Here is a 72,089-nt window from a genome sequence, read left to right as displayed (position 1 = left end):
CTCCATAACTTTTAATTCATCACTTGCCTGTGTACTTGGGAAGTTCCTCATTTTGGCCTCTCTCAGGAGACCTCCCTCCATGCTAGGCAGGCAGACATTGTGATGTGTATCTTAGCCCCCTGGTTTTCCTTTTTTTTTTTTTTTTTTTTTTTTTTTGAGACGGAGTCTCGCTCTGTCGCCCAGGCTGGAGTGCAGTGGCGCGATCTCGGCTCACTGCAAGCTCCGCCTCCCGGGTTCACGCCATTCTCCTGCCTCAGCCTCCCGAGTAGCTGGGACTACAGGCGCCCGCTACCACGCCCGGCTAATTTTTTGTATTTTTAGTAGAGACGGGGTTTCACCGTGTTAGCCAGGATGGTCTCGATCTCCTGACCTCGTGATCCACCCGCCTCGGCCTCCCAAAGTGCTGGGATTACAGGCGTGAGCCACCGCGCCCGGCCTGGTTTCCCTTTTAAGGAACCCCTGAGAATGGTAATATTATTATCCCTATTTTACAGAAGAGTTGGCTTACATTTAAAAGCAGTAGTAGTGAACCCCAGAGGCACCTTGCCTGACTTTAAATTTTGGTCCCCTATTTACTAGCTGTGTGATTTTGAGCAAGTTGCTTAACCTCTCTGTGTCTCAGATTCCTGATCTGTTAAAAGAGAATAATACTTTTGCATTATGGTTATTGTAAAGATGATAATGCATGCTACGTGCTTAGCAGAGTACCTTGCACTAAGCGAGTTTAGGATAAATATTAGCCATCATTATTGTTATGAGAGAGGTTAAATATCCCGCTCCTAGAAATATCAGCAGCCCTTGTAAAAGGCATGTCAGCCTGTTTCTGGAGCCAATGTTCTCCACCACTCTAGGGTGTATGCACCTCATGTGTTGTGTTATGTTATGAATCGAATTGAAGGCCAAGTGCTATAGTCTTTGGAAAAAATTATTACAGCTTAAAAAAGATCAGAAAAATTTATTTTAGAAATTTGAAGGTATCAGAACATTGTACATATTCGATTCATCCTATAACTGAAATTGAAGGATGGATATATATGATTTGCAAATAAAATAAAAGTACACATAAAGTGATTTAGTTTGAGTATCTCCAGTAATGGAAATGGCAAGAAAGTGGCATTTCTTGCAAGGATAATGAACAATTTACAAGAGAAGTAAATACAATCTGTAGCTCATGAAAGTCTTAGCAATAAGCACCTGTGGTAAAAAGAAACCTATTAGGGCTTGAATGCGGGCTAGATTAGGTGTGGTGACGGATGACGCTAAGAGTTTTATGTGGGGGGTGGAAGGGCAATTCAAGAGGGATAAAGTAATATAATGGTAATAGGCTGCCTCTTTCTGGGGTTCTGAACAGAAGAGGAAAGAGCCATTTAGGAGAGGGAACTGGCCAGCTTCCCTTCTCTGAAGGCATATGCCTCAAGGATGCCCTACTTAGCACTGACATTGCAGAATTGTTCTCCTGTTTCTCCGAATTTTTTAGAACAAAAAGATTTAAGATATTTGAGCCCCTAGATGAGGTCCTGCTTATTCGGCAGCTCTTTCTATCTCACCCTTTCTAAGGAGCTCAGAATCTGAGCTTGATTTTAAAATCTGTGTAACTGTGTGATATTATAATCATCACTTCTCTGGAAAAATGTTGAGCACAATGGAAGAACAGAGGAAAAGCAGCAACTCTGTCTGGGATTGTGAGAAACAAGATCACTTCCCCAAGTTTCTTGTCATATGAATTTGTTAGGTAGAGGAGAGAAAAGGAACTGCATGTGAAAGGGAATGGTGAGAAGTGCATTTGGGGGAGGTGGCCGGGAAAAAAACACGTTTATTATCTCCTCTTTGAAATGTGTGCTTGAAAATTTTGAATTTTTCAGATTTTTGAAAGAACTTTGTTCAGTTCCTCCAAGTTTAACTGTTCTTCCCTCATTAAGACATTTTTTTTTTCTATGAGCACTGGCCCGAATCAGCGCTTCCTCAGGTTATAGCTTTTATGAATCATTACATTTTCCTCGTCTCTGTGGGAATTGGCCTCTCCCCAATTTCCTGCATTGGTCTATAGTTTTCCTTAAGAACTTGAAAAGCAAAAATTAGACTTTGTTGTATAGAATAAGTGGTGAATGAGCACATGCACCAGAAATCAACATAAGAACAAGTCCTTTTGAGTGTTCAAAACTGGTGTATTATTTGTGACTCAGACTCCTTAAATTTCGTTTACATGTAGCAATTTACTTCAGAACTCAGTATTCATATGTTCAAACAATTTTTTGTCCCCTCTGTGTTCTCTCCAACCCTCACTCCCATCCTATTAACAAGCACTTCCCAAAGGCCCGATTTTATTGTACTCATCTAATTGGTAAGCGTGCTCAGTTTATATCAGTGACAGTTTAGCATATTTTAGAAAATTTTACATTACATGATTTCATGAACTGGAACAAGACAGGGTTCATTCAGCATTGTACAAATGAACAAGGGGTGGGTATATATGTGTGTTGCTCACATTACTAAACTATTACAGTGTTATCCAAACTTGAACATGCATCAAGCTCACCTAGAGGTTCTTATTTCCAGAGTTTATCATGCAGGAGGTCTGGGATAGGGCCTGATAATCTGTATTTCTAATAAGCTTCCAGGTGATGCTGCTGCTGCTGTCCCAGAGACCACACTTTGAGAACCACCAGGCTTTAGCAATCTAGGGGGATAATTCACAAGGGGGAGTGAAGGAGGCTCCACCAGCTGGCTGTTGACATTCACTGAAGGAACGGAGGGATGATAGGCCTGAATGCTCAGCAGATGAAAGAAATAGAAGGATGGTGAACAAATGTGGAATGAGGAAATATGCCTTAGACCCTTCTGAAGCACAAGTAGATGACTTCTTGGGGCTGGGAAGCAGTGCAAGGCAGGAGGCAGAAATGGAGCAACTGAGGTTCAGTTATGACTTCTTGAAGAGGACATTATAGGGAAGCAGGAGAAGGAAGGGTACAGAGATCAAACTTCCACACACAACAGCCCTTGTTTCAAATCCAGGGTCTTCCAATTTACCCAGGTGTTTCGATGTTTTCATGAGTTAACCTCCCTGACTCTCAATTGTCTTCTCTGTGAAGTGTGGGCAGTTGTGGTGACCTCATGGAGACTAAAACTGCATCAGACACTAGCTATAAAATAAAATATTAAAATACTTCTTTTAGTCATAATGAGAGGATCAGCTAATGATGATCACAATTCTGGACCCATGAATCACATTTGATATGTATTTGTGTCCAAGCAGAACTTATAATGATTGGATTAACATAATAAATTTGAGGCATAGCAGATAATTAAAAACTGCAGAAGAGCCAGGTCCCTCACCTTCTATTACTGGGAATGCAGAACAGTTATGGTTGAACTAAAGCAAAAAAAAAAACAATAATAATACAGACAATAACAGCAATGAATATTTACTGAATTCCTTCTGAGTTTCTATGAGCCATGCCACCACAATTTTAAAATGTGTATATATACACACTCGTGTGTGTATGTGTTTGTACAATCCTTCACAGAACTCTATAATAAAATAGGCATTATTAGCAGTCCAACTTACTTTGAGAAAAACTGAGATACAGGCAAGGTATAGACCATATAAGAAATACCCCAGAGGCATAAAAATTGACATTTAGCATTAAATAAGTTCAAAGGTATTGAGCTTTCCTTGATCCGTATGTATCTTGCCCTGTCTTTGTTTGTTCCATAGTATTCTTTATTGTTCCAAGATCTTAAATATTCCATTAAACATTTCTATAGCAATCCATTTGCTATGTTCACAATCCCTCACCATGTTTCTGACATTTTCTCTCCGTTCCTGGCATGCTGCTTTTTTCTAAATGTGTGATTAATGGTAACCTCCAAAGACCAAGGTGGTGGAACCAGTTGTGGCTGTGCTTGTTTCCTTTCCATATCCAATCACGAAGGGCAGGGCATAATACAATATCAGCCATCCTGTGGGAGAGTGGAGGTCAGCACTACCCCCCTAGCTAGTCAGATTGACTTTTTCAGAAAGAGTTACCAACCTGGTTTCCATCAGTGGACCAGGCTTCAAAGGGAACACTAGCCTGGCCTACTCACAGAGATTGCTCTGCTTTCAGAGAGAGGAAAGTTGACAACCAAACACCCTTGCTATTAATCACCTCCTAACTCAAACTCTGACTCCTGAGCTGGCGTAGCATCTCATTATCTAGCTATGTCTTCCTGCCTTTCATTGTTTCTCCTTACCTCCATCCCTAGCTTCAGGAGACTCTCCACCTTTTTCACCTGTGCCCTGTTGAGAATGAGCAATGCCCTAGTCTAGAATACCAGAAAATATAAGAATTTAGTAAGTAAAACATATTATTCTAAGGGGATCAAGTCAGTATAGTTTGTTGCTTTAAGCTAAAAGGCTATAAGAGATAATTGGCACCCTACATTGAAATAGAAAAGTTGCCACTATTTCTAGAGGTTGTTATGTGGGTGAAATTGCTTAAACTTCAAAATTAAAGTCAGTTTGAAATTTATAATTTTATGGCTTAGGGCTTTTTAGTGATACTGTTGAGCAAACAATAACATTCTCACCTTGCAGGAGCGTTTTTTAAGATATGATAGATATCCTATTTTTTTGGATATGAATATAGAAGAAAGATTCCCCTTATTTAGGGAATCCTTCTGTTTTGTTTTCTTTCTTTGTTTTGTTTTTTGAGACGAAATCTCGCTCTTGTCCCCCAGGCCGGAGTGTGATGGTGCAATCTCGGCTCAAGCAATTCTCCTGCCTTGGCCTCCCAAGTAGCTGGGATTACAGGCACCTGCCACCATGCCTGGCTAATTTTTGTGTTTTCAGTAGAGACTGGGTTTCACCATGTTGGCCAGGCTGGTCTAGAACTCCTGATCTCAGGTGATCCACCTGCCTCAGCCTCCCAAAGTGCTGGGATTACAGGCGTCAGCCACCGTGCCCGGCCCCCTCTCCTGTTTTCGTAGCTTTTTCAATGCCTATCTTTATTTCTGAGCTTATAATAATACACTGAAATGATCTACTTACAGCTACTTCTCACACGGGCCTATGAGTTAGTGGGACCCTGTCTTATTCATAACTGTATCCTCAGCATCTAACTCAGTACTTGGGGTATAAAATGTGTCTTAAAGAATGTTTGTCAAGTAGAACTCAATTGAGGTGGGACTAAAGACATTGGTAGGAGGGGTTGTTTTCAGATTAAGGGATATTATGAATGTTTGTGGTATTACAGCTGTGATAGTTAATTTTAATTTTATGTGTCAGTTTGATTAGATCATGGAATGGCTAGATATACAATTAAATAATAATATATCCATGCAAAAGTAATTGTGGTTTTTGCCATTGAAAGCAATGGCAAAAACCACAATTACTTTTGTACCGATTATATGGTTTGGCTGTGTCCCCATCCAAATCTCATCTTGAATTGTAACTCCCACAATATCCATGTGTCATGAGAAGAACCCGGTGGGAGGTAATTGAATTACGGGGGTGGGCCTTTCCTGTGCTGTTCTCATGATAGTGAATGAGTCTCATGAGATCTGATGGTTTTAAAAATGGGAGTTTCCCTGCACAAGTTCTCTCTCTTGTCCCTGCCATGTAAGAAGTGCCTTTTGCCTTCCACCATGATTGTGAGGCCTCCCTAGCCACATGGACCTGTAAGTCCACTTTTAAACCTCTTTCTTTTGTAAATTGCCCAGTCTCAGCTATGTCTTTATCAGCAGTATGAAAATGAACTAATACAACTGATCTAATATTTCTGAGTCTCTCTGTGAGGATGTTTCTATAAGACATTAGCTTTTGAATTGATAAGACTGAGTAAAGTGGATTATCTTTTCCAATGTTAGTGGGCATCATCTAATCCATTGAGGGCCTGAATAGAACAATAAGATGAAGGAAGAGAGGATTTGCTGGCTCTCTGCCTGACTGTTTGAGCTGACACATCAATCCTTTCCTGCCCTTGGACTGACACCTAAACCATTGGCTTTCATGCTCTCAGGCCTTTGAATTATGCCACTCTCCTGTGTGTGTCTCTCATTCATAGATGACAGAATTTGGAACTTATTAGCCTCCATAATCTCATGAACCAATACCATATAAATATATGTGTGTGTTTGTGTGTCTGTGTGTGTGTGTGAATATATGTGTATATACGTGGTATTTTTAAAAATCCTATATATGGTATATATTGTACATTTTTAAATATATATATATATGCCATATACATACCAAATATGGTATTTATGGTGTGTGTATGTATATATATGGTATTTTAAAAAATAAGACATATAGACAGATAAATAGAATCTCCTAATATATGTGTATCCCTATTAGTTATGTTTTATTTTACTCTATTAAGTTCTGGGGAATATGTGCAGGATGTGCATGTATGTTACATAGGTAAAAGTGTGCCATGGTGGTTTGCTGCACCTATCAACCCATCACCTAGATATTAAGCCCAGCATGTGTTACCAATTTTTCCTAATGCTCTCCCACGACCCCCATCCTCCCTTGACAGGCCGCAGTGTCTGTTGTTCCCCTCCCTGTGTCCATGTGTTCTCATTGTTCAGCTTCCACTTATAAGTGAGAACATGCAGTGTTTGGTTTTCTGTTCCTGTGTTAGTTTGCTGAGAATAATGACTTCCAGCTCCATCTGTGTCCCTGCAAATGAGAGGACATGATCTCATTCTTTTTTATGGCTGCATAGTATACCATGGTGTATATGTACCACATTTTAAAAATCCAGTCTACTATTAAGGGGCATTTGAGTTGATTGCATGTCTTTGCTATTGTGAATAGTGCTGCAATGAATATACGGGTGCATGTGTCTTTATAATAGAATGATTTATATTTCTTTGGGTATATACCCAGTAATGGGATTGCTGGGTCAAATAGTATTTCTGGTTCTAAATCTTTGAGGAATCACCACACTTTCTTCCACATTGGTTGAACTAATTTACATTCCCACCAACAGTGTAAAAGTGTTCCTATTCCTTTGCAACCTTGCCAGTATCTGTTGTTTCCTGACTTTTTAATAATCATCATTTTGACTGGTGGTGTGAGATGGTATCTTATTGTGATTTTGATTTGCATTTCTCTAAGGATTAGTGATGTTCAGCTTTTTTTCATGTTTTTTGGCTGCATGTTTGTCTTCTTTTGAGAAGTGTTAGTTCATGTCCTTAGCCCACTTTTTTTTTTTCTCAGAAATTTGCTTAAGTTTCTTGTAGATTCTGGATATTAGAACTTTGTTAGATAGATAGATTACAAAAATTTTCTCCCGTTCTGTAGGTTGTCTGTTTGCTCTGATGATAGTTTCTTTTGCTGCGCAGAACCTCTTTAGTTTAATTAGATCTCATTTGTCAATTTTTGTTTTTGTTGCAATTGCTTTTCGCAATTTCATCATAAAAATATTTGCCCCTGCCTTTGTCCTGAATGGTATTGCCTAGATTTTCTCCTGGAGTTTTTATAGTTTTGGGTTTACATTTAAGTCTTTAATCCATCTTGAGTTAATGTTTGTATAAGGTATAAGTAGGGGTCCAGTTTCAATTTCCTGCATATAGTTAGCCAGTTCTCCCAGCACCATTTGTTAAATAGGGAATCCTTTTCCCATTGCTTGTTTTTGTCAGTATGTCAAAGATCAGATGGTTATAGATGTGCAGTTTTATTTCTGAGTTATCTATTCTGTTCCATTGATCTATGTGCCTGTTTATGTTTCAGTACCATGCTGTTTTGGTTACTGTAGCCTTATAGTATATTTTGAAGTCAGATAGCATGATGCCTCCAGCTTTGTTCTTTTGCTTAGGATTGTCCTGGGTATACAAGCTCTTTTTTGGTTACATATGAATTTTTTAAAAGTTTTTCTTAATTATGAAAGAATTTAAAAATGTCAGTGGTGTTTAATGGGAATAGCATTGAATCTACAAATTGCTTTGGGCAGTATGGCCATTTTCATAATATTGATTCTTTCTATCCATGAGCATGGAATGTTTTTTCATCTGCTTGTGTCCTCTCTGATTTCCTTGAGCAGCGGTTGCTAGTTCTCCTTGAAGAGGCCCTTCACCTTCCTTGTTAGCTGTATTCCTGGGTATTTCATTCTTTTTGTGGCAACTGGGAATGGGAGTTCACTCATGATTTGACTCTTGGCTTGTCTGTTGTTGGTAAATAAGAATGCTTGTGATTTCTCCACATTGATTTTGCATCCCGAGACTATGCTGAAATTGCTTATCTGCTTAAAAAGCTTTTGGGCTGAGTTGATGAGGTTTTCTAGATATAGGATCATGCCATCTGCAAACAGGGACAATTTGACTTCCTCTCTTCCTATTTGAATACCATTTATTTCTTTCTCTTACCTGATTGCCCTGGCAAGAACTTCCAATACTATGTTGAATAAGAGTGGTGAGAGAGGGCATCCTTGTCTTGTGCCAGTTTTCAAGGGGAATGCTTCCAGTTTTTGCCCATCCAGCATGATATTGGCTATGGGTTTGTCATAAATTGCTCTTATTATTTTGAGGTATGTTCCTTCAATATCTAGTTTATTGAGAGTTTTTAATATGAAGGGATGTTGAATTTTATCGAAGACCTTTTCTGCATCTATTGAAATAATCATGTGGTTTTTGTCTTTAGTTATGTTTATAGGATTAGGACGAATTATGTTTATGGATTTAAATATGTTGAACCAGCCTTGCATCCCAGGGATGAAGCTGACTCAACTGTGGTGGATAAGCTTTTTGATGTGCTGCTGGGTTTGGTTTGCCTGTATTTTATTAAGGATTTTTGCATCAATGTTCATCAGGGATATTTGCCTGAAATTTTCTTTATTTGCTGTATCTCTGCCAGGTTTTGGTATCAGGATAATGCTAGCCTCATAAAATGAATTTGGGAGGAGTTTCTCCTTTTCAATTGTTTGGAATAGCTTCAGAAGAAAAAGTACCAGCTCTTCTTTGTTCCTCTGGTAGAATTCAGCTATAAATCCATCTGTTTCTATGCTTTTTTTGATTGGTAGGCTATTTATTACTGCCTTAATTTCAGAACTTGTTATTGGTCTATTCAGGGGTTCAACTTCTTCCTGGTTCAGTCTTGGAAGGGTGTATGTGTCCAGGAATTTATCCATTTCTTCCAGATTTTCCAGTTTATTTGCATAGAGGTGTTTACAGTATTCTCTGATGATTGTATTTTTGTGGGGTCAGTGGTGGTATCCCCCTTATTATTTCTGATTATGTATATTTGAATCTCCTTTCTTTTCTTCATTAGTCTGGCTATCAATCTATTTATTTTATTGATTATTTTCAAAAAAGCCAGCTCCTGGATTCATTGATTTTTTGAAGGGTTTTTCATGTCTGTAGCTTCTCCAGTTTCACTCTGATCTTGGTTATTTCTTGTATTCTGCTAGCTCTGGTGTTTGCTCTTTCTCCTCTAGTTCTTTGAGCTGTGATATGAGAGTGTCAATTTGAGATCTTCCTTGCCTTTTGATGTGGGCATTTAATGCTATAAATTTTCCTCTTAACACTGTTTCAGCTGTGTCCCAGACATTCTGGTACATTGTTTCTTTGTTCTCATTAGTTTCAAAGAACTTCTTGATTTCTGCCTTAATTTCATTACTTACGCAGAAGTTATTCAGGAGCAGGTTGTTCAATTTCCATGTAGTAGAGTTGTTTTGAGTGGGTTTCTTAATCTTGAGTTCTAATTTGATTATGCTGTGGTCTGATAGATTGTTTGTTATGACTTCAGTTATTTTGCACTTGCTGAGGAGTGTTTTACTTCCAATTATGTGATCAATTTTAGAGTAAGTGCCGTGTGTCGCTGAGAAAAATGTATATTCTCTTGTTTGGGGGTGGAGAGTTCTATAGATATCTATCAGGTCCACTTGATCCAGAGGTGAGTTGAAGTCCTGAAAATCTTTGTTAATTTTCCACCTCAATGATCTGTGTAATACTGACAGCAGGGTATTAAAGTATCTCAGTATAATTGTGTGGGGTTCTAAGTCTCTTTGTAGTCTTTAAGAACTTATTTTATGAATCTGGGTGCCTCTGTATTGGGAGCATATACATTTGGAATAGTTAGCTCTTCTTGTTGAATTGAAGCCTTTACCATTATGTAATGCCCTTCTTTGTCTTTTTTTACCTTTGCTGGTTTAAAATCTATTTTGTTAGAAACTACAATTGCCACCCCTGATTTTTTTCTGCTTTCCCTTTGCTTGGTAAACTTTCCTCTTTCCCTTTATTTTGAGCCTTTGTGTGTCTTTGCATGTGAGATTTTTTTTTTTTTTAAAAACAGCACACCAATGGGTCTTGTCTGTTTATCCAGCTTGCTATTCTGTGTCTTTTAATGGGGAATTTAGCCCATTTACATTTAACGTTAATATTGTTATGTGTGAATTTGATCCTGTCATCGTGATGCTGGTTGGGTAATTCTGTAGACTTGTTAATGTAGTTGCTTCATAGTGTTGTTGATCTGTGTACTTCAGTGTGTTGTTGCAGTGGCTGATATTGGTTGTTCCTTCCCATTTTTAGTGCTTCCTTCAGGAGCTCTTGCAAGGCAGACCTGGTGGTGACAATGTCCTTTGGCATTTGCTTGTGTGAAAAGGATTTTATTTCTCTTTCACTTATGAAGCTTAGTTTGGCTGGTGTTTTAATGTGTTCTCATGCTGGTGATAAGCACAGGTATCCTAAAACTTAAAGTATAATAATAATAAAATAAAAAAAAATACCTGAGATTGGGTAATTCATAAAGAAAAAGTGGTTTAACAGACTCACAGTTCCATGTGGCTGGGGAGGCCTCACAATTATGGTGGAAGGCAAAAGGCACGTCCTACATGGTGACAGACAAGCGATAATGAGAGCCAAGTGAAAAGCGAAATCCCATTGTAAAACTATCATATCTCATGAAACTTATTCACTGCCACCAGAACAGTAGAGGGGAAACTGCCCCCATGATTCAATTACCTTCCACCGGGTCCCTCCCATGACAAAGGAAAGTTGTGGAAGCTACAATCAAGATGAGATTTGTGTGGGGACACAGCCAAATCATATCAGCCATATATGAAATTTTGGGTTGGAAATTCTTTTCTTAAAGAATGTTGAATATTGGCCCCCAACCTCTTCTGGCTTGTAGGGTTTCCACTGAGAGATCTGCTGTTAGTCTGATGGGCTTCCCTTTGTAAGTGACCTGGCCTTTCCCTCTGGCTGCCCTTAACAATTTTCCTTCATTTCAACCTTGGAGAATCTGATGATTATGTGTCTTGGGGTTGATCTTCTCGTGGAGTATCTTACTGGGGTTCTCTGGATTTCCTGAATTTGAATGACGGCCTGTCTTGCTATGTTGGGAAGGTTCCCCTGGATGATATCCTGAAGTGTGTTTTCCAACTTGGTTCCATTCTCCTCATCTCTTTCAGGTACTCCAATCAGTCATAGATTTGTTCTTTTTACATAGTCCCATAGTTCTCAAAGGTTTTGTTTCTTCTTTTTTATTCTTTTTCTCTAATATTGTCTGCCTGCCTTATTTCGGCAAGATAGTCTTTAAGCTCAGATATTCTTTCTGCCACTTGGTTGATTCAGCTATTGATACTTGTGTATGCTTCATAAAGTTCTCATGCTGTGTTCCTCACTCCATCAGGCCATTTATGTTCCTCTCTAAACTGGTTATTCTAGTTAATGGTTCCTGTAACCTTTTATCCTGGTTATTAGCTTCTTTGCATTGGGTTAGAATATAATCCTTCAGCTCAGAAAAATTCACTGTTACCCACTTTCTGAAGCCATCCACCTCAGCTTCAGCCCCACTCTGTCCCCCTGCTGGAGAAGTGTTGCAATCATTTTGAGGAAAAGAGGCATTCTGGCTTTGGGAATTTTCAGTGTTGTTGTGATGGTTTTTCCTCCCTTCATGGATTTATCTACCTTTGCTTTTTGAGGCTGTTGACCTTTGGATGGGGTTTTTGTGTGGTGTCTCTTTTTGTTGATGCTGTTGTTATTGTTGCTTTCTGTTTGTTTCTTTTTCTTCTAATAGGCCCCTCTTCTTCAGGTCTGCTGCACTTTGCTGGGGGTCCACTCCAGACTCTGTTCATCAGGATATCATCAGTGGAGGCTGCAGAACAGCAAAGATTGCTGCCTGCCCCTTCCTCGGGGAGTTTCGTCCCAGAGGGACACCAACCTGATGCCAGCCGGAGCTCTCCTGTATGGGGTGTCTGGCTACCCCTGTTGGGAGTTCTCACCCAGTCAGGAGGCATGGGATCAGGGACCCGCTTAAAGAAGGAGTCTGGCTGCCCTTTAGCAGAGTTGGTGCGCTAGGCTGGAGGAATCTCCCTTGTCTGGATCACCCAGACTCTTCAGAGCAAGCAGGCAAGAAAGATTAAGTCCACTAAACCTGAGACTGCAGCTACCCCTCCCCTGAGGTGCTCTGTCCCAGGGAGACGAGAGTTTTGTCTGTATATCCCTGGCTGGAGTTGCTGGAATTCCTGCAGGGAGGCTCTCCCTGGTGAGGGGGAATGGATGGATCCAGGTCCCACCTAAAGAAGCATTCTGGCCATGATCTGTCACAGCCACTGTACTGCGCTGTGGGGAATACTGCCCAGTCCTAACCATCCAGTCTCCCAAGCACTGGCAGGGGAAAACCGCCGAGTAGAGCCTCAGTAATGGCAGTGATCCCTTCCCCAAGGAACTCAGTCATCCCAGGCAGACTCTAGGCTGTTGTGCTGGCCAGTGGGGATTCCAAGTCAGTGGGTCTTATCTTGTGGGGTTTCATGGGAATGGGACCTGCTGAGGGAGGCTGCTTGGCTCCCTGGCTTCAGCCCCCTTTCCACATGAATGGACAGCTCTCCTGCCTCCGTGGAGTTCCAGGAGCTGCTGGAGTATGTAAAACCTCCTGCAGCTCAGTGCCTGCCTGAATGGCCACCGACCCGAGCAACTGTTGTGGGTCTGCCAGTTTCGTGCTTGGGACCCAAGGCCCTGGTAGTGTAAGCACACGAGGGAATCTTCTGATCTGCAGATTCCAAAAATCCATGGGAAAAGAGTAGAACCCCAGGTGGGTAGCACAGTCCCTCGCCACCTCCCTTGCCTTGGGTAGGGAGGTCCCTTTGCCCCGTGCAGCTCCAGGGTGAGCCATCGCCCAAGCCTGCTTTTCTTTGCTCTCCATGGGTCACATCAACCGCCTAGTCAGTCTCAATGAGACAATCTGGGTACCTCAGCTGGAAATGCAGAAATCATGCCGCCTTTTGCATATGTCTCAGTGGAAGCTGCAGACCGGAGCTGTTTCTACTAGGCCATGTTTGCCCCTCCCCCAAGTTTTTTTTTTTTTTAAACCCTAACTAATATGCCAGCTCTCACTAAGTCATAAAACCTAGGGTAGATCTGTTAATAGGCATAGTTTTTAGAACTTATGCTTAATGACTGCAATGTCATCTGATATAAACACTCAAATTTCAGTCTTCCAGGACCACACTAATAATGGGTCTATAAATTCTCTGTGTTTAACATTGAGGTGCCTTTCCCATTCAAGATGGGTCATTATTAAAAACCTCTAATTAATACTATCTCCTACTTCCAACATACAGTTTATCTTACCCTGCTTCATCCATCGCCATATGTTTGTTTAAATCAAGAAACTCAGGCAGGGTGTGATATAAAGAAACATAGACTTTAGGCTTGGCTTTTCAAGATAATTGGGGTTTTAGGGGGATGACGTTGGCATTTTAGCTGGAGTCAGAATGTGGTCAAAGGGAGATATAGAGGCCTTCACTGAGTGGGGTCTCTCCATGTTTTTCCTTCTATAAGCTTTGTGAAGACAGATGACAAGTCTGCCTTTGGAAAGTTCTTAGATGGAAAAGAGAGGATGTCAAGCCAATTAGGCCCACAGCGAGCAGGCAGCGGAGAGCTATTAAAATAAGATCAGGCCTAGTCCCCCGTTAGTTATCTCCGCAGCACGCCCTGCCATCATGATTTTTGCTATCCATGTCCATGATCCCTTTCACTCCTGGATTATCTGAGAGTTGACTTTCACTTTTGCTACAAACTCAAACATTCCTTGATAGGCAAGGTATATTTTCTAATATGCAAGTTAGATACCTTGGAGATCATTTTCTCCTTGACTTTTGAAAAATGCATCTCTTTTCTTTCAAAGACAAAACATTAAGGACACACTCAAAACTGTCAAGTCTGATCCAAATTTTTTTCTTGACCCCCTGATGAGACTAAATTCAAAACCAATTAGCTGTTTCATGACTTTCACCTTTGATGGATGGCAATAGTTACTTTTCTCCCCCCAGGAGTAAAAATAAGAATCAGAGAGCTGAAAAGGATAAAACAGCTTTTGAGTCAGAAATCTTCAGGGTTTACTTATTTTAGTGATTACCCAGGGCAAAATTGTAGCGTTTTTCTCGTTGATAATGGACACAGAGAGTAAGTAGCCCCAGCATCTATTGTAAAGATAAGAGAGCCGTTTCAGTGTGTTAGAAGACCTGTTCCAGGTGACTGATTCAACTGTGGCTAAAATAGAAATCCCGGGATTCTCTATTCTACACGTTTTTTTAACAGACTGAGTTTTCTCCAGACCCAGTGCCTCCTTGGTGGGTTGCACACAGAATTTGTTCTTTGGCATGGAGGAAAAGTGTTTGGTATTGAATTTCAAAGTTGTGCATATTTACTCTGAAGCCCTGGTGAGTCATTTTCAGTGCTCACTGTTGTCTCTTTCATTTGCAACTCTCAAATGATGCAGAAGAGACACCTTTCCAACAGGTAATTCTCCCAGAAAGGGGTCACCGTAAGCACGTTTACCATAGAAATGTTCTAATCATCCCTCTCTCTGTATTTCTATCAGTCTTTGCTCAAGATACTTACTCTAAGGCTGCCTGGAATTCTCCTGTTGCTCTCATTCTTTAGAACTAAATCAAATGCCACCTCTTCTATTAAGACTTTCTGAATATATGTAACCTCAAGCCCCTGTAACTCTTGAGGCTGTGGTTTATTGACATTTGTAGAACACCCCTGCTAACATGATATCTAGGAATGGTTGATTGGTGCTTCAGAGGAAGCCTCAGGCTTAGCAGTGAACTGAGTCACCATACTCCTATGTTGCACGACCGCCTCTTGATCATTTATGAAGTAGAGTGTGCTGCTCTGTCAGGCTCTGTGATGAGCACTTATTGTATGTAATTGTATTAGTCTGTTTTCACGCTGCTGCTAAAGACATGCTTTAGACTGGGCAATTTACCAAAAAAAAAAAAAAAAGAAGAAGAAGTTTATTGGGCTTACAGTTCCACTTGGCTGGGGAGGCCTCACAATCATGGTGGAAGGTGAAGGGCTTGTCTTACATGGATGGCAGCAGGCAAAGAGAGAGAGAGAGAGAGATTGTGCAAGGAAATTCCTGTTTTTAAAACTATCAGATCTTGTGAGACTTATTCACTATCACAAGAACAGCATGGGAAAGACCCACTCCCGTGATTAAATTACCTCCCACCAGGTTTCTCCCACGACACGTAGGAATTATGGGAGTTACAATTCAAGATGAGACTTGGGTGAGGACACAGCCAAGCCATATCAATAATTATTTAACACTATAGCAGTCATGCAAATGTGACTTGAAGACCTCCAATAATAGAGTGCTTACTTGACTAGGTCAGACACCTGTTGGCTCTGTAATCTATCATCACATTTGTATGGAGGCCACTCTTCCCATGGGCATGTTCTTAGCCAGTGACTGAGTGTGGCAGGGATACTAAGGCAGGTCAATTCCAGGAAACGTGTATGTTGACTATGGATAACTGTGACTCCAGGAACCCCGGACAGTGGACTTTGATCTTGCTGAACCCTCTTTAGGCTTCACGCTGGTCTGGGATGCTTCCAGGAATGTTTCTTCCCTCTCATCTTCACTAGCATTGGGCTTGTTTCCCAGCCTATCCAGCTTCATATTTTCTTTCTCATGCTTCTCTCCTATTACATATTTGGACATTTATTGCAGTCTTGGCATTTGTATCTTGGAGAACATGAACTAATACAAATGCTTAGAATAAGTCTGTGAGGCAAGTGCTGTTTTCCTTATATTTAGATGAGGAAAAACTAAACCCTAAGAACCTCCTGAGGTCCTACTGGCCTGTTACTAGAGGATAGCAGACCTGTAGTTAAAACCCAGGTCAGGATGACTCCAAACCCCACAATTTCAATGACCACTCTGTTTTCTTAGCATACCTAGAGGTGAACGGCACTCAAAAACAAGCAGAACAAAACTTCCTAGATGGGCTAAAAGTGGACTAGATAGAGCTGAAGAAAATATTTATAAATTAGATGATAAAACAGGGAAAAATTATCAAGAATGAAGCTTAAAGTGATAGAGATATAATGTAATACTTGACATATAGCTTACTGAAGTTGCAAACGGAAAGGATAGAAAGAATGGGGGTAAGAAAGAATTTGAGGAAGGAGTGACTACTCTTCTTTTTTTTTTTTTTTGAGACAGAGTCTCACTCTGTCACCCAGGCTGGAGTGCAGTGGCACTATGGCGGCTCACTGCAATCTCTGCCTCCCGGGTTCACGCCATTCTCCTGCCTCAGCCTCCCGAGTAGCTGGGACTACAGGCACCTGCCACCATGCCCGGCTAATTTTTTTGTATTTTTAGTAGAGACGGGGTTTCACCATGTTAGCCAGGGTGGTCTCGTGGTCTCAGTCTCCTGACCTCATGATCCGCCTGCCTCGGCCTCTCAAAGTGCTGGGATTACAGGCGTGAGCCACCATGCCTGGCCAGGAGTGACTACTTTTAAATGAGTTCTTAGAAACTGTGACTAAGAACATTTAATAATTTAGCTAAGGGAAATAGCTGAGATGCATCTCTGAGTTTTTCTGAGTCTGTAGCCAGGCCCTTTTCCAACACATTTGCAGCCAGTTGGCTCTTCAAGTCATTTTCACAAACTCAGTAATTAAACCTTGTTTTTCATGTTGGATATTTAATCAGTTGACACCTGTTTTCTTTTATTTGTTTGCCTGCTTTCTAATGTTTTCTTATAAAATCCATTTTATAGTTAACCCATTTTTTTAACGTATTGATCTAATTTTTGGATATTAATCTGTTATTAAATATATTTGGACTTATTTCTAGCTTTATAGCATCCTCTAATAGGTTGGGTTAGCATTCTGAAACAAGGTCAGTATTTGAAAAGTCACTAAGATTATGCCAATTTTCTATCACTAAGTTTATATTACACAGTTCTACTGTTTACCAAACTGTGCTAATCACTTTGAGATTGTAAAAGATAATTATATGTCATGGTTCCTACCTGAAAAAGTATGTCATGTTGAATCTACAAAATGTCAAAACAATAAGCTAATGCATTGAGAAAATAAATCAATTTGGAAAATACATAAGTCCCACTTTTATATAGGTTAATTAAAAATACTGTTTTTATAAATATTTCATTGATAGAAGACTTAATTATTTTTTCATTTTTTAAAGTCCAATCAAATTACTTTCTTATCTGTTACATTTGATTTTTTTCCACTCATATATCTATATTACTGATACATTTTTAATTTTTAAAAATTAAAATACACTTCATATATCATACATTTACTCGTTTAAAGTGTACAATCCATGATTTTTAGTATATTGACAGTCTTAAAACTATCACCATAACTAATTACAGAACATTTTCATCACTTCAAAAAAAACCTAATTCCTGTTAACATTATGAACCATTCTTCCTCTCTCCCAGCCCTAGAGAACCACTCACTAACTAATTTGTTTTCAAGGTTCACACTAATAAAATTTTAATTGTAAACTTCCCTTTCATCAATCTTTGTCATAGAAAAGTAGACATGTTTCCAACTGTAAACCTTATTTCTTATATTATTTACCTTGAATTCAAATCCAAGTAAATAACAAACCAGTGTACAAATTCAAATTAATGGTGGTTACAGTCATCAATCTTTAACTCAGAAAACTAATTTCACCTTTTCCACTTCGGTTCAACTTTTATTGGCTGGCTGGGGAGGAAAGAAGAAAGAATCACTGATGGTAATTACAAAGAGTGAAATATTTGTATAAAATATGATGCTGGTCATATCTTCCATTTTGTTCTAGGCTTCAAGATGTTCAAAATAAAATTTAAATCTATATTTAGCATTCAGTTAAGGCTTTGTAACTGGTACTTTAAAATTCTTTATCTTTCTCACATTTGGGCTACTTATTATTGTTTTCATTATCATTACCATAATTATTATTATTGCTAAATTATCTATCTTTATTGGCTTTTTTCTATATTTTACATTATAAAGACATTATATAGGTTTTATAAGCTACCTATGATACCCTGAATCCTGAGGTATGCTATACAAACTTTTCAGTAAAAACATTTATTGAGAGGTGAATTTGTACTATAAAAAAGTAATATTCTGTGACTATACGTGTTGTGGAAAATTATTTATTTTTAATGATTTTATTTATCTTACCTAAGGTTCTTTTATTGAGTTTTTGGTGAATGTGAATGAAAGATGGGAAACTTAAGAAAATGGACAGAAAAGAGCAATCTATTTGGAGCTGGGACCTCATATTAATCACTTGCTTATTTTCAGGAGCCATTGCCCCAGACCATGGGAAAGGATCAGTCAATATTTATAGGAGATAGAATATCAGGTTTCAGTTTGGGGTCTGAATTGAGACTGTATAGATTGCAGAGAAGGTTTTTATTTTCTTATTTATTTTCTTCTTCTTTTTGATGGCCCTGTTAGATTTTTCTACCTCTAAACTTGGTTATCATCTTTGCTGACTATATTTTCTTTCAAGGTTACTCGAGTATTGGCTGTGATAACAGCTTCAAGCGGCTCGTAACTTGGGGTCATTTTCTCCCAGGGCACACTTGCCGATGTCTGGAGACAATTTGGTTGTCACAATTGGAGAGCAGAGAGTGCTACTGGCATCTCATGGGTAGAAGCCAGGAATAATGCTAAATATTCTATAATGCATTGGATGGTTCCCCACAACAAATAATTGTTCTGGCCCAACATGTCAATAGTGCCAAGACAGAGACACTCTAGTTAAATCCTGATTATACTGATTATATGAATAATTTGAAAGAAACAATCTTTACAATAGTCTGTCTTACTTTCTCTTGCATCATTTGCTTTGGAGAAATCCATGTTATAAGGGCATTAAAACAGTCCTGTGGAATGGCCCACATTGGAAGTCCTACCAACAACTGGCCAGTAGTGCCTGTCCCTGTGGTTGAGTCATCATGGAAGTGCATTCTTTCTCTTCGTCAAGGCAAGCCTTTAGCTGACTCAAGTCTGGCCAGTATCTTGACTTCAAGCTCATGAAAAGCCCTGAGACAGAAATGCTCAGCTGAGGAACTCCCAATGCCTGACCCACAGACTCTACTTGTGATAATGAAACATATTTGGCTTCAATCCTCCATGTTTTGAAGTACATTTTTATGCAACACTTGGTAGTTAATATATTGCTGCTGACCTGTCATGTTTTCAATACCCACTCAATTTCATTTACTATCTCTGGGAGGCAGTGATTGTTTAAGATTTCTTCTGAAGTGTGACATTCGGAATCTACGCAACAAACTCTCTACAACCAGAGGGAGTTAAAAGGGGGATGGAAAGAGTGGAGTTTACTCCAAGGATAATAATTTAATCAGTTCAGAGAACTGAGTCCATTGTTTTTCTCAAAAATATCTAATATGGTGGACTATTGGATTATTAGCTAACTCTTTTTAGTCTACAGGCCCAATCAACCTATGTCATGGAAAAATCCTGTTTTATAGAAAACATCAAATTCTGTTACACCAGTAAAGGTTAGCTCTTTACCTTTTCCCTAGTGGATTTGTATGGTTTGAACAGAATACCAAACTCATAGATATTTCATTATTTCTGAAATTGTGTTACTGCAAAGGCACTTTTTGTTCTCACAGAACTTCATCTGTCTAGAAAAGGTGTTTCTATTTCTCTTTCTAATCTCAACCAGAGAGTACATTAATTCAGATGACTAGTTCTTATTTTAATCACGTTCAAATGAGCCCTTCTGGGATGTGACACACTGTTAACATTTATAGTATAAATTATTATTTAACAACCAACAACTTGGTAATAACTGAAATGTGTTGGTGTTAAGATTATAATAGTGATTTGATGAACACTGTGATAATAAGCTGAGGGGTTTTTTTTAAAGCTAACAGATCAGTTTGGAAAACAATAAATATAGAGATAAGGAAATGATTGTCTTGTATGAGCTACAAAGGACAGCTGTCTGACAATAAAATCAAGTGTGTTTACCATAAAACACAACTAAAGAATTTTGGCAGGAAGGTAAATTTTTTAGAATTCCTTTGGACATTCTACAGTGAAAATAATTTCATTCAAAATTCTCTGAATTGGAATATAGAAAGCCCTGCAATTGAATTGCTGGTAAAATATTAAGACTGTCAGATTCCGGGTCCATGTTAGGATCACCAGCCTGGACATTATGTATTAAGGTTAATCTAACTCCTTGTTCAAGTATGTCCATCTTACAGTTAACTCTGGGTCCCTGAATGACACGCAGAATGCATTATTCATCTTCTGTTTATGCTACATTGTTGACCAAACAGAAGGCACTCAACCAATGTTAGTTAAAGTTAGAAATAAGGGCGGAAAGAGGGAGAAAGAGAATGTCATAAAATAAAACATAAAATGGTCCACTCAGTGATGGATCTTGAGAATGTTCTGTCATTGATGTATAAATATTCGCTGAACATTTACAGTTTCAGAACCCAGGTAACAAAGAGAACATTCCCTAGTCCCAGCCTTAAGTAGTTTATAGGCAGAGGTAACTGAAAATAAATACATCACAAGCATATAGTTAATATTATAATAGGGGCTTAGGGAATACAATTATGGAAAGACAAAGAAGGTACTAAATACTTTCATCAGGGAAATGAATCTTCCTAAAAGTTGTCAGGTAGCAAAGGGCAGAAGGGTATTAGAAAGAGGAATAGTGTCTGCAAGGCCGAGAAGTATGTAAGAGACTGATTCTTTTGGACTTTTGGAGACAATAGCACATTTGCGGCATTTTTTGTTTGTTTTCCTTACTTGTTTCTCTCCTTTCTGTGAGATAATTTGCAATTCCAAGTGTTTCTATGTGACTTATGGTGCCTCAGTCTAGTAGATGTAGACAGCTGCACACCTTTGATGTCAAGGTTGGCCCTGTGACTTGTGTTCAGTGGAGAGGCAATGGAAGTGACCTTGCCATATCCAAACAGAAGCTTTCAGAACCCTCGCCTGGTGTGGATATTGTTTTCTTTTCCTTGTACCATGAGACTGACTCAAAGGTTGGTTTTTAAAGCTTGATTGCAGAGTGGAAAGAGACTGGGAAGAACACAGCAAACTACGGCTCCTAAGATGTAATACAGGAAAGAAACTTTTGTTGCTGGAAGCCACTGAAATAGAGGAGTCGTTGTTTATTATCATAGCATAATCTAATGAAAGCTTACTAAAGCAGTGATCAACATTATAAACCTTACACATTGCCAACGGCTATGGCCATTCTAAGTGTATAATTATGCTGCCTATGGTCATCATTGTGAGAGTATAAGCACACACACACACACAACATTCAAATCGATGTGCAATTAAAGTGCAAACCAAATGTCTTGAATAATTCATGCAGATATCTCACTGGAATCTCACATTTACATGTCTTTGCCAGTTATGGCCTGTATCTGTAAATCTCACAGAAATTGTTTCTGTTATTTATTAATAAAAATCACAGGCAATCGTGAATATACTGATTTTAAATTTAATTTCAATCAGCTATCCTGAATTATAATATAATTATGAGTTAGAATATAAGGATATTTATTTTAGGTTTAAGATTTTAGCTTAGAAGATACCGAGAGTGCATAAAAGAACAGCTGGGGTGTATTGTATCATTTAGTTAAGAAGGAGCTGGGATGCATCCAGGATTGACTATAATGGCTTGTGATGGTCATCCAGGTTCATGGAACACAATAGGGTTAAAGCATAAGGCCAAGCTGACTCCATCAAGAAAGATCTCACCCACTTATATTCATGCTTTGAACAATTGAAAGTTTCTCAATATTTGTAATTGAAATATCTTTTCTCTAGACAACTCATTGTGTACCCAGTAATGTGTATCTACATTGTGCATCCTATAAGCAAATGACATGCACCTTCATGAAAGTCGGTTGAAAGCCCAAAGCTGAGTAAAGCAAGAAGAGGAGAGGACATCTAGTTACAGCATCATATAGCAGGCTTCATGGTGGTATCCATGGCATTTTTAGAATACTTTAAACATAAAGCAGATCCCCTTTTCCTTTTAATTTTAATTCACATATAAAACAACTCTACTTTTTAAAGGGGACAACTCAGTGGCTCTTAGAATGCTCACAAAGTTTTGCAGTCATCACGATAATCTAATTCCAGAACATTTTCATTGTCCCAGAAAGAAATGCTGTACTCAGGCCTGGCTCAGTGGCTCACACCTGTAATCCCAGCACTTTGGGAGACCAAGGTGGGTGGATCACCTGAGGTCAGGAGTTCAAGACCAGCCTAACCAACATGCGAAACCCCATCTCTACTACAAATACAAAATTTAGCCGGGCATGCTGGCACACTCCTATAGTCCCAGCTACTCGGGAGGCTGAGACACAAGAATCACTTGAACCTGGAGGGCCGAGGTTGCAGTGAGCTGAATTGCACCACTACACTCTAGCCTGGGGGACAGAGTGAAACTCCATCTCAAAAAAGAAAAAAAAGAAAAAAAAGCTGCCCTCATTAATGTCACACTCCATTACTTCCTCTCCCAGCCTCTGCAAAACCACTAATCTACTTTCTGTCACAAAGGATTTACCTATTCAGAAGAGTTTATATGAACGTAATCATACAATATGTGACCTTTCATGTCTGGTTTTTTCATTTATAATAATGGTTTCATGGTTCATACATGTTATAGCATTCATCAGTACTTCATTATTTTTAAGGCTGAATAATATTCTATTTTATGGACGTTTGTTTATGCATTCATCCTTTGATAAACATGACTTCGGCTTGTTTCTGTTTTTAGCCATTATGAATAATACTGATCTGAATATTTGTGTATGACTTTTTTTATGGATGAATGCTTTAACTTCTTTTGTGTGTACATGAACAATTGCAATTGCTGGGTCATGTAGTAACTCTATGGATAATATTTTGAGGAACTTTTGAACTGTTTCCCAAAGTGACTGCACATTTTTTTTTTTTATTTCAACCAGGAATGTATGCGGGCTCCAAATTCTCTACATCCTGTCTGTAATAACACATGTCATTGTCCACCTTTTTGATTATGGTCATCCTACTATGTGTGAAATGGTATCTCATTTCAGCTTTGATTTGCATTTCCATGATGACTAATGATATTAAGCTTCCTTACCTGTGCTTCTTGGCCGTTAGTATATTTTCTTTGGAGAAATGTCTATCTAAACATTCACATTAAAAAAAAAAACTGGGTAATCTGTCTCTTTATTTTTTTTAATTCCATTTTTAAAGATTTTATTTTTTAATATAAGCCTCTGGGTCACAGCAAAATTGAGAGGAAGGTACAGAGATTTCCTGTATATCCTGTTCCCACACATGGATTGTCTCCCCCGTTAGCAACACCCCAAAAGGCACATAATGTTTATTCCAACTGACAAACCTGCCTTGACACATGGTTGTCAGCCAAAGTCCACAGTTCACATTACAGTTCACTCTTGGTGTTGTACATTCTATGGTTTTGGACAAATGTATAATGACATATACTCACCCTTATAGTATTCAGAATATTTTTACTTCCATAAAAATTCTGCAAGCTCCGCTAATTCATTCCTCACTCCCCACTAGCCCCTGGCAACTACTGTTCTTTGTACTAGCTCTACTAGTTTTGCCTTTTTCACAAAGTGATATAGTTGTAATGTCTTTTATTCTCATGTTGTAAAGGTTCTTTAAATATTCTGGACACTAGACCCTTATTAAATATATGATTTGCAAATGCAGTCTTCAATTTTATGAATTATATTTTTACTTTCTTGATGTCATCCTTTGAAGCAAATTTTTTTTTAAACTTGGTTTCTATTTCTTTTTTCCCATTTTTGCTGTTGACTTTGGTGTCATAACCAAAATTCAGTTTGTAATCCAAGGTCACATACGCTTATTCACCTTTATTTTAAAAAAATTAATTGTGTAGTTTTGGTTCCTACATTGCTTTTGATTAAGTTTTTGTGTATAGTATGAGGGGGAGGTCCGACTTCATTTCTCTGCACGTGAATATTCAGTTGTGCCTGCACCATTTGTTAAAAAGACTTTTCTTTCTCCCATTGAATTGTCTTAAAACCTTTATCAAAAATCAATTCACCCTAAATATGTCAGCTTAATATGGACTCTCAATTCTATTACATCAGTCATGCAAACATTATTTTTGGAAGGAGGGATGGGAAAGAGCCACTGTTTCTCACTGAAGTGGTTTCATGACAATAGAAAGAGGGAGGATATGAGTAGTTGCTGTAATCAAGTATTGGTGGCCAGCACACAGGGGCGATTTCCTCTCTTCCTTTACTTCAGTTATTCCCACAGGGTGAGTTCATCACTGAAAGGCATTTCTTAAAGTGTGAGCACATATTTTCTCAAAAAATGTAGCAGACACATAAAATGTTCATAACTGTCATGGCAGTGGGCAGAGCACCACACAAAAGACACAGGAAGATTATTCAAACAGAATATTACCTGGGACACAGCTTGAATTATTTGTGATGATGTAAATAGCTTTCTAGACAAAAGATAAAAAGTAACACATTTTGTACCCATGATAATATAGTTTATTTTTATAGTGTTGTTATGTTAAAATACAGTAAGACTATATTCAGATTATAAAAATTTATAAAATACCATAAAAGTAAATATGAAAATTTAAATATATGCATAATTTAACTGTCAATGTGCTGTTGTCTTTCATTTTATCCCATGTTCTCTTATGTTACCTTATAACCAGGCATTATATGCATATTTTTACTTTTATTTATATGTGCATTTATAATTTAATAAAATTGACATCATATTATTTGTATATTATTTTCTATCTCTTTAATACATTATTTGAATATGTCTAGATCACTTAATATTCTTGAAAAATATTATTCTATAGTTATCTTTAGCTTACTAAATTATTGCTTATTCAATCTTTCCCTCTTTGAGGGATTATGAATTGTTTTCTTTTTTTAATTTTGCTAATATAATAAAAGCAGAAATATTTATCACTTTAAGATTAGTTAGCCAAATTTTGAATTTTTGATGGTATATTCTTTAAAGTGGTTTTTATCTTTTGGATGTTATTTAAAATATTTTATTAATCTGGGGAACTAGTCCCATTGCTAGCAAAACTTTTATCAATCACACTGGAAATTATATTCTATTTACACTTTAGTTTTATGTCATCATTATTTTTCTCCTAGTGTCACTGTACACTGTGCATTTTCAGTATTTTTTTCAGATCTTTAAATATTAAAATGTTCTAAGTCTTAGTTCATAAACTGTACTTTGTCAGGTTTTACTCTAGGTCATCTCATCATCTGAATGTGCTTATGTGCTGCTTTAACCCTGATGACCCCAAATTGTGTATCTTAAGTCCTGATTGTTCTCATGAACTGACACTCATGTATCTAGTGGTCTCTGATAATCTATCCAATGTCTAATACACATCTCAAACTTCGCATCCAAACTTCAAGTCTTCTTTTCTACCTGCACTCAAATCTACTCCTATCTCAGTTATCTCCATCTCAGAAAATGGCGAGTCCTAACTTTTGGTTTGCAAGGCAAAAACTTAAAATCATTTCGGTCTAATTTCCCTCCCACTATCTACAGATAATTCATCACACAGTGAATGCTTTTAGCTTTACCCTCAGTTGTCTCCTCGCTGATCAATTTCCATAATCTTCACTGTCACCTCCTAAGAAAAAACAGCACCACTGCTTAAGTGTATTCTGCTGCAATCGCAAGCTAGCTGTTGCTTTGCTTCAGTCCTGATTGCCCCTCTCACAACATAACACACAAACTATTTTCCACATAGCCACATGACTGAGCTTTTTAAAAACAATCACATCTGCAGCAATCATCCAATGTTATCTTTTCTCACTAAGAGGAAAGTCAAAGTTCTTACAATGTTCTACAAGGTCCCAAGTTTTGGGAGCTACCCTTTGTTCTCTCTACCCCCACTAAAATAATCTTCTTGCTACCTCACATACTTCCTCAGCCTATTTCAGTGTTTCAGAAAGTAATAGTATGGGATCTCAGTGGCTACAGAGGTTAATTTGTAGAGTTTTAGCATCTTTACATTATTGAACTTTCCCCTTCAATGAATGAGTTATATATTTTTCTCTATTTTTTCTAAAGACATCCTATAATGATGTTTTATTAAGTGTTCAATAAAGAGCCTGCCCATTTTTATTGTATTTGTCTTTATGTACTTTATAGCTTTTGTTGTTATTGTTAATGGGTACTCATTTTTTTCCAATTATATTTTTTAATTACTGTCTGTCTATATCAGGGTTTTCCAACTTTGACACAAGTGACATTTTGAGCCAGGTAATTAATTGTTGTGAGGGGCTCTCCTGTGCATTGTAGGATGTTTAAAAGCATCCCTGGCCTCTACATGCTAGATACCAATAGCATTACTGCAGTTGCGATAACTTCAAAAACCAAAATGTCCACAAATATGGCCAAATATCCTGTGAAGCATAAAATTGTCCCTGGTTGAGAAGAATTCATCTTTATGAAAGTACTGATAGTTTTTTAAAAGCAACAAAAAGCCTATTCTTGTTTGTTCTAAATATTTCCCATGTTCACTTTCATCTTAATCAGGTCTTAATTGAAAATCTTATGGTAGCTGACATATTGTCTGTAATAGAGGGACATGCCAAGTGATGTCCTCAGGGTCTCTCGTAGATTAAGTCTATGATTCCCGGTAATCATAAACTCACTAGTTTATGTGATGTAGGAAGCACTACGTAATAGGAAGTACATGCACATTGGGGACAAATAGCCTGGGTGTGACTCTCAAGTCACTTATTGCAGGTATACAGTTTCACAAACATAATTTAACCTTTTTACGTCTCGGTTTTCTGATCTATAAAAAGCAAGTGGAGGCAGCTACTTTACATTGATATTGTGAAGTTTAATATTGATGTGTATGGTCAGTAGTACACATTAGAAAATATGTGATTTTGGCTCGTATTAGTTCCCTAAAATCAACCAACTAGCAATTGGGAGCTCTTCATAAGAACTGAAGGAGGGGCTGCAGGGGTGGAAAATACATGGTATTTGATCAAGCTTCACTGGACAACACATTTCTTGCCAGGAACATTTATTGAGTGCTCTGTCTAGGGATTATGCAAGAAACTATCTTCAAATGTGTGAGATCAAAACTCCATCTTAAGAACTTCGCTAACACAAAACAAGCAAACTGAAACCAAAAAGAAATACTAATGACAATACAAGGTGTCATGTTACCATAAATTACTGAATTTGACCAGCACAAGGAACAGAATCAGAGGAGCAATATTTCTGAAAGGCTTCATCTTAAGTTCAGAACTGATGTGATTAATTAATTAATTAAAAGGAATTAACCCATGTATCATATTTATATGAAACTATTAATTTGATAAAATAATGATTAGTTTATAATTCCAAACTTTCTGTCAATAGATTAAGTCTCCAGAAATTTGCTTATGGGGTTGGCTACTTGAGCTATTTAATAGGTCCTCTCACCCAAACTCCAGAAATACCTTGGAGGGAATCATAGAAGAGTTTTTTTCTTAGGCTACAAAATTGTACAAAGTAATTAATTAGAGAGTTAGGAGATATTTGTGGCCATTTGGCAAAGTTAGAATTAGCAGGAGATAAAATGAAAATAAATAATAGCCTGCTGAATGTTGAAGTCTGATCTTGATAAGGAGAAAGATCGGTAATATACAGCTGAGAACAGGGATAGATTTATCCTCCCAATAATCAATATTTTAATCATTAGAAACACTTCAAAATGCTTCATATAATACTTTTTGTTGATATTTTATTAAAAGGAAGCCTCTCTCTGCTAATTCTCAAATTTAAAAAATCAGAGTCCAGGAAAAGGAAAAATAGTAACACCACGTAAATACATCACCTGTTCCAAGTTCCCAATTTTTAAGTGAGACCAGGTGATAAAGTGACTTGCTCAAGGTCACACAGATATCTTTATTCAAAGCTAAAGTGAGAATATATTTCTCCCCAAACTTAGCCCATGATTTTTTTCACTATACTTTGCTCCCTCTCCACGTACTTTGCTCTGTCATCTTTTTCAAATGAACGTGCTCGGATAAGTTTCAAAGACAAACACACCTTCAGCTTCATTTCAAGAGTTTGTCCTATAATTGTCACACCTGATCTCTATCCCCGTGCCTGAACCCAATCACAAGGGATAATTTGAATCGACTGAAATGCCTGGAGTCTGTGTGTGCTTCCATTGACTCTCCTCAGTCAAACTATGCCGTTTTGATAGCCAAGGTTGGTCACTGCCACTTTAAATTAGTGGTTTATCTTGAGTCCTGGAGAATGGAAGTCGTTTCAGGGGGAAAGGATGATGAATCACACGGCAGGGAACAAATGTAACTGTGATTAATGGGACATTACACAACAACAAAAAATTGAGCCAACTGTGTGCAGAGATAACTGCAACCACGAAGACCAACTTATTGTCTAAGGTAATGTAATTAACTTCCAGCCCCTCCATAGCTTGGATGGCTGATTCTAGCGTGCCTGGTTCCATTGTACTACTAATAATGACAAGGTTGTGGCTTCTTATTTTAAATACTACCCTATTGAGGAGCATTTTTCTCCAATGCATGGCAATGATAAAATGTCAAAGACTAAGATTTGGCAATTTGAAGTAGCACAAATGTAAGCAACTGCTCAGATTCATTCAACTTTCTCTTTTTCCCAAGGAAGACAATGGAAGAAAAGACCAAACGTTAGACTTATGATATATGAGCTTCTTCAAATGTGTAAGAAGGGCACAATGATTATCATTTTTCAGTGGTTCTTGGGTTAAAAAAAAGTTTTCAGAAAATGTATTATTACAGTAACTATGATAAAAAAAGATTTATTTTTGCCTGTCTCATCAGCACCCGGTAGGACAACCTGTCTAATTCATGAAGGTACATTTCTCTCATTCTTAAGAAAAAAGTAATTGCTTTGTCGATTAGAAGTTATAGTTCATTTGGGTACTTATGACAGTCTTACGAGTTCAGAAATTATTCTGCACATTTTAAGTAAAGAAAATCATTATTGTTAGCATTTTCATCAATTGGAAACTTGTCCACCTTCTTCAGGTGGCAAAGTTGGATACAGAGTCCACATTTAAAAAGCTTGCCAACTCCTTTTGTAAAATTTGGAGGCTTTTCAAATATTTGATGCCTGCTTCAAATGTTTTTGGAATTGTTTGGATACTTTCACAAGCAAACATAATAGCAAAACATTCCTCTAAAGTTATGAGAAATGATATATTTGGAATCCCAAATTGCTTCCCAACTGTCAGGTTTGCTTTTCTCTTCCTGACTTTGAAATAATATTAACATCTTATATTTTGTAGCGTGTTTATTTTTTGTAAATAACACTAACCCATTTGGTACTACCGGGATGACTTTTAGAGAGTAGAGATGTGCTGTAAGTGAAACAGCAGAAACTTTGGGGTCACCTATAACGGTGTGACTTTCAGCTTATTTAATTATTTATGAGTATTAGGTGATATATTTGCTCTCTCTGGATCTCATTTTTTTAATTCATTAAAACAGGATAAAAATATTTACTTCATAGAAGTGTGTAAAGACTGAAAATGACATGCATGCGTGGTATGCTATGAAAGCACTCAATAACTATTCCTTTCCTCTACTGTTACCCCTTTCATATAAGCTACTAGGAGAAAGCATTATGTTTGTTACCATCGTGCTTCTCAAGAAGGAAATGTATATATAGTTTTTATCAAGAACCTACCACGATTCAACCTCTGTTGTAGCTCATTTTATATACATTAGATTATTCAAAAGATATTGCCTCAGTTTTTTCAAATAAGAATACCAATGTTTGGGACATGTAATAAGTGGTCTAAGATAATAAGGTGCCCAGGCCAGTGCCTCACATTTTTTAAAATACTTTTTGAAATAAAACACGAAATGCAAGTGTGACATCCGAGACACTATGGGTGAAATTCTCTAATCTGTGTCTGTATCAGGCGCCGTGCTGACCCTCCCAATAGGCATCAAGCTCTGCCTAAAGAGGCTGCTCTAGCACATAGGTAGAGTTCCAGCCTTAGCTCTACCTGAATTCTATCTACTCACCACTCTTTTTTTTTCCTTGAATCCAATTCCACTCTGCTACTGTTCCCAGTGTCATCAGTCTTGTTCCTCATTCTTCAATTTCCACACTTGCTGGGCCATTTGCTCTTAATAATGATGACTGTTCCCCAAGCAATAACTTTTATTCCTATTATATTCCTTTTATTCCTTCACCAAACTCCCTGTATCAATGACTACTGTGGACAAACACCTTTCCAGATTTGACTTGCTTTGATAATCATCTTTGTCATTACTTACCACTTTGATAAAACTCACAGCTAACACATCTTGGTCATGTAAAAGGGCACTAGACAGATGAAGGAATGGAGTGTAACAAAACTGGTTTGTCTCAGGTCACCCCATTCATTGTGATGGAGCTAGATCTGTTACCTGCTGTAGCCTGGTCTATTCTATTTCCACTAGATCAATGGTTTTTTTTTTTATTTTTTTTGACAGGATCTCACTCTGTCCCCCAGGCTGAAGTGCAGTGGCACAATCACAGTGCACTGCAGCCTTGCACTCCTGGGCTCAAGTGATCCTCCTGCCTCAGGCTCTCGAGTAGCTGAGACCACAGGCAAATGCCCCCACACCTGGCTTTTTTGTTTTTTTTTTTAAGATAGGGTTCTCACTATGTTGCCGAGGCTGGTCTCAAACTCCTGGGTTCAAACGATCCTCCTGCCTTGGCCTCCCAAAGTGCTAGGATCATAGGCATGGACCACTACACTCAGCCCCAGTGTTTCTTAATTGGGAATGATTTTTGTCCCCCAGAGGACATTTGGCAATATTTGCAGACATTTTTTAGTTGTAATGTTACTAGGATCTAGTGGATAGAGATCAGAAATGTCGTTAAACATTCTGCAATGCATAGAACCCTTCCCCTTTCAACAAAGAACGATCTGGACCCATATGTTAACAGTGCCACAGCTGAGAAATCCTACACTAAATTAAGGTGCTGCATCATGAGGAAGCAGGAAGAAGTCTCCTTCAAGTGATTTTATTGTATTTTATGCATGCGAGAACGAGTTTGCAGAGCCATGATTAAAAATGCAAGTCAGGAATCTTGAGTTCTATTTATGTGTTTCCCGTTGATTTACTTTGTGCCTTCGTGTTATCACTTCACTTCCAACAACAAACATTTGCTGAGAGGTTTATTTGTGTAACTATAAAGATGGCATCAGGAAGCAGGGTTTTCCTATCAGCACTGACCAGTTGTAAACTTGCAAACATTACCCACCTCACTGTTTATCTGCCCTTTGAGATATAAGAAAAAATATAAATTCTCTAATTTCCCACTAATATTATAGCTGTAAGAGTCACAAAGGCAGCACCTAAGTACTATATGTGCTGTTGGCCAAGTATTTCATAATTCAGTGTAAATTAACAATGTATGATAATGAAATATTCTTGATCAACATTATATTTATACTCCTTTATTAAGCTTTTTTGCTGCCTGCTTTATTTTTTTCTTTCTCTACCCTCCTGGCCCAAGTGTCCTACTAATTAGTTGCCAAATTTTAGTTAATATCTATCACTTCTTTCTAGCTTGTGTTTCTTCTCTTCTCTTAGTCCTGGTTTTTCTTTTTTCTAAAGTTGATTTTTGTTTTGTTGTGTCTTTCATCTCTTCTTTACTTAGCCCCTTTTCTCTCCTTTTCCACTAAATATTTTCTGCTTTCTTAAATGTGTTTTTTTTTCCAAGAGAAGTTATAAAAGAGGGACATGTTAAAAGGGAAGATGACTATCAATCTTACAGCTACTTTCTTTAGTTCTCATCCTCAAAATTGCCGATCATATTTTTAGGAACTAGATAAGTGTGACAACCTGGCAGCCCATACCAGAGAGAGTAAGAGAAACTTACACAAGCTCTATTTCCTCAGAACATGGAGAATAAGCCTGTCAGGCTGTTAGATAGCAAATGTCTTTAAGATCAATTCCACATTTACACGGGAACATGTAAATATGGAAGCTAATTTTGCCACTGCTGGGCTACTTGCTGCCTGAAGAATAAGGCCATTTAAAGTTTGATTTTTACCTCTTTATTATCATCATCTACGTCTCGGAACCAAATACTCCTCTCTGCAGCTGGCCTGAGACCCACGACGTTCCCTGATTATACCATGCGGGTTTCATGTCTTTATGTCTTTACACCTAATGTTTTCCTTTGCTAGGACTCCCTTTTCCTGGTTCTCTGCCTAGAACATCTCTGCTCATCCTACAGTTTTAATTTGGTCCAAGTGTTCTTTGGATATGGCTGACTCTTTTATGCCATGTCTTATTTGGGATATTATCTGATGTATTTCTGTCATTTCTTTTAATTCCAGTTTTCTTGGTCTACGTAATGACTCATCATTTCCGCCACTTACAACTTAACTCTCAGGCCCTTTCTTGCCATCATCCCTTCCATTGGTTGGGGTCACCTTATTCCTCCAGGCTGCCCTTTTTGGTGGGCTCAAGACTGCCCTTTCTACCTCCTTTCTGCAGGGTCCATATTTGATCTGACTGGAAATGCTTTGCCAGACTCTGTTATTACATGATACTCTCAATGAAGACTGTCTCCTCTATGCTGCTGATAGTGAGGAATTCTCAAAGCAGGTGTCAAATGCTGTTTTCTATATTCCTCACCCTCTTGGAAATACACATCAAGGTCTCTAAATGGTCACTGGGCCTGATTAAGGTAAGCATCTCTCATCTGATTATTCACTTTTGTATTGACTGATGAGTCACAGCACTCTAGCAATGAACCTCAAGGAAATCTTGTCATAAGTTATTGTGGTTTTTTTCCCTTCAGTGAAATGGATATTTTCTTATTAATGATTTTACTTCTTAATTCTACGCTGGGATGACCTGGTTGAAACAAATCATTCTATGCTTGTGACCAGAGAGGAGAACATTTTGTATTTTTAGTAGCACTAACATAGGATTTCAGCCTAAGCTGCCACTGACATCTTAGAAGGGCAATGCCCCTCTTTTTAGGTTTTAGCTGGATAGAGCCTGATAGAGTTTGGATGTTTGTCCTCTCCAAATCTCATTTTGAAAGTCGATTCTTAATGTTACAGTAGGGCCTAATGGAAGGTGTTTGCACTTTGAGGGCAGGTGCCTCATGAATAGCTTGGGGCCCTCACCGGGTAGGGTGATTTGTCATCTTAGCTCCTGAAAGAACTGGCTGTTAAAGAGAGTCTGGCACCTCCCTCCTCACTCTCTTCTTCCTTGCTCTTGCCATGTGATGTCTTATTTCCTTCCCCTTCCACCATAAGTGAAAGCTTCCTGAGGCCCTCGCTAGAAGCAGATGCTGTCTCCATGTTTCTCATACATTCTGCAGAATTGTGAACAAAATAAACCTCTTTTCTTTATAAATTACCCAGCCTCAGGTATTCCTTTACAGCAATGCAAATGAGGACTGAGATAGAGCCTCATGAATCAGAAAGGTGATCAATGATCCATGGCAAACAGTAACTTTTTACAAAATTAGTGATGAAAAAGACCGAGTATATGTTAGCTTTTGCTACATAACAAACTCCCTTAAAAGTTACAGTTGAACAAAATAACCACTTATTGGGCTTATGATTCTTCACATTGGCAATTTGAACTGGGCATGACTGGGTGGTCCATCTCACCTCTGTTGGATTCACTCATGTAACTGTGAATAGTTAGCAGTTTTGCTAGAGCATTGCTGGTGGGGGATGACTTATCTCTGCTCCACATGACCTTGCATTCTTTAGCTCACTAGACTCAAATTTCTCACATGGTAGTGACATGCATCAAAGAGAAAGAGGAAAGAAAGTAGTGCACATTCTTAGAAGCAAGATTCAAAGCTGGCATATTGCATTCTCTTGCCAAAGCAAGGGGCAAGATTGACTTGGGATTTAGGAGTATGGAAATAGATTTCCCTTTGTGAAAGGACAGGGATATGGGAAGGGAAATGATTGCAGCCATACTGTAAGCAATCGATTAGACTGTCACAGACTGTCCAAGATACTTTTCTTATCCTGTGTTGATTTCCAAACTTCTCTTTATCACTGAATGTGAGATCTACTAGCCAGAAATTATAAATGGATGAGTAATGTTTTCACATATGAGATGTAAAATTTACTCAGATTATTTTGGAACCAGGTAAACAAAATAGGAAGGTAAAAGCCAACAGTCTCTGATGTTCTGTGGCTGTGCTTCATGTGAGTTTGGTTTTGAAACAATTAATTTTTGAATTTTATTTTATGGTTATTATAGATTGGTCACTTTTCATCTCTCTGTCTAAAATTGGAGAATTTCCCTATAATTCTCAAATTATGAGAATTGGTTTTATAAGCCCTGCCCTGAGAAAACGTTCAACATATTGTAACTAATGAATAAGAGGTATAAACCTATCTGTGGAGTTTAGCAACTGAAATGTGATTTTCCTGGAGACTAACTGTTTGTTGGTCTTTATACTTTAGATTGGAAAATCCCAAAAGACATGATCTTATACTCATTTTGCCATGATTTCCCTTTTGATCAGGAAGTTTAGTATATGCATTTTACATATCCTGAATTCTTCAACAATAATCCGTTACCAATAAGCCACTTACTACCAATATTACTTTGGTTTAGTTATTGCAGGTTTAATTGTCAGATTGTGAATATGACTTATGAATTATTTACAAAGTATGCCTATTTGAAGGAAGAAATCTAAATGCAGGCAATACAAAACTATGTATGAGTTTCATATAATGCAGTTCAATATTTGTGGAGCCTCTCTTTTAAATAGACGACAGTTAACATGACTTTTTACTGTATCACATATCTGGCATTTTCCTTATATTACAAAAAGTATCTTTAGAATTCAAATTGTGATAAAATATTGACAAGTAATATAGAACTTGTAAGTACATTGAGTATTATTTTTCCTATTGAATTAGCAAACCTTTTCAAAGTGAGGTAGCTTAAAAGAAATAGTGCTATACTTTAAGAGGAAGAGGAATACATTGTCAGAATATGGAAATATGGATCAAATGCCTAAGAAAGCCCCTGATATTTTGTTTGAATTGAGGGTTCACAAATAAAGAGCATCCATCTTTTCTATCAGGGTTATGAATAAACTGAGAAATAAGGTAAATGATTCAACAGAGAGAGGAAGGTATATGCCTTTACTGCTACCAAAGGCTAGAATGAAAATATATCTTTATATTTCTAGGCAATTAGGCCTGCTAAGATTGAAGTCCAAAATTAGACACTCTTATCAAACCCATCATAGGCATAGCCAGAGCTTTTTTTATGTAAGATTGGAGGAAAAGGCAAGAATTTATAACAACTCAGGGCACCATCACATCAAAGTTAACTCAGCTATGAAGCATGGTCAAGCAGTGCAAAGGATGGACACTTAGCTCACACCTGCAGCTCTGCTTTGAATCAAGCCATAATAGGATGAGATGTCCCCGTAGCAGAAGCTAGGAAAGGAGAAGGCTGCATGGGTGAAATACCAGATAATTACATCTACACTCTTGCACTCTTGCAGAATAGACTCTAGTGTAAATGCAAGCAAAGCCAACAGGGACAGGTAGCTGCATGCAAAATCATGGGAAGAGAGTAACTCTTTGAGAGGCTACACATTTTCTAAGAGTATGAACATAAAATATATAGGACATGTTCACATGATCAAATTGCCTTGTACTTAATAATAGATTGAATAATTATTTTTAACCCCTCCAAGATGCAGGTGAGCAGCTTGGAATGAAAAAAAAGTAGAGAGGTAAAATAAACAAAACAATCCACATTTATAAGAACAACAAATTTGAAATATGAGTTAAAGTTTTTAACTACATTATGTTAAGTTTGTGGAAATAGAGTTAGGTTAGAAACCAGGAGTCTTGTGTTTAAAATTTGGTATATCTACCAAGTAGTTGTGTGATCTTGAGAAATAACCTCAGCCATTCATTCTGAAGTTTGTTCCTCTCTTTTTTATAAAATTAAGGGGTTGTCCCAAATTACCTTTAAAGATGTATTCTAGCCTATGATCCTAGATATTTTTTTAATACATCTCTAATGTGAACTAATGCCATAATAATAAACATTAGCACATTTGTATTCACATAAATGCCTCTGTTTATTAACTTTGACCTCTCTTTGTATCTAATTCACAGTGGCCCATTTTCAAATGCATATCATTTTCTAAATAGGTGACAGATATGTATTTCTGTAATGTATTTCATCTTGGAAAGATCTCTTTAAAATGGTGGAAGAAAGCATGCCAAAATATAAACCAAAAGAACTTGTTCTTATTTTTCACAACATTACTTTTATTCAATCACTCATAAATTAACTTGTGCTTCTAGTCATACTTACACCTCTAATCATACTCATACTATCCTGTCCGATGTCCATGCACTTAGGAGGACCAAATCACCAAAAAACATCTATTAGGAAGCAGAAAAGAGGACAGAAAGAGTACCAGCTATAAAGGTAAAGCTCGTTTGGATGCTATTGATTTGTGTTTGGTGTTTCTTTGATAATTTTAGTATTCTTTATTACTTTCTGCCTCAACCTCAAACAACTGTTTCAAATCTCAAACATTTCCTGACCACTAAGGTTTAGAACATTGCCTTCATGCATAAGTGCTGATTAGCTTTTCAAGGATTCTGAAGGTCTCAGTACCATTTGTTGCATGATGCTGTTGGAATCTAGGTGGCTGTCAAGAAATAATGCCCCCATCTTCTTCTCCCAGATTCAATCCAGTTGAGCAGTTGTCTGAAGGTAGAATTCTTCACAGGTCCTGGAACTCAGAAATGTCATCGATTAGCGGTGAAAGAGGAAGATAATACACAAAGGTCTTTCTTGTAATCCCTACCAGGTCTATAAATAAACCATTTCATTCAACAATTTCATCAAGAGTATGGAGTACTCTAAGCCATTTTTACAAATCTTACCGGAATGGAAACAAACTTTTTGCTTTCAATGAATATATGGCTTTCTTTTGCCTTGCTTAGGATACCAAAGAATACATTATTCCATAATCCATTCACACACACATACACACACACAAATAATAATAATAATAATAATAATAATAATAATAAATAAGATAGCAAAACAAATGATTTTGAACAAGGGGTTTGCAAGTCAATTTTCCTACTTTAATATTTATGTGGAAAAGTGTCAGCAACTCTATCATTTGTTCCTAAACACTGAACTTCACAATTTATATGTCTTATTTGGTATTGGGAAAGGGCACAATAATTACATGGTGAGAGGTATGAGGTTTCATTCGAGTACTTTTCCAGAGATTACTCTGTAATATAATATTAAGATAGAATTTCTTTCTACACAGACGTTGCTTCTTATTCATGTACAATGTGCGGTATTTTCCCCTTTAGATACTTTGAGGCATTAATGTGATAACTCAAGCAACATGGTTGTGCTTTTGATAGCCCCTCTTTAATTCTGGTTTTGGAGGAAACTTTGACTTCATCACAGAGAAATCCAATAAAACTTAGATACAATTAGGACTATTAGCACTAAAAAGGTCCACAGAATTCTCAGCATTCTATTAATCCAACAATAACAACAACAAAACCCTTACAAGTCTACATGGGCATTTTTCTCTAAATGCATTAGATAATTAGGTTGCATCATTTAGATAAAGGAATCATTTAATTATAATTATGCATAAGGACATTTACTAAGTTATTGCAACTATCAGTATAGACACATTGATGAGATAAGACATTTGCAATCCAGGAGTTTACTGACAAATTAAGAAAAAAAATCCTTATATATGTATTGTTAATTCTAGGTAGCTAGAGATATGATTCTTAATTAAATAAAACCTCTCTTTTCAACTATAATAGTCTGACTCTATTTTTTGGTGACAACTTTTACATCTAACCCCCTCTTTTCTCCTGTCCCTCATATCTGGGCTAGCTGAGATTAAAGCCTAGGTGGTACCTTATTTGGTGCCCATGAAAGATTAAAACCCATGCAAGCTTTTGCCTACATGTAAGGACCCTCACCCTAGCCCCACCCTGAAATCACAATAAAACCCAGAGCCAGTCTCCTTTTCTGTTTCTCTCAAGGCGTTACAAGATTTGAGAGGCTTGCCCAGCCCTTCCCAGGACCTCAAAAAAGTAAATAATAAACATTTTCATAACTCTTCTGGTGTGTGTCACATCATCAGTCTCAACATTCAAACCAAACTTTGAGTGCAGGTCTATCCTGCCTTTGGGAGGGAAACACATCTACTCAGGTTTGAAACCAGTTGAAATGTCACAGGAGTCAGACTCATGGAAATCCAAATAACAGCTGTTCTACAGATAAAATAATGAGATGAAGGACATTTTTGGACATGACTATATGAAGTAATTCCTCATCCTCTATCCCATGCATCAATCAAAATAGTCTAGGTTACACTAGGGTAACAAATATTTCTAAAATATATACCTGGCAGTTAATTCGCCCTAATTACAAGTACTGCTGGAAAATCACAGGTTTCTGTCATAGCAGTATCCTCACCTAATAAAGAGCAGAACAGAATATGGGTGTTGGGGGGGGAGAGAGAGAGAGAGAGAGAGAAAGAGAAAGAGGGAGAGAAAGAGAGAAAGGGAGGTAAGAGAGAAGAAGAGTTACATAAAAGAGAAGACTTATCTCTTCTAAACCTACCAATCCTAGCTTGGTGCAGTGGTGCCACCTGTAGACCCAGCTACTCAGAAGGCTGAGATGGAAGGATTTTTTGAGCCCAAGAGTTCAAGTCTGCAGTTATCTATGATCACGTCACCGCACTCCAGCCTGGGCAACAGAGCAAGACCCCATGTTAAAACCTACCAATTACCCTGTAGGGAGGATTAGGAGAACTGAGTGGTATGAGAGCAAAAGTGTCACCAGTAGAAATGTCAGCAAACCATCGACCAAATCCAGCTGCAATCTGCTTTTGTAAATAAAGTTTTACTCAAATGCAGTCATGCCCAATCATTTATAAATCATCGCTGCTTTCATGCAACAACAGCACAATTTAGTAGTCCTGAGAGAGACCCTAGGCCTGCAAAGCCAACAATATTTAACCTCTGACCCTTTAAAGGAAAAGTTTACTGACCCCTTTAGATGTCAATCTATAAGGACATTCAAGGACAAATAATTGAAGACAAGCAGTAAAATCAAAATATGAGAAAGAAAACAGGAAAATGGTATTTCTCTTATTATTATAATCTGAGTAAACCTTTGGCCAGGATGAGTCAGGGAAGGATATTATGGGCAAATCATGGACCTCCAGCTTGAACAAGAGACAAGAGGAGAGAAGGATCAGCCTTCTAGTGGGAACCCCGATTATCACAGTCTGGCAAAGGAAAAGCACAAAGGAAGCAAAGGTGGGAAGCTAGAAATACAAGTCAAAGAGAGTAGCAGCTGTGGTACAGAACTTGAAACCATGTCACCAAAGTTGCTAATGAAAATACGGGGCATCTCTGCCCTGGAGGAAAGACTAAGGGGAAATGACCTAATGACATTTTTTTTTTTTTCAAATTGAATTTGAAAAGCAGATAAAGAGAAGTATGATATCCTTAAACTGTTTAACTTAAGTGGCTCCTGGGTTTTGGAATTTGTGAATCATTAATGAGAAATGAAATGGGAGACTGAAAAATTGTTGCCAGCATTAACTTTTGCCAAGCAATTACATATATAGTCATATATATGTGTGTGTGCGTATATATAAACATATATATACATATATAAAAATATACATATATACGCATATATATCTGATAATCTGGCATTACGTTATAAATTATAAGTCATTTTAATATGAATGGATAACAATTACATAACCTTGGAATAAAAGAAAGCCTTTTTAATTGAACATGCTTTTATTTATTAGAAAATAAATAATTTTTATTTCCATTCTTTTAATGACTAATGACAGTTTTATCACAGACCTGCACCAAACTCCTAATGACAATTGAAGACACATTTATAAGTACAGAAGACAATCATGGAACCAGGTGAAAGGAAGATAAATGAAGGCTAACTTTGATTATGTAAAAGAAATTGATTATATTGATTATTTCTTAAATAAGAATGAACCCTCCTCTTTGAAAAAAAGACCAGATTATTAAAAAGTGCTGCCTTATCTTAGGGTAGTCTCCCTAACACAGGACAATTCAATAAAAGGCTGTATAATGAACTCTGAAATACCCAGGGGAGTGTGAGAGAATAGCAGCATTCAGTAGATGCCTTTCAGGTATCAGACACAGTACTAGATCCTGCATATTTATAATCTCCATTAGTGCTAAGAGAAGCTGATGAATTTGCCCAAGGTCGTACAGCATGTAAATGGAAGACATGAAATTAAAATCTGGGCCCAACTGCGTCTTACCATTTCTTCATTTTCCTTCATGTGTTGAACCCAAGTATGACTGGGAAATCAGACAGAATCCTCACAAATATCTCTACCAGTGTGAAAATTCTAGATGTTGCCAACCCACACTGTGCCAATCATAGAGAAGAGAGTGAATATATCAAAAGACAACTGAGCCAAACCCACTCTAACCAGATAATATGTGACAGAGGTCCACCTAACACATATTTAATATTGTATAGCTAACTGAAGACATCTGTGAATCCAAGTCATTGCATAATCCAGGGTGGCAATGAGAGAACTGCGTAGTATAACAATCAGGTCAGCTAGGAAGGCAGCCAGAAGATGGACTGGAAGTATTATGGAACGATCCCTGTAAGAGACACAGCAGGGTTCATGAAGTATAGGAACAATTTGGTCAATAGGTGATGAACCCGGAAGGAATTACATTTTCTTCTCTCCAGTCCCTGTTCACATTACAACACAGCTCACATGTAGCTTTCCTCTTGAAACATGTCTCCAATCTCATTCTTTCTCTTTCAGAATTACATGTCTTCCACTTTGCAAGTGCTATGGTTGCTACTTGTGGACACCTATGTCTTAGCTATCATCTATTATTTTTCTGTCTTCCACTATAGTCATAATTGTTACTTCCTTAAGGAAAATGATCACATCAATTACAGAAATGTGTTTGTATAGGTGTATGTGTACTTCCATTTGCAATAAATAGCAGAGTACTCGACTTGTGATGGCAGTTTAACACAGTTTTCATGCCTTGAACAAAGGAAAACCTTTCACAGGATGAAAAGAAATAAAACATTTCACAGGATGAAAAGAAAGCATTTGTTGAACATAGGATTGGACCAAATACTGAGTTAGGCAATTCCACACCTAAGAGGTTGCAGTCTCCACTCAATCCTTTTACAGATGAGAAAATCAAGACCCATAGAGTGTAAGTTGCCTGCCCAAGTTAGGACAACTGGTAAACAGCAAGACAAATAATTTCATTTAGGTTTGTGAATCTCAGGTCCTTTCAGTTGTATCACCCTGCAGGTCTGCTGACTGCATGGTTGGTCTGTGGAACAGAAGAAAGTAGTTTAACTGTGGTATTTGAGCCCATCTTGGAGTTGCCCTGCTCCTCCCTTAAATCATCTTGATCCTTTTCTTTCTCAGTGGAATTGGGGTCAGCAGGTACCTTTGGTCTCTGTGCAAGGTTCCGCCACCCCACCAATCTTCCTGCTGCTTTTCTTGTGGCAAAGCTCCTCTTTTCTCTATACATAGCTAATGCCCCTGGAGTCATGCTGTAGATTACCCATGGAGCTGAAATGCAATCATTCTATGTCCTTAAGGGCTCTTAACTTTACACTCTTCATTCATATTCTTCCAAGTCACAGCCTCGGTTTTTGTGGAATGAAATTTTCAGGCTACTTTACAAATGTCAGTCCCATTCCATTTTCTTATCAGTTTAGTACGAAGACAGCAGAACCAGAATCTGCCACTCAGATTGCATTTTGTTTCTACTGAGGGCACAGATTTGAAATAAGCAAAATAAAATTTTCTTTCTCATTTAAAAAGAAAACTTGGGGAATAAAATAGAATGAGGAAACAAAGAATTATTTTTAGTGACTATTGTGTCCTACAAATTCTTTCGAAAATCAAAAGAAAAAGAAGCAAATCCTAAAAATTACCCATATATTGAAAATATAATTAAAAATAAAAACAAGTATAATCAGGAATATAGATATATTATGTATATATTTTACAGACATGATGTATACAGCATATATTTTATATATTGTATGACTTTCTGATTATGCAGGTTGTACATATATATATTTATGTATGTTTTTATATATATTTGCATCTATAATCCTACTAACTAGAACAGCTTCCCAAGAGTGGGCTCCAGAGCACCTGCATCTGAAGCCCCTGAGAGACTTGTTTAAAAATGTAGATTGTTCCTGAGCCCCTCTCAAGATTCACCGAATCAGAGATTTTAGGCCTCTAGACCAGAAATCTACATTCAGACAACCTCCTTAGCTGCACCCAAGTTTAAGAATGCAAAACGTAAAAATATCCATTTAAAAATGTATTTTGGAGCGTTTCTGTCTGAGCTCTTTTATGCATGCTTTTTCAGCTAGATCCTGTGTGTATCACCTAACATTGCATAAAAATTATTATCACACAACTTTGGCACATATTTGTAAACATCATTTTTAATGGCTGTATAATATAACCTGTAAAGATACTCTAATTTACTTGTCATGTTTTTCAACATTTGGATTACTTCTATGTTTTTGCTTTATAAAAATATTGGTATGAATCTCTTCAGACATACAATTTTCCCCCATGTGTATCTATTCTTCTCTGTGACTACTGTACTGTACATACTTTCCAGCACTGAGTTATCACAATTTCTCTAATAATTTAAACTTGAGAGTCAAATTTATATGATTTTTGACTTGACATCTTTAAATGATTGCACAGTGCTGAATATTATTATAACCATTATTTCCTATTTCATGAAGTATCTGTGAACCTTACCATTAGTATTTCCTGTTTATTTTTCCCACTGAACAACTTATCTAAAGAGCTATTTATTAAGAATATTATGTCTTTAATGCAGCTGTTGCACATTTATTTGCTATTTTTTGCCTTTGAATTTTACTCATTATAGCTCTTGCAAAACACATTCACTTTAGTTCTTTTGAACTTAACATTTTAGAACATTTCTCTGTTTATTTCTTTTTAAAAATACATTTTGATTGTGTGTATTAGAGGTATAAAGCATAATTTTTTTTACATTTATTCTTAACTCCTGATTAGATCCAAGATTTGACAATTAGTAATTTACTTAATCTTCTAGACATTTTGTGTGTGATTTTTATGTTTTGTTGCATTCTTTGGGATTTATTTTTATGCATATTTGGGGGAGATGACTAGCTCAGCCCTATTGTGATGGACTTGGGATTCCATGGGAAAAATATTGATTTGATTGTTTGTTACTGAGAACAGCCTTTAACAAGCCACCTCCTAGAACCAGGGCCCCCACTTCTGGGCCAGGCCGATCTCAAAGGCGCAAGTACTGGAGCTCCTACACGTGTATTAGCCAGACACATGGAAAAGGTAAAGGGTCAGAGAGCTCTCCTGAGAGAAGAAACCCCACATGGGAGTTTAGATTCAAGGGAGGCATGCTACTGTCTACCCCAGAAGGTCCCAGCCTTTGGAAAGACTCAAACAAATTTTTGAGGAAGGGCCTGCAGGTACAGGCTTGCTTTGTTTAAAGATAGAACTGCAGAGGCGGAGAATCAGTCACAAGAGCAATGATCAGTGGTGAGGCGCTTTACTGGTGTGCTTTTTATTAGGTTTGTTTTAGTAGAAAATCATATCCTAAAAGAGTGTCTCTGGCTTCCTTGAATCAAATTCATTGGGCATCAGCAAGAACCTCACTTTTATCAACCGGGATATTTTCATAAAGAAGATATTTATCAATAATATGCATCATTCAAGGTATGATTGAAAGGGACCAAAGAAGGTTAACAGTAGATATCTTTCCAGCAGTATGTAAAATTATGCATGCGAGCATATCTTCTCAAACATTTATCTTAGCCCAATTTTTGGTTCATGATAAGCACCTCAAATTATTTAACTTCCTCCCAGCCCCATTGGGCATACCATCCAACATCCATCCTAATGGAATGCCAGTTGGTACTCATTTTCCCACCCACTGCATAGTAAACACCATTTCTTTTCACCAAGGATAAAATATTGAGTCTGTTGTAAGTAAGTTAATCTGTGTAGAACAGGATAAATAATGTATTTCATTATTGAACTGAACTTTCTGAATTATGACGTATACAAATATTTCGTGAACATTTTAAAGAGTGTTATATTAAAAGATGTATATTTTCACACATAAAGAAAAATGGACGTCAAAGTAACTATCTTTGGGTGATGAGAATATGGGTAATTATCTTCTTCCTTATTTCCCCAATAATTTGATACCATTTATGACACTTTATCAAATGGAAAAGTTAAAAAAATGAAAATGTAAACATCTTACAAAGATATTTCAGTGGTATCACCTTTTGCAAAACTGAAAGAGGATTTTCTGTCTCTAATTTAGTGAAATTCATAGCCAACTATCCCAGCAATTCTACCCTTTCTTTTTGCGAATTTCCTTGTTCCCATAATCTTCTGCACCAATAGTAGACCTCCTCTTCTTTTTTTTTTTTTTTTTTTTATATAACAACAGAAGTTCTTTTTTTTTTTTTCTGGAGTGAGCTGATAAAAAGACCATTTTGTACTTTAAATTTTATCTCTATTTTCTCATTTTAATAGTTTCCTTTCCCATCACTCATGAAGGTTTCTAAGTTAATGTCTGCTGCTGGATTTTAAAATGACTACAGTTTGCCAGACTTTTGAAAGGGAGTCACATGCAGGATTTATAATTAAGTGATGGCAGAGAGGTCCTCCCTCAGAAGGAATAAAAGCAAGTCTCAGCATGAAGCTGTGCAGTTGGGGAGAATAAAAGATTGATACTGCCAAGAGTAAAGGGTGTGAAATTAGGGACTCTCAAAATTCATTCTGTAAACCCTCTGGAGCAATCTCCAGAGATTACTGAAGTTACAGGGTACTGGGTCACTCAGACCTTCATTCTCATCTGTGAAATGGCAAATGATTCTTTGTTCTGTCTAACCCACATGACTGTTGTGAGAGGCGAAGATAAAACATTTAAAATAGCACTGAGATCGCTTAAGGGCTTCAAAATGAAGGGCATAGATTTTTTCATTCTATCAACCCACAAAGAGTATAGCCAGCATACTGAAATGCACATTGTTTGAAGGTTAAGGACTTCTACAACTATCTCTGCTCAGCTGAAAGCAGATAATGAACAAGAACATCAATTTGTGCAACAAGCTTTTGACTAGGAGATAAAATCTTGGAACCAGTTTTGTGGGGGCAGGTGAGCCAGCTGATGCTGCTACCAAATCTAATTAATTATAGTGTTGATTTCTTTATCAACAAATAGAAAATGACATCTTGAAGCCCAGCTTTATGTCCCTAAGAAATATGTCTGTTTTACAATGTGTAAACGCCATAGAATACTTACTTTGTCTAAGCCAAGCAGTGCCAAAATCAGCCTTTAAAAAATGCTATTGTTGTTGGCAAAATTGTAGTTGTTGATGTTGGCAAAATTACAGCTATGTGAGCAAAATTGTCTGCTATAGAGACCTTGGGAAATTGTAAAATCCCAGTTTTCTTTCTGTGTATTTAAAATACCTAGCAATCCTGTTGTTTTTCATATGTAAACAGAAGTATTAGTTTCAATGAAGAAATCAAATATACTGTGCTAGTAGTCAGTATGTTTTGATTAATTGTTGCTTGATAAATTAAATGGCATCAATAGTTATTAGCTTCATAAAGCTGTCATACAATAGCCAGAGCTATTCCTCCATCTAAAGTCTTGTATAGAATTTTTGAAAAATAAAATTGACCCAGGCATATAATTTGAAAATTAAATGGTCAGAAGTTACTGGCATGTTTGTCCTATACTAACATGGCCTTATGATAGATGTGAGGTGGGGTGGGGTGAGGGGAATGGGTGTATTGTTTCTTCATCCAACACCTATTAGGAACCTTGGTTCTATCAGACATTGAGACCTGTTCTGGAATATTTGATAGGGGCTTGTTATTTTACTACATCTCAGAATTGCATTTTACACCATTCATTCAGTTGCCATTTAAAAACTCTTATTGAATACACTATGTTTATATACTTATTAGAAGTAGAAGTTTTGGGTAGGGGAGGCATTTATTTTGTCAGTTTTTTTGAAGACAGAACTGTGATTGTTCCCCTTGCAACTTCTGCAGCAAACAGCAAAAATCCTTTGTACATAATAGGCATTTAGTGTTTATTAGTTTAATTAAATTAACAGAGAGGGTTTGATTGGACTTAGATGTTAGACAGGTTCTTTTTGTAAGAAATATTGTGATTTCTTAGGACAAGGACAGTTGGAATCTGTCATCCATCAAAAAGTATGCCCATAGAAAAATATAATATCTTAACTCTAAAAGGCAATAATGGGTGGAATACAGTGTATGGAACTAGAGGTAGAGAAGAAGGAAGAATAACTGACATTTGTTGAGTGCCTCCTACATTATGGACCCATTAATCTCAATGGATGGCATGGAGATTAGTATCCATGTTTCTAGCCCTTGGCTGGTACATTCTTTGGTCACACCAACCCCTCGCTTTGGAAACTTTATGTAGCACATGTTTATATAAACTGCTTGGTTTCATCGTGTCACATGCTCTGTGTGACCTGACCCTTCATTATTTCTCTATCTTTATTCTCTATCATGTTGTGCCTATTTGACATAATTAGAATATTTGTCCCCACCCAAATCTCATGTTGGATTGAAATCTCCCAATGTTGGAGGTTAGGCTTGGTGGAAGGTGTTCGGATCGTGTAGGCAGAGTCTTCATGAATGGCTTGGGCCAACCCCTTGTGATAAGTGAGCTCTTAACTCTGAGTTCACTTGAGGTCTGGTTGTGTAAAAGTGTGTGGCACCTGACTCCCACTTTCTCCCACTCTCACTGTGTGAGATGCCTTCCCCAGTTCACCTTCTGCTATGATTGTAAGCTCTCTAAGGCCTCCCAGAAGCAGATACTAGAGCTATACATCCTGTACAGCCTGCAGAACTGTAAGATATTTTAACCTCTTTTCTTATAAATTACCCAGTCTCAGGTATTTATTTATAGCAATGCAAGAGCAGCCTAACATACCATCTCAACTTAATTGGCCAACCCCGTCATTTTGGCCACTTTCTCAAATATGCCAAGTTGTTCTTCATGCTAGGACATTGAACATGCTATTTCCTTTTATTGGAACATAAATACACAGCTCTTTGAGTAGCTGCTTTCTAATGTTTAGATTTCAACTAAAATGTAATTTTCCATCAAAGTGATCTTTCATTACTATCGTAAATAATTCCCCATTATTCTTTATCTCAGTCACTAATTTCATGCCTTCATCAAACTTACTGAGCAAAAATGTTTATCGTGTCTGTCAGTTTAATTGTTTTTGACTGATATCCACTTGGACCACACTCATCCCTCAGAATGCAGGCACCAGAAGTATAGAAGATACATGAGACTTGATGGCACATGTATTTCAGGGGAAAACTTGGCATATAATGGGTAATTTATAAAGGAAATAGGTTTAATTGACTCACAGTTCTGCATGGCTAGCAAGGCCTCCGGAAACTTACAATTATGGCGGAAGGGGAAGCAAACACATCGTTCTTCACGTGGTGGCAGCAAGAAGAAATGCCAAACAAAAGAGGGAAAAGCCCCTTAAAAGTATCGTATCTTGTGAGAACTCACTCACTATCACAGGAACAGCGTGAGGGTAACTGCCCCTTGATTAAACTACCTCCCACATGTTCCCTCCCATGACATGTGGGGATTATGGGAATTACAATTCAAGATAAGATTTGGGTGGGGACACAACAAAACCGTATCAACCTTCTTCACAACCTTCTTCACAGGATGAAGCATGTTATGAGATAATATATGTAACAAGCAGATAGTATGTACTCAAGAACTTTGTTATTCATAATGTACAAGCAGACTATTGCTTATAGTCTTTTAAACAATTGAATCTTAATGAATGTTCCTTTGCCTTTCATTTTAGTTGTGGATTAATAACTTCTTAACCTATAACTAAAGTGGGTATATACTATGATGCTATTTGACCATTTTATAAAATCAGCTTACATTCATTCTCAAGCATAAACATCTCAATACTAGAGTGGGCTTCCACTGGATGAGGCACAGTTAACATGCAGTTACGGACTTTCTCCTGGTTTTCTTGAAAGATTGTCATAGTCAAGGCTTTTATGTAAAACATTTGCTGAAAATTAAGAATTGGGCAAGACCTTGAATAGAATCCATCAGAATATTAGGATTCACATTATGTTAGGGATTTCCACAGCTCTTTCTTTATTAGTAGGAAACATGCACCCTCCTTCCTCATCTCTCAGTTGATTGTTTTTTATTCTCTAGGGTTTGGTTAAAATGCTATGGTTTTTCTGAAATTTCTCCTGACCTCCTTAACAATGGTCAGTCAGGTCGAGTTAATGGCTCATGCCTCACAATCTCACTCTACATTTAATTGAATGACTGATTTCACACTTATGAACTAGGCTGCAGGCTCCTTGAGAGTAAGTTATTCTATTTTTTTCTCTATATGTATACATGTGCTAATGAACATGTGCTATGTATGTCTACAAATAAAAGGTCAATGTGGTTGTTTAGTGAATGACAGAAAATGTGGGAAGAGGTCAGAAGACAGGTTGTGGTGCACATGTTGGCCAGAGTAAACAGGGTTAAAGCCCTTAAAGTTTTTTAAACACTGGAGTAGAGCAAGGAGAAGGGTTATTTGGACCTCTGGAGTGGGTTGAAGGGTGTCTGCCAAAGATATGTCCACATCAAATCCCTGATGCCTCCACATATTACCGTCATGTGTCGCTTAACGATGGAGATACATAAAGCTCAAAAAACTGGACTGAGTGATTTAGGTCAGTGAGTTCATAAGAGAGTTCTGCAATGCCTCTAGTCATGTGGCATTTCCATCTGTATGTACCCACAAGGTTCAACTCGATGTTGTGAATTTAGTACGTGCTCAATAAATGCTTACGAAATTCAACTGATTTTAAACTGTGCTGATCCTCCCAACCCAGGTATTTTGATGTCATTTACATTCATATTTATTTATATATTCTGATGATTGCTCAAAAGTGCTTTGAGCACATCCATGCAAATTTATTAAAAATAGGGACTCTCAGTCAATCTCCAGATCTCCAGTCACAGTTGACATTTACATTGTCACAATATTTGTCTTATTCTTTTAGGTTGTAATAGATATTTCATCTTTTTAAAAAAATTTTAAAATAAACCCAAAAACATACAATCAAGATATAATCTGTCTATTTGAAAACAAGGTCTTATAGTTGTAAAGTGTGCCGTTTTTGGCCACTTATTCTCATTTTTGAAGTTATACCATTAAATTTCAGAGTCCCGAACAAAAGATTAAGGAATAGAAAAAAAAAAAAAGCCTTAAAGTTACAGCATGTTACAGAGAGTACTTTTATAAATGACAAATTAGAAATTTGGTAGAGGAAAACAAAGGCCAAGATGGAGATTCTACCTATAATAAGAGTTGTAGAGAAATTAAGAAAAAAAAAACTTTAAATCTCAAAGATTGAGATTCTATCTGTAATCAGAGTTGTGGAGAAATTAAGAAAAAAAGTTTAAAAAGCACCTTTGCAAATCAATGTACTAACTCATGAATTAATAATAACACAGTATTCTTTACTCACAACAACTGTAAATAGCTAAATGTTTGTAATTATATTTGAATAACAAGAAGGATTAATGAATTTAAGTAACATTCAAGGCATACAACTATTCGTCATTCATTCCTTTATTTTTCATTCTTCAACAAATTATTGAATATGTACCATATACTAGACATTATTAATTTATGCAAGGATAATTTTGTTTTCTTGCTGTTGTTGTTTAGAGAATGTTGTTAGAGAATGTTGTTGTTTAGAAAATGGGTACCTATGCTATAAGTGGAATTTAATACAGAGATTGACACTGGAAATTGTGCTGAGTGTGCCAGTTTGATTAGGGACTTGAGATGGATGGATCACTGGTCCCAGTTCTTCACTCTTCCCTGTATCACTCCATTGCTGTGGTCTCATCCTGGGTGTAGAATATTGCCACCTCTTGACTCTGGACATAGCCAAGTGACTTCCTTTGTTAAATAGCACAGGGGTGGATGTGACAGTGTGCCAGGTATGAGTCTAGGTCTTAAGCGGCCTTGTGTGTTTTCATCCTCTCTCTCCTTTGTGCTTCTGCTGTTGCCTTGAAAAGAGTTTTCTCTGTCATTTCTGTCCCTTCAGCCTGGGCCCCAGGATAAGTCTACATGGAGTAGAGTCACCTTATTCAGGCATAGCCAAACCTGCAGGTTGAGGCAAAGTCACTCAATTGAGGTCAGCCTAGATCATCCAATACTCATCTGAGATTCAGATGCATGTGAATAAGTGATTGCTATTTTTAGCCACTGAGTTTGCATGAGTTTTGTTTGATTCAGTGTTTCAGTGGCCATCTCTTAGCCTAATACTTTTGACCTCTTCTCATCCTATCACTTCCTCCTCCCTGTTAGTGAGGAACTTCCTGATTGGTGAGTTTGGAAGAAGAAATCAGAGATACATAGTCAAGCCATTCCTTCTTCCATTATGCTTGGATATAAGATCCCTTCAGGACTATATGTTCTGCTCTACTTCTTGTTGTCATAAGTTGTACGGATGAAACACACACATACATACATGTACACACATGAAACATGTGTAGAGAGACCTGTTCCGGGTAGGGGTAGTCACACTGAGTGGGTAAATTCCTTAAATTTAAGCGTCAGTATTACAAAGCCTAGAGGAACACAAATATAAGCCACCTTCACTAACATCAGCTTTCTCAGTAATAAAGTTGGTATTTTAGTCTCATCTGCCTTACTTATCTTATTTCTTATCTTATTTCTCTGTTCAGAACTAAGAGAAGTGAGAGGGATGCCAAATCATTGAGCCTCTTCATACCCCAACTTAAGGAGTATGGGCCAGAAGGATTGGGGTAGATGGTGCCATGCAATAAGCTGTAAAAGTAAAGCTGAAGGAGTAAAGGCTCTTTCTCTAAGATATTGGTGATGGCAGTGAAGGATCTGAAGTCTGAGCGGTGACCTCGTTTCATTGGGTGAATTCATCTGGCGACTTGGAGAAATAGACTATGATTAATTAATTAACGTATCTATGTACGCGTACATGTATGTATGTGTGTGTGTAATATACTTAACAAATACTCATAAAGAACTATGTGCATTACATAAATGAACTTGTTTAATCTTCATAACAATGCTATATCATAATGCTTATCATAGTCTATTCAGGCTACTATAACAAATTACCATAGACTGGGTAGCTTATAAACAACAGAAATGGATTTTACATGTGGAGGCTGGTAAGCTCAAGATCATTGCACTAGCAGATTTGGGATACAGTAAGAGCCTGCTTCCTATTTTCCTAGATGGCTGTCTTCTTGCTATGTCTTCACGTGGTAGAAGGGGGAACTGTGGTCTCTTCAGTCCCTTGTGAGAGTAGCAATACACAAAAAATCTACTGTCATGACCTAATCACCTCTCTAAGACCTTACTTCCTAATACCAACTCATGGAGATTATGTTTCATCATATTAATTTTGTGGAGACACCATCATTCATTCTATAGCAATGTTATCATACAATATGATGTTACTGTATTAGAGTGTTATCCTTATTACAGTGAAGAGGATTTTTAAGTGCAGATAAAGGAGGCAAGTTGCCTAATGTCACATACCTAGTAAATGGCAGAGCAAGGATTCCAACCCTGGTATTATGTCTACAATATTAATATCCTTAACATTAATCTTTTTTGGGGGTCAGCATATCTTATGTTGGTCCTATTGTGTGGGTATGGCATTTTAAGCCTCATGATTCACACAGGCTCATGCTGAAATACAAGGCTACTTTTTTTCCATTGGATTTTATCTACTGCTTTGTGAGCACTCGGCTTAGACCTCAGAGCACATGACATGTAGAACTTAATTGATTTCTGTAATTTAGGGCAATTTTGTGCAAAGACAAGATGATTGTTTTGTAGAAGCAACAGCGTATATACAAGCCCTTATGCAATAGGATCCTGGACTTTATTTCTTTTAAGAAAGGGGAAACCTTAGGAGAGGCATGGGCCTCAGGACTCAGGAAAAGGATAGACATTGGAATCAGTAGTGGAATAGAAGTCCTGGGATGGAACAAAATCATGGAGGATATGGTCTGAAATGCAAATAGTGGGCATGTTAGCCTCAGCAAAAATGAAGACTTCAGTAAAGCTGAGGACTGCCTGCTCAATTTGTGGGAAGCACCCAGTAGCTCTTAGACTTTGATAACAAATTCCAAAAGCTTTGCACCTAGTACCCTGCCGACGACATTGGCCACAGCAGTTGCTTGCTCCATAAAGCCTAACTACAAACACAGACTAGACTACAACTGGCCTCAGCAGATGGTGGGCCAAGCTGCTACATCTTGATCTTGAGCTATGACTCAGCTTTACCCAAATAGCTTTAGCCCAGGCAAACATTTCACAATAAGGTGAAAAGTCTTCTAGGCCTTTTAGTCATTCAGGGATAGAGTAATATTCTCTGCCTTCCAATTTTAGATGCATGAGTTGTCCATGAACTGCACTGAAATACTGGGGCCTTGGCTTCAAATTATTATTTCAAAAGTAGGCAGGTAGGGTTAAGTCAGGTGCTCCAGATGCCAATCTTCTTTCAGGGACAGGAACCAACCTTGGATTCACAGACACACTTCTGAAGATGTGTGCTGAAGCTAAGAAACACAAACTCCTTTCCAGGCCTCTCTGAGAGTTTTCAGCGAGGTATTCATAAGGTCATATATTTTGTAAAATTGGCAAAAGTAAGACATTGTATCCACAATTGGTTGTGACGACTGCTTATTTGGACTCCATCTTCCCCTTCATCTCTCTTCCCCAGTAGAAGGTTGGGAAGGGAACAGACATGGACATTTCTGGGATCCGACTAACGGGAAATTAAACTAGACACAGTTTTAGTTTGAGTTGAGTGGGATATATCTATGTGGCTTGTGATCACTTTCATGAAGGGTCATGTGTTGTTAGACACTCTGGTGTAGGCATGGCTTCTAAGAATACCCCTTCCATTCTCTGTGCTGACCCACCCAAAGGCATTATACAAAGGAGCAGGACAATGTTCATAGCTGATTTTGTTATCATTTTATATTGTTTGATGTGTGTGTGGCAGAGGATGCTTCGAATGGTGGAAACTTCATCCCCCATGCCAGATGGCTTTGGATTAAATAATTTTTCATAGGGAAAAAAAAGTTGGTCTAGGAGTTAGTTCCACAGTAAAGAGCAGTAGAAAGGCAGGGCGTGGTGGCTCACGCCTATAATCCCAACACTTTAGGAGGCCCAGGTGGGTGGATCATGAGATCAGATGGAAACCATCCTGGCTAACACGGTGAAACCCCATATCTACTAAAAATACAAAAATTAGCTGGGCATGGTAGTGTGCACCTGGAGTCCCAGCTACTTGGGAGGCTGACACAGGAGAATCACTTGAACCTGGGAGGCGCAGGTTACAGTGAGCTGAGATTGCGCCACTGCACTCCGGCCTGGCGACAGAGCGAGACTCCGTCAAAAAAAAAAAAAAAAAAAAAAAACAGTAAAAGGAGGCATTGAGCCAAAGGACTTAAAAAGTCTGTACAGGAAAGACTGGGCATTATGTCTCTGGAAAATATCTGCATGTTGGCAATTGTTTTCAAGGATAAAAGAAAAATGATAGATGGATATAGACACAGGTATAAGTATGGAAGAATATATGTTCATACATGTGTGAGTGCATGCACATATAATACAGGAAGAAAAATTATTTATATATTTAACATGATCTGTCCTGCCAATGTTGCACATTTCTAAACTTTGTGAGAAGGTGGAAATATCTCAAGTGACACTATCTGTCAGACGGCACTATACAATATTGTAAATTCTATTTGGACTCTTTAAGAAATAAGACATTTTCCATGGATCTAAAACAAAGAGTTAGAAAAAGAGGGAAGGAAAGAAAGAGAGAGAGAGAGAGAGAGAGGAATCCCGAGGAAACTGAGCCCATATAGGAAGTTGAAAGAGTGAATTTTAGACTTGAATTTTCTTAAACTTTAATAAAAAAGAAAAATTTTATTTTAAGCATTAATTCCTTTGCTTAACTTTCTAAGTTAAGTTTCATAACTTGTGAAGTTATTATTTTAATTTTTGGACTTTAATTTCTTCCAGAAATTTTGGGATACAGTTTAGTTTGAATTTAAGAACATCTTTACATCATTTGCATTTTGGTCATTCTATAGCATTTAGTCTTACTGTAGAATCACTAATAAGATGTATACAACATGGCTGGACATAATTTGAAATGAAAAACTAGCAAACAATATGAATTTTTAATTTCAGGTTCTGATCAAGATGGAATGAAATAGTCCAAAAATGCTCTCTTGCAATGTTAAACTAAATAGACATGGACCAGAATGTAGAAAATAACTATTTTAAAACATTGGACAACATGCAGCAAAAAAAGTGACCCCTGAAAAAAGGAAAGAAAACAACGTGAGTCTCAGGATTGCTGTAGCTTTTGACTGGAGGAAATTACTGAATGAGGGGGACGCAGCAGAAACCAACCAGATACCAGCAATCTTGCTGAATAAAGGAGGCCTGGGTCAGAGTTAAAGGAGGAAAAAGCAGCTAGACTGTGTTGGAGGGAGTGCCCCAAACAAGGGAGATGTGTAGAAACGGAGTTCCAGATATTTTCATATAGGTCCTCCTGAATCTTTATTTGAATAGAATCTGCTCATGTATTACTAGATAATTTTGGCTGGCCTAATTTAGTGGATCTTCAGTTTATGCTATCTGGTGTTCTGTTTAGGTATAGAATTAAAACCCACAAGGTCAAACAAGGAACGTTCCCGAGAAAAGAAACATTATAATCCAAAAGATTATAACAGATAGCATTAAATTTTATATCATTAGGTGTCCAGCAGAGACCTTGTGGAATGAGCAGTGCCATCAGTAGTGACAACAGGGGAGCCACGTGCTTAATGTTCTTAGGGGGTTAATATTTTTTAGAATAAACACTATTCTAACTTCACCTGTCTACCACCACCCCAAAATACTCTTAAAAAACAACTGTCAAAATTATTAATGTAACACAAAAATAACTAAATTACCTGCCAGATAAAGCCCAATACTTTTTAACAGAATGAAATAAAACCTAGCAATAAGGAACTTAAAATTCACAAAGTATAGCATTGAGTTAAAGAATATTAGTCTATGAAAAATTATGAAAATTAGTCTATCAAAAAAAATTTAAAATATAACGCATCGGAGAAAAATTTTCCTGTAAAAACCCAATCTTAAAATGACAGAGATCATCACTAGCAGTAGATGACCAACAGTAGTTTAGACACTTTTGAGCATGACTGGGGGGGAGGAGCCAAGATGGCCGAATAGGAACAGCTCCAGTCTACAGCTCCCAGCGTGAGCGAGGCAGAAGACAGGTGATTTCTGCATTTCCATCTGAGGTACCGGGTTCATCTCACTAGGGAGTGCCAGACAGTGGGCGCAGGTCAGTGGGTGCGCGCACCCTGCGCGAGCCGAAGCAGGGCGAGGCATTGCCTCACTCGGGAAGCACAAGGGGTCAGGGAGTTCCCTTTCCTAGTCAAAGAAAGGGGTGACAGACGGCACCTGGAAAATCGGGTCACTCCCAACCAAATACTGCGCTTTTCCGATGGGCTTAAAAAACGGCGCACCATGAGATTATATCCCACACCTGGCTCGGAGGGTCCTACCCCACGGAGTCTCGCTGATTGCTAGCACAGCTGTCTGAGATCAAACTGCAAGGCAGCAGCGAGGCTGGGGGAGGGGCGCCCGCCATTGCCCAGGCTTGCTTAGGTAAACAAAGCAGCCTGGAAGCTCGAACTGGGTGGAGCCCACCACAGCTCAAGGAGGCCTGCCTGCCTCTGTAGGCTCCACCTCTGGGGGTGGGGCACAGAAAAACAAAAAGACAGCAGTAACCTCTGCAGACTTAAATGTCCCTGTCTGACAGCTTTGAAGAGAGCAGTGGTTCTCTCAGCATGCAGCTGGAGATCTGAGAATGGGCAGACTGCCTCCTCAAGTGGGTCCCTGACCCTGACCCCCGAGCAGCCTAACTGGGAGGCACCCCCCAGCAGGGGCACACTGACACCTCACACAGCCGGGTACTCCAACAGACCTGCAGCTGAGGGTCCTGTCTGTGAGAAGGAAAACTAACAGAAGGGACATCCCCACCAAAAACCCATCTTTACATCACCATCATCAAAGACCAAAAGTAGATAAAACTACAAAGATGGGGAAAAAACAGAGCAGAAAAACTGGAAACTCTAAAAAGCAGAGTGCCTCTCCTCCTCCAAAGGAACGCAGTTCCTCACCAGCAATGGAACAAAGCTGGACGGAGAATGACTTTGACGAGCTGAGAGAAGAAGGCTTCAGACGATCAAATTACTCCGAGCTACGGGAGGACATTCAAACCAAAGGCAAAGAAGTTGAAAATTTTGAAAAAAATTTAGAAGAATGTATAACTAGAATAACCAATACAGAGAAGTGCTTAAAGGAGCTGATGGAGCTGAAAACCAAGGCTCGAGAACTAAGCGAAGAATGCAGAAGCCTCAGGAGCTGATGCAGTCAACTGGAAGAAAGGGTATCAGCGATGGAAGATGAAATGAATGAAATGAAGCAAGAAGGGAAGTTTAGAGAAAAAAGAATAAAAAGAAATGAGCAAAGCCTCCAAGAAATATGGGACTATGTGAAAAGACCAAATCTATGTCAGATTGGTGTACCTGAAAGTGACAGGGAGAATGGAACCAAGTTGGAAAACACTCTGCAGGATATTATCCAGGAGAACTTCCCCAATCTAGCAAGGCAGGACAACATTCAGATTCAGGAAATACAGAGAACGCCGCGAAGATACTCCTCGAGAAGAGCAACTCCAAGACACATAATTGTCAGATTCATCAAAGTTGAAATGAAGGAAAAAATGTTAAGGGCAGCCAGAGAGAAAGGTCGGGTTACCCTCAAAGGGAAGCCCATCAGAATAACAGCAGATCTCTCGGCAGAAACTGTACAAGCTAGAAGAGAGGGGGGACCAATATTCAACATTCTTAAAGAAAAGAATTTTCAACCCAGAATTTCATATCCAGCCAAACTAAGCTTCATAAGTGAAGGAGAAATAAAATACTTTACAGACAAGCAAATACTGAGAGATTTTGTCACCACCAGGCCTGCCCTAAAAGAGCTCCTGAAGGAAGCGCTAAACATGGAAAGAAACAACCAGTACCAGCCGCTGCAAAATCATGCCAAAATGTAAAGACCATCGAGACTAGGAAGAAACTGCATCAACTAACGAGCAAAATAACCAGCTAACATCATAATGACAGGATCAAATTCACACATAACAATATTAACTTTAAATGTAAATGGACTAAATGCTCCAATTAAAAGACACAGACTGGCAAATTGGATAAAGAGTCAAGACCCATCAGTGTGCTGTATTCAGGAAACCCATCTCACATGCAGAGACACACACAGGCTCAAAATAAAAGGATGGAGGAAGATCTACCAAGCAAATGGAAAACAAAAAAAGGCAGGGGTTGCAATCCTAGTCTCTGATAAAACAGACTTTAAACCAACAAAGATCAAAAGAGACAAGGCCATTACATGATGGTAAAGGGATCAATTCAACAAGAAGAGCTAACTATCCTAAATATATATGCACCCAATACGGGAGCATCCAGATTCATAAAGCAAGTCCTGAATGACCTACAAGGAGACTTAGACTCCCATACATTAGTAATGGGAGACTTTAACACCCCACTGTCAACATTAGACAGATCAACGAGACAGAAAGTCAACAAAGATACCCAGGAATTGAACTCAGCTCTGCACCTAGTGGACCTAATACACATCTACAGAACCCTCCACCCCAAATCAACAGAATATACATTTTTTTCAGCACCACAGCACACCTATTCCAAAATTGACCACATAGTTGGAAGTAAAGCTCTCCTCAGCAAATGTGAAAGAAGATAAATTATAACAAACTATCTCTCAGACCACAGTGCAATCAAACTAGAACTCAGGATTAAGAATCTCACTCAAAACCACTGAACTACATGGAAACTGAACAACCTGCTCCTGAATGACTACTGAATGAATAAGGAAAGGAAGGCAGAAATAAAGATGTTCTTTGAAACCAATAAGAACAAACACACAACATAACAGAATCTCTGGGATGCATTCAAAGCAGTGTGTAGAGGGAAATTTATAGCACTAAATGCCCACAAGGGAAAGCAGGAAAGATCCAAAATTTACACCCTAACATCACAATTAAAAGAACTAGAAAAGCAAGAGCAAACACATTCAAAAGCTAGCAGAAGGCAAGAAATAACTAAAATCAGAGTAGAACTGAAGGAAATAGAGACACAAAAAACCCTTCAAAAAATTACTAAATCCAGGAGCTGGTTCTTTGAAAGGATCAACAAAATTGATAGACCGCTGGCAAGACTAATAAAGAAAAAAAGAGAGAAGAATCAAATAGACACAATAAAAAATGATAAAGGGGATATCACCACCGATCCCACAGAAATACAAACTACCATCAGAGAATACTACAAACACCTCTACACAAATAAACTAGAAAATCTAGAAGAAATGGATAAATTCCTCGACACATACACTCCCCCAAGACTAAACCAGGAAGAAGTTGAATCTCTGAATAGACCAATAACAGGATCTGAAATTGTGGCAATAATCAATAGCTTACCAACCACAAAGAGTCCAGGACCAGATGGATTCACAGCCGAATTCTACCAGAGGTACAAGGAGGAACCGGTACCATTCCTTCTGAAACTATTCCAATCAATAGAAAAAGAGGGAATCCTCCCTAACTCATTTTATGAGACCAGCATCATCCTGATACCAAAGCCGGGCAGAGACACAACCAAAAAACAGAATTTTAGACCAATATCCTTGATGAACATTGATGCAAAAATCCTCAATAAAATACTGGCAAAACGAATCCAGCAGCACATCAAAAAGCTTATCCACCATGATCAAGTGGGCTTCATCCCTGGGATGCAAGGCTGGTTCAATATACACAAATCAATAAATGTAATCCAGCATATAAACAGAACCAATGACAAAAACCACATGATTATCTCAATAGATGCAGAAAAAGCCTTTGACAAAATTCAACAACCCTTCATGCTAAAAACTCTCAATAAATTAGGTATTGATGGGACGTATTTCAAAATAATAAGAGCTATCTATGACAAACCCACAGCCAATATCATACTGAATGGGCGAAAACTGGAAGCATTCCCTTTGAAAACTGGCACAAGACGGGGATGCCCTCTCTCACCACTCCTATTTAACATAGTGTTGGAAGTTCTGGCCAGGGCAATAAGGCAGGAGAAGGAAATAAAGGGTATTCAATTAGGAAAAGAGGAAGTCAAATTGTCCCTGTTTGCAGATGACATGATTGTATATCTAGAAAACCCCATTGTCTCAGCCCAAAATCTCCTTAAGCTGATAAGCAACTTCAGCAAAGTCTCAGGATACAAAATCAATGTACAAAAATCACAAGCATTCTTATACATCAACAACAGACAAACAGAGAGCCAAATCATGAGTGAACTCCCATTCATAATTGCTTCAAAGAGAATAAAATACCTAGGAATCCAACTTACAAGGGATGTGAAGGACCTCTTCAAGGAGGACTACAAACCACTGCTCAAGGAAATAAAAGAGGATACAAACAAATGGAAGAACATTCCATGCTCATGGGTAGGAAGAATCAATATCGTGAAAATGGCCATACTGCCCAAGGTAATTTACAGATTCAATGCCATCCCCATCAAGCTACCAATGACTTTCTTCACAGAATTGGAAAAAACTACTTTAAAGTTCATATGGCACCAAAAAAGAGCCCACATCACCAAGTCAATCCTAAGCCAAAAGAACAAAGCTGGAGGCATCACACTACGTGACTTCAAACTATACTACAAGGCTACAGTAACCAAAACAGCATGGTACTGGTACCAAAACAGAGATATAGATCAATGGAACAGAACAGAGCCCTCAGAAATAACGCCGCATATCTACAACTATCTGATCTTTGACAAACCTGAGAAAAACAAGCAATGGGGAAAGGATTCCCTATTTAATAAATGGTGCTGGGAAAACTGGCTAGCCATATGGAGAAAGCTGAAACTGGATCCCTTCCTTATACCTTATACAAAAATCAATTCAAGATGGATTAAAGACTTAAACGTTAGACCTAAAACCATAAAAACCCTAGAAGAAAACCTCGGCAATACCATTCAGGACATAGGCATGGGCAAGGACTTCATGTCTAAAACACCAAAAGCAATGGCAACAAAAGCCAAAATTGACAAATGGGATCTAATTAAACTAAAGAGCATCTGCACAGCAAAAGAAACTACCAGCAGAATGAACAGGCAACCTACAGAATGGGAGAAAATTTTTGCAACCTACTCATCTGACAAAGGGCTAATATCCAGAATCTACAATGAACTCAAACAAATTTACAAGAAAAAAACAACCCCATCAAAAAGTGTGCAACGGACATGATCAGACATTTCTCAAAAGAAGACATTTATGCTGCCAAAAAACACATGAAAAAATGCTCACCATCGCTGGCCATCAGAGAAATGCAAATCAAAACCACAATGAGATACCATCTCAAACCAGTTAGAATGGCAATCATTAAAAAGTCAGGAAACAACAGGTGCTGAAGAGGATGTGGAGAAATAGGAACACCTTTCCACTGTTGGTGGGACTGTATACTAGTTCAACCATTGTGGAAGTCAGTGTGGCGATTCCTCAGGGATCTAGAACTAGAAATACCATTTGACCCAGCCATCCCATTACTGGGTATATACCCAAAGGACTATAAATCATGCTGCTATAAAGACACATGCACACGTATGTTTATTGCGGCATTATTCACAATAGCAAAGACTTGGAACCAACCCAAATGTCCAACAATGATAGATTAGATTAAGAAAATGTGGCACATATACACCATGGAATACTATGCAGCCGTAAAAAATGATGAGTTCATGTCCTTTGTAGGGACATGGATGAAATCGGAAATCATCATTCTCAGTAAACTATCGCAAGAACAAGAAACCAAACACCGCATATTCTCAGTCATAGGTGGGAATTGAACAATGAGAGCACATGGACACAGGAAGGGGAACATCACACTCTGGGGCCTGTTGTGCGGGGGGGGGGGGGGGATAGCATTAGGAGATATACCTAGTGCTAGATGATGAGTTAGTGGGTGCAGCGCACCAGCATGGCACATGTATACATATGTAACTAACCTGCACATTGTGCACATGTACCCTAATACTTAAAGTATAATAGTAAAAAAGAATTAAAAAAAAAAAAAGATTAACAACATGAAGACAGTGCCACAGAAATTATCTAAAATGAACCACGAAGAAAATGAATACTATATGATAGAGATAGAGGGATACAGATATAGATAGATACAGGTAATTTCAAAATAAAATTATATTCACTTAATAATGTGATTTTTAATGTATTTATTGATTTTTGGAAATTATATATATAATTTGTATTTTACATTATAATTTACTCATATAAATTGTAATGAAATAAAATGAATTATTATTAAAATAAAAAGTATAATTATGTATGAATTATATATTTAATAGCTATAATTAAAAGTATTTACAATATAATACATATTTATACATATATAGTATATAGCAAATACCATATATTTATGATATTTTACATGTAATAAAATTATCTTTATACATTTAACAGTCATAATATATACTATCTATCTATAATCATTGGGACAACATTAAGTGATGTAGCATGCATATAATTGGAGTGTCAGGAAAGAAGAGAGAAGGGAAAAAATTGAAATAAATTAGTGGCAAAATAAGTGATAAAGAATAATCTTTAGGCCTTCAGAGAAATAACATATATTTAATACAGGAAAACAAAGAAAAATGTAGAGCCAACTTCCTACTTCTTTGTCTTATATCTCATTCTGCTTCAGAATGCAGCCAGAGAACCAGACTCTATTAAATTTTCTTAAATCTGGCTAAGTTAAATGTCAAACACAAGAGGCATGCTAGTAAAACAGTAAAACTTCAAAAGTAGAGAATTTGATCTTCTGCCTTGTTTATTTTCATCTTTCTTATTGTGGCATCAGGCACTTTAGGCTGGCATAGTTCATGGATTTTCAGTGTATATTATCTAGTTTATGTGAACTAATTGTCACATGATAAAAAAAAAATGGCTTAGAAATCCCAGCCAAGAATCTAGCAGAGTTCTTGTTTGTCCTCCTGCAAATACAAGTTCATCTTTAGCAACAATATATCTGTAAAATAATGATGATATTATCTGATGTAAGAAGCTACCAAGTAATTTCAAAAATGTCCAGAAAAATTATTTGAAATAGAGATTTATGTACTTCTTTCCTAACAAACTGGCTGCTATAATACAATACTGGGTGCCTTAAGCAACAGACATTGATTTATTACAATTCTGGAGGTTGGAAGTCCAGGATTAGGGTGCCAGAACATGAAGTTCTGGAGAGGATTCTTTCTGGCTTGTAGATATCTGTGTTCTTGCCTCATATGGTGGAGAAAGAGAGAGTAAGCTCTGTGGTGTCTCTTCTTATAAAGGCACTAATCCCACCATAAGGGCCCCAGCCTCATGACTTCTCTAACCTTAATCACCTCCCAAAGGTTCTCTTCTAAACACCATCGTGATGAGCTTTCGGGCTTCAACATGTGAATTTTGAGGGTACACAAACATTCAGTCCATGACACTAGGGATTGTACCCACTGTCTTAATTATGTTTAGAGTTTATTGATGATTACGAGTTTTCATGGGATTTATGTATGCATATTTTATGCACACACTCATATGGGTTGAGTAAAATAAATAAATAAATTTGGAACCCAGTGATTTTTATGTCTTGTTTGAAATCAGATATCACTGTGTTCAAATCCTGGTAGAGACACGTACTAACTGAGTTATGTTGTGCAAATTCCTTAATCTTGTATTCCTATATTCCTATTTGTAGATTAGGAATAATAAAACATCACTCAGAGTTAATTAACACATGTATATATACAATTATACACATATATGCACACACATGTATGTGTTTAGTACTAGTGCAATATCTGGCACACAGTGCTCAGATATCTTTTATTGCGAATAGTAATAGCATATCATTTTAAAATAACAAACTGCATTTTTTTATACTGTTTTTTTTTTACTTAATACATAAGAGATTTTTCTAAGTTAATAAATACATTTACCAGTCACATTTTTATGTAGACTAAGGTAATTTCACTGTTTGGATTTACCATAAATTAACTAATCTCCTATTTTTAATTACCTTTAGGTATTTCCCAAGATTTCAAAAAATATAAATGATGTTTCACATTTCATTTCTATATCCTGATATTTCTATCTATCTCTTTGGGATAAATAAATATTCCATGTTTTAATAGTAGAATATATAAGAAAATATTAGAAACCTACCCTATGGCAAAAGTGTGCTGACTGCTATACTTGCTTATAAAAGTACTTGTTCCTCTATTGTTAAATATCATTTACTCTCCTTTATTCACATACTAGAATAACATAATATTATTTTTTACTTTTGAAAATTTTTACTGACAATTCAATATTTATTACCTATTTATGTTACTCCATTTACTTATTTAATAATATACTTTACCTATTATGTATTGATGTTTTTAAATTTTTTTATCCATCTTAGATTTTAATCTCTTCTACATTTTAGCTAGCAAATCTTCCCTATCATGTGTGAAAAGTATTTTTTAAATTCTATCTACTACATTTTTATTTTATGTTAACCTATTAATTATCGACATTTTTAAAAGTGAGAAGATCAGTCCCAGAGAACAGCCTCTAAGACTCAGATTTAAATCTTATCATCAAGTGGTAAAGATGGAGTTTGAATATAGGTGTTCCAATTATAAAAGTTTTGCTCTTAGTTTCCATAATACTCAATGGTTCCACACAACTCAATTAGTTTCTCTGAATTTCTTCATGTGAGGTAGAGATATCAATATGTCTCTTCTAGGGATTGTGAGATGTGACAAATATAAAATATAAAGCACTGAACACATGGTAAGTGCTGAACAAATGTAAGTATTCTATAGTCAACAATAATACATTAACACTCCAAAACAGCTAGAAGAGAGAATTTTAAATGTTCTTACAAAAAACGATATGTTTGAGATCACAGATATGCTAATTACTTTGATTTGATCATTCTACAATGCACATATGCATCAAAACATCACACTCTACCCCATAAATATGTACAATTATTTGAACTAAAAGCAACATAAAACATAAAAATATGTTAAAATTAACATATATTTTTGGAAAACTCAAATTAACTCTGTAATCATAAAAAGCATACTGTTACCCAGTAAATCTTCCAGTTTATATAACTTAAAATTTCAGTTAGGATGACCTCATGCTTATTTTTTCCTCCCTCAATATCTGAAGGGCCTGATCATAAATATAACAGGAATCAGAAGTGGAACCGTTTTTAAACGTCTCTGAGAGCTGTGAAAGAGAGATTCTCCATTTGGTGAAGGAAAAATCTTCCATTAGAGGCAGATAATGACGTTCTTTATAAAGCATTTCACGTTAACCAGCTCTACAAAACAAGCTCCTGTGGATGCAGTCACATTATCTGAGCCACTAAGTCTCCTGTGAAGCTGGTTTTATATACTCGGGGAAGCACCAAGCCCAAGCAGTTTTGAATACCGGTGGAAAAACAAGACTCTCAGCAGTTCCAGGAAAAATAAATTATTAAAACTGAAAGAGATGGTGGAACAATTCATCCCCCAAAGGTACAAAGGATTCTTGGGAAGGAGGAAGGCAAAATGCTTTTTTTCTTTCAACCAATGTCATTAAAAATAAAATTTACATTTTACTTTAGAAAACTGGCTTTCCAAGTTGAAGGTTGTGACATTTGGCCACACACCTTTACTTATACAAATAAATACATTAATCTCAATGGAACTATGAATTTGCTTCTTTTGTATTAGTGCCAACCTCAGAATGTGCCCTCAATGCCTGATTTTAAGGAATACAGGATGTTAAAAGTGGGTGAGATGAAGCTTGCATGTTAATGTAATTATTTGGAGTCAGTGTTAGAAAATCACTCTTCTATTTAAGGTGGTACCTGATATGAGAGTTTTACATAGTTTTTCAGAAGACTATTTTATAAGTTTAGGTTGCCAAGAGTTTCCGTCTTTAGGAGTTTCCCTCCCTGATACTCTTTGAGGGAATAGTCACTGCTTCTATCTGATTCCTGGTATAAATTTCATGAATACTCTATTGTATGCTACCGGGCTTTCAGGAGAGAAGATGCCATTTTAGTGGAGGTTAGGGACAGATCTCCGAAGAAGGGTCCGTCGTTAGTGATGCCAGTTTGTTGGGGAGATTCTTGCTTCTCATACTAGAAAGCAAAACTAAGAAATACTTCTGCATAGGAGTGACATTCTTGGTCTTGATGAGGAAGGGGACAAGATGATCAGAAGGGTAATAAAGACAGGCTTTAGGTGCTACTTATAGTTTGGGAGGCTGCACTCAAATATGTGTGCCTACCAAGGTTCATGTTTCTTTTGATGTCTCCATCCATGTGCAGAGGACAAAAAACAAATTCTGGGAAGTTCCAAAGGTTATACTTTTCAATTAGGTTGTTTATATTCCATAATAGAGACAACAAAGTGACATATTCAAGGCCACAGAGCTTAGAGAAAATAGCCAGTGAATCCATGAATCGTAGTTCCTTGGCTTAGCGTTGTTCCTCATAGACCATGTTGCCTTTTCTACTATTTCTTTGGCCCCACTTGGTCAAATTTAAATTTTCCAGCTTGTTGCTTTTTTTCTCTTCTCAGCAAGAAGGAATTACATGTATAATTAGTATTCAATGAGTAATCCCTTCGTTCTCAATCTACTCCCTTGTTTTTCAGAAGTTCACAAGGAAAGCTTCTAGCATTGACAAATTGAGGTTGACATTAAAATAAAATTCGCATGTCAGGCTTTCAATGTAGGCAGAACAACAAAGAAAGGGCAAATAGGTAGACTTAGCAAAAATCCCTGGGGGCACTGGAGCAGGTAAATGTACTTGAGAAACAGAAAACATGCGCTATCTCTGAGGGTCCCCACCGAAGTTTGGAGCTGAATAAGGGCTGATAAAACCAACATATCTTCCACTAGCGGTTCCTTTGGTGAAAAAGGGATATAGATGGTAGAAATACAGATTCATTTGTCACAGCTGAGTGAAAAATTCAATGTAGAATAAAGAATGTAGGCATTGGAATTATATTGATATGTATTAGAACAGTGCCCCCTTCTATATCTCAGCTTAGCCCTAATTTAGCTCCAGTCCCCTAATCAATATATTGGGGTTAAAAATAATACCATAGAGCTGGGAAGGCTATCAGCTAAACCAAACCAGAGGCCATCAAATTACAGCCCATGGCCAAATCTAGAGACTGCCTTTTCTTATTTTTGTAAATAAAGTTTTATCAAAACATAGTATGCCAACTTGTTTGCGTGTCATCTGTGGCTGTGTTTCTGCTGTAATAGCAGAGTCAGGTAGTTGTGACAGAGATCATATGTCCTGAATTTCAAAATGTTTACCACCTGGCTCTTGACAGAAAAATGTTGCCAACTCTTGGATTAAACTATTTAAAACTTTCATTAAAAGTACCTGGCACATAAAGTGCTGCTCACTCTTGGGTAGCAATTGTTGACTTGTTCATGATCATTATTATCTCTGGATAGAGACTCTGTTTTGTATTAGCCAGCTGATGAAAGCAAATGTTATTGTGTTAATCATGACTTAAATCCTAAATCCTAAATCACAGAGAGCTTCATTAGCTTTCTGTCCTTTTTGCTAAGTCCATAAGCCACTTAGACGTATGGACCAATCCTACTATTTATTACAATTTACTATGCAGTTCCTAGTTCCTATTCGTTTCCCATCCTGTGAAACAATTCCAGACCATGTACTGGCATTGAGAATATGATTTCTTCCTTCAACAAAATGTTGAGATTTCAGGTCAATCTGAAAGCCCTTTTTCTCTATTTTCTACCTGTTTCTTTGGAACTTCTCTTTCCAATTGCGAGAAAACTTTCCCTCCAATCAATGAGAGCAGGAATCCCTTTAAGCACTCCCCAAAGCCCCAGACACCCACTCTGGTCCTGCTCAGGCATTGCAAACAGTAGTGAAGTACCTAGAGTTAGTCTGGATCTTAGTTTTAGCCAGGGTTATCCAGAGGGAAACATGTACATTGAGAGAGAGAGAGAAGTGAGAGATGGGATTTATTAGGGGAATTGACTCACTCACTTATGATGGCAGGAAAGTCCCAGGATAGGTTGTCGGCAAACTGGAGAATCAGAGAAGCCAATCCATGTTTGAAAGCCTTAAAACCAGGAAAGCTGATGATGTAACTCAGTTCAAAACCTAAGGTCTGAGAAACTGTTGGCCACTGGTGAGAATCCTGGAGTTCAAGAGCTGAAGACTCTAGAGTGTTTGAGGAACAGTTATGAGGTCATTGTGGTTGGGTTACAGTGGATGAGAGAGTAGCTCAATAAGAGATGAGAGGGAGGAGGGGCAAGCATGCACTGTCTTATAATTCACTGTTAGTTGGATTTTATTTTGAGTAAAATGGAAGTCATTACAGATTTTGCAAAAGTGTTAAGTGATCTGACTGAACTTGGCTACTATTTGCAAATAGATTGAAAGGGTCAAATGCAGAGCATGTCATTCCCCTATGGGAAAATGAAACATAAATCAAAACTCCAGCTGGCTTAAAAGACTGTCCCATATGGCCCCAAAATACCTTTCCAGCTTCATCTCTTCCCAGTCCCTCTATGGGACCTTTACTACAGCCACATCATCTTCAGACTTCCCTAAAGGATCCCGGACAAAGTGCTACTCCCTCCATGTGAATTTCCTTCTCCATCTTCTCAGAAAAAAACAACGTCTACATAGCTTTTCAAACCCAGCCTAGTGAATCTGGACTGTTCTGCCGGAAGCCCTTTTCAGCTCTCTTACATATGGTGACTTTTCTGTAGGATCTCCTGCATCACTTTGGGCATGCTTCAACTCCTAAGCTGGCTCAGTGAATTAATTATCATTTATTCAAGTGGACACTTGTGCAGCCAGACTCCGACCATATAGGCAACCAGTCCCTGGGTGGGAGTCAGTGCTCAGTGTATGTAAATGAATGAATAAATAATTTTTAAAAATTAATGATGTCAAAGTACATCCTTTTCAACCATCATGTTCCCTATCCCCATGATAGTGATGTTCTTAAACTCCAACATGGCAATGGTTACTCCAGGGTCCCATTTTTTTTCTTTCACCCACCTCCACTCTTAATGGCCTTGACTGGGGAGCGTCAGCCAATAAGCCTTTGCCAAAATGTTTTTCAAAAATATGAAGGACACAGATTCCATGTGAAAGAACTGTTTGCATTACCAATATGTAATGTGCCTTTTCTTGAAGAAATTTGAACACCTCTGATAAAGTCAATATGTTTTTTGTCACTTGAGAGTCTTTTATTTTAAATACATTTCTGAGGTGTCATATTTACTTCCCTCAAAGGAAGATAGCAACCTCTCACAAAGAGGGAAAAGAGAAAAATGAAAAAAAAAAATCAAAATGCATTAGCTAATAGCTTATACAGGTCCTCTGCCCTGGGCCATTAATTACAACCTGTGGAAATGTCCCTTTTTCCCTCTGTTTCAATCAAGTCATCTTTACTCCAAGCTACCTAATACAGTTTTTGTGTGATTTTTCTAAGTACCATGAGATCATGAGACCATAGAGGAGCAGAAGTAAAATTACATGAAGAGTGGAGGGGGAAAAAAAGACATGAAAGGTTATTTTGTTTGATAAAGGTCAGTCTGGCTGGGCCCCCACACATTGATTTTCTTAGCTGCTACAGTTAAACAAGTCTCAAAAATAAATGTGTTATAGGTAATGGTATATTTGCAGCCATCAAGTTGAGCTTTAATTCCAGAATGTAATCAATATGCCTTTGTGTTTCCATAACAGAACATGAGCAAAAAACCTGTGATTGGGGCATATGTGTTTGTATAGTTGCTGGTATTTCAGGCCAATGACTGCTTTGACAAATGATACCTTGCTTTCAATCAATAACTCATAAGCCACAATTTACTTTTTCCTTACCTTAAACTATAGCTAAAAGAGGCACACGTCATTATAATTTCCACTTAAAACATGGGTAATAGGGTAAGAGTTGATTGTGGATATGTGCATATACGTGTGCACGTCTATGGCTCAAAGGGCAAAACAACCACCAAGAGCAGTGGATTCTGCTGTTAGGAACAGTTTGAAGGCTCATATAATTGGGGAAGAAATACTGCCAGAGAAATTTGGCAATATATAGTAATATTCTTCAGTACCTCATGTCCTTTGACTCAGAATCCCATTTTGTCTGAATGTGTCCAATGGAAATAATCCACTCCCTGGGATAAGGGAAGATTATATACAAAGATGTTTATTGTGGCATTATTTATAATTGGAAAAAATAGAAGCAAGACAATTTTACAACAATAGTCATGGTGAGTGTCCCTGGTTGGGTAGTAGACAGCCAGCACTAATGAAACGGGAAAATGTTAAGTGAAAAAAGTGAAAGAGAAGATTGTAAACTTGGCATTGTTAAAAATATGCAGAAAAATGTACATATTAAAATGTGGGGGAGGGGCCGGGCGCGGTGGCTCACGCCTGTAATCCCAGCACTTTGGGAGGCCGAGGCGGGCGGATCACGAGGTCAGGAGATCGAGACCATCCTGGCTAACACGGTGAAACCCCGCCTCTACTAAAAATACAAAAAATTAGCCGGGCGTGGTAGCGGGCGCCTGTAGTCCCAGCTACTCGGGAGGCTGAGGCAGGAGAAAAAAAAAAAAAAAAAAAAAAAAATGTGGGGGAGAAATATGCTGAAACATGTTTATTGATGATTTTAAGGTTTGAAGAATAGGAAGTTTCAAATTTTGTTCCCCATCGCTATAAATTTTCTATATGTATTATGAGTAGAATTTTTCTTAAAGTAAAATTTTTTACTGAATAACTTGGTATCTTAAATTAGTGTACTGACATCAAAGGAAGACACAGAATAAAAGGATAATAAACTTACTTTCTAAACATTGAATAAGGACAATTTCCTGTGCCCCAAAATGCTATAAATAAAACTACAAGTCAAATGGCACACTGTAGGTGGGAAATGGAATAAATGTTAATTTTATTTATATTTGTTAATATTCTTAAAAGCAAATATTCTTAATGTATAAAACAATAGACATATCAGTGAAAGAACTAATCATAAGCTTTCCAAAACGTGAAATACGTACATTTATATACATATATTTACATATACATACATAAACATACATATTCAGAACATTTAAATTTTCATATTTTAAATAAATTTTCAAGATTATTAAAAGGTAAAAAATAAATAAAAATAGCTACTATGATTTGCCTAAAATAGTAGCAACTATATTTTTAATTGCAATACTCAAGATTGAAAGAGTAGTGTATGCTTGGTTCTGATAGTCTCACTGGCCAAAGTCCTCTATCACGTGTTCTTCTGTGGTCAGGTGTTATGTCTCTTAAGGCCTAGCAGGACACCAGTGGCCGTTTTTCGAATGGTGGATAACTCTGATGCAAATGGCATGGCCTTGCCTTGGAACCCTAGAGGGATCCATTATAATTCTCTTATTGTGGTTTGTTATAAATGTTACACAACATCTTTTCTGACTACAGATGCATTTAGTCCTACTGTGTCTGCTGGGTCCTATGGCTCAAGTGGCAGAGCTGCTTGTGCTGCAGTCTGGACCTGCTGCAAGAGCCTTTTCCTGCTCTGGGGCCCACTCAGAACTGGCAGACCTCCTTGTCACAGGGAAAATGGGTGCAGCAGCATTGCCAAGTGTTAGAATGATGCCTCAAGAACCCAAAGAATCTTACAGGCACTGGGTTTCTTTCCTGATGGTGGGAGGTATAAGATGCAACAATTTGTTCTTTATTTTATAGCGGATGTTCCAGTCTTCCCAGCCCAGTGTATCCCTACAGTATTTACTGACATGTCAGGACCCTGAATCTTTGAGTTTATTGCCTACCATATGGAGTACATAAATCTTAGGAAGGCCTCCAACACACTTGTCATTTGTTGCTCATCCAGTTCACTTAATGTGATGTCATTGATTCAGTGGAGCAATATCTTATTTTTCAGAATGTTAGTCTCTCCAGGAGCTTTCAGCTATATTATAATAAAGGTGGAGGAATTAACATTGTGGGGTAAGAGCATATCTGTGTATTCTTTTCCATCACATGAACATGTGATATAGTTCTAAGTCTCCTTCTCGTAAGAAATGTAATAAAACACACTCATTTGCCTAGTCATCTGAGGCTAATCTGCTTTAGTGATTCTGGAGAAATTATCTTACAGAGCTGCTTAAATCTAATGCATCTTGTTGAGTATATTAATAAAGAAAATAAAAGCTTGAGTATTATTAATAATTGCCAAATTGAAACAAAATGTAAAAGTAGGGAGC

General features: G+C 37.6%; 1 long non-coding RNA gene across 1 annotated transcript; it reads right to left on the bottom strand.

Annotated features, from left to right (window-relative positions):
• Positions 1-36,610: 36,610 nt before the first annotated feature.
• LOC107974196 (uncharacterized) lies at positions 36,611-68,025 on the bottom strand. The gene is made up of 3 exons (XR_001716760.3): positions 67,855-68,025; positions 36,972-37,089; positions 36,611-36,733 (listed from the first exon to the last, which is right to left on the bottom strand). It is a non-coding gene; the product is annotated as an uncharacterized LOC107974196 (long non-coding RNA).
• Between the last annotated feature and the right edge of the window lie 4,064 nt (positions 68,026-72,089).

This window comes from Pan troglodytes, chromosome 3 (assembly GCF_028858775.2).
Source record: "Pan troglodytes isolate AG18354 chromosome 3, NHGRI_mPanTro3-v2.0_pri, whole genome shotgun sequence".
In the NCBI taxonomy this organism is placed as follows: domain Eukaryota; kingdom Metazoa; phylum Chordata; class Mammalia; order Primates; family Hominidae; genus Pan; species Pan troglodytes.
This window is presented reverse-complemented; position numbering and strand designations above follow the sequence as displayed.